Source organism: Chrysemys picta, chromosome 5, assembly GCF_011386835.1.
Source record: "Chrysemys picta bellii isolate R12L10 chromosome 5, ASM1138683v2, whole genome shotgun sequence".
Taxonomy (NCBI): domain Eukaryota; kingdom Metazoa; phylum Chordata; order Testudines; family Emydidae; genus Chrysemys; species Chrysemys picta.
The window spans coordinates 139597197-139668760 of NC_088795.1; the positions used below are offsets into that span (position 1 = coordinate 139597197).

At 49.4% G+C, this 71564-nt stretch overlaps 1 long non-coding RNA gene across 1 annotated transcript; it reads left to right on the forward strand.

Moving 5' to 3' along the window:
- The first annotated feature begins 2096 nt into the window (after positions 1 to 2096).
- On the forward strand, positions 2097 to 30359 carry LOC135984150 (uncharacterized). Its single transcript, XR_010602058.1, has 3 exons — positions 2097 to 2212; positions 29521 to 29627; positions 30040 to 30359. It is a non-coding gene; the product is annotated as an uncharacterized LOC135984150 (long non-coding RNA).
- Positions 30360 to 71564: the final 41205 nt, after the last annotated feature.

Sequence of the window (71564 nt, forward strand, 5' to 3'; positions counted from 1 at the left end):
GAGGTCCCTTCCAACCCTGATATTCTATGATTCTATGATATCACTGGCACTGGTATCAAAAGTGGAAATGCCAAAATACCATGAGAGAGCCTGTTCTCATGGTATCGGTACCTATGGCCTGAATGAAGTCAGGAAGCACCGAAACTGAAGGAGAGAGCCTGAATTCATGAGGTTTCCAGCCCAACTATTCACACACAAGAGATCCAGTTGTACATCTGAGACTTGCCATCTAATCACACAGAGTCTGATTGTCCTCTCACTTTCATTAGTGCAACTCCGTTAATTTCACTGTAGTTGCTCTCAGTTTATACCAGTGTAAGTGCAGAATCAGGCCTATCGTGTTTAGAAATGTATAACTCCTTTGTCTAAAGTGGAGTTACTCCTGATTAACAACTGTGTGAGTGAGACCAAAAGTGGGCCCTATATTTCTTTAATGGACAGAACCAACCCCGCCCTTTCCCAGATCTGAGCACTCCCAGCCTTGAGGGGGTTTGAAATCAGAGCTTAATCCAAAGCTTCCTAATATTCACGATGTTTGAGTTTGTCCTGTGGTAGGGGCAGGTCAAAGCTGCCAACTGGGAATCCAGATCTGGGTTTGGGATTCAGCTCCAATGCTAATATTAATGTGTTTTGATATACTTTGTTAAACCTTTAGACTAAAGTTATACAATGGCATAAAAGGGACAAGGGAAATTATTCAGGCCATCCCCTGAAATCTCCGTGTTGATGGCTCACATTCATTACTGCTGTATTGGGCTGCTTGGCACATCCTTGTTTTGCTTCTCCCCCAGGCTTCTTGTACTGACCATGAATGGCTGGCAACTTTTTCTCTTCACCTCAGCTAGGTGTCAGCAAACAGGGAGCTCCCCCTTCACGGGCTGAGTAATTCCCACCCCCCGGGCCTGACAAGGTTACACTTGTCACCAGTTACTCCTTGGAAAATGCTGCCTTTGTTGCTGAGGGAGAGACTCAGGTTTACAACCCTGTCTCAAAGCTCCAGGATGGAATTCAAGAGGGTTGGCTGCAGGTTTAGACACTAGTGGTAGGCTTGTCCTTACAGGCTTGGTCTGCTGCAATCCCGCTTCACTTAGGATGAGTAGGCAGGCTTCTATAGCGTATCCCTTCGCACCGCTCCATGAACCCTGACTCAGAGCTCCACCCAAACCACGCACCTCTTTCCAGGTTCAAAGACACTAGGTTTTTCTTTCTCGTGCCTGCCTCTGCACTCCCAGCCAGAAGCCAGAGGGCTGAAACGCCATGGGAAAGGCAGATCCTGAGAGACTTTCAGGACCTTTTGCAGATTCAAGAGATTTGAGTAGCTCAAGAAGCATCTGGGATTGTGAACGTGGACTCTGAAATGTTGGAGGCTCCTCTCCCCAGTCATGTGGCAGAGGGTAAACATCAAGAGGAGGGAGCAACTAAGCCCTGGTTATTTACTGTACTGTATTGAGAGGCGATGTGGTTTCCTGGACTAGGACATGGGAGACCTGGGTTCTGCTCCTAGCTCTGTGATCATGGGCAAGATGTGTCACCGCTCTCTGCCTCAGTTTCCCCTCCCACCCTTTATTTGTCTGTCTTGTCTATTGAAATTGTAAGCTCTGTGGGGCAGTATCTGTCTCTCACTATGTTTGTAGAGCGCCCAGCACAACAGGGCCCTGATCTCATATGGGGCCTCTAGGAGCTACTGCAATATCACTAACAGGAAGTCTCCACTTGATGTTATGGTGAAACAAAAGAGACCCCTGACTAGTTCATATACATAGCATGCTAATCTCCGGTTCTGGAGATCTCAGGCTGTCACTCCCCGAAAAAAGAGAGAATTCAGCCCCCTAGTAATAAACCCAGTGGACACAATGGCTTTATGCATCATATATAAAAGGGAGATGGGACTCAAACCTCTTCCTTCAGCTCCCAAGACACTAACTGCTATCTCTTGTGCAAAAGGAGAGGGTTATTACTATGAGTAGTAATATTAATCACTCCCTTATGGGCTCTGTCCTTAATCCTTGGCAACATGGCTCACTCACAACAGTGCCTTACACCTTTTCCCTAAGAGTGACTTGTTTTCTGACCACTCCTCTGTTTATCCTTTCACAGGAGCCTTTCCAGGCATATGCCACTGGCATCTTGCCCTTTAAATCTGGGAGAGACAGCCAGCTGCAGCCCTAGTGAGCTGATTCTGCCACAAACTGCAACTCCCTCCCTTCCAGCGGTAAGTGATGGGTGTTGCGTGTACGTTGTCTTCTCCTGGCTTTGTCTTTCTCTCATGATCCCAGCGGAGGTGGCTCATCCTCAGACCTCCGTAGCATGTACGTGCAGGCATTGTTCCCCCCTGCCCCCATTTTCATTTATGAGCCAGTTACAGTTTGAACCCAGGTCTTTGGAAGTAAATGACTAGGGCCCAGTGGTGCTACCTCGCCCTATGTGAAGTATCTTTGGAGCTTCTATCATGAAATATGAACGTAGGGGTCCATGCAAGAGACTCTTGCTCTCGCTGCTTGTGAGAGTCCTCCCTTGCCCAGGTGAAAAGCTGAATTATGTAGTGATTAAACAAAGAGGCTGGGAGTCAGGACGGGGCAGGAGGAAGTAGGTGAGCAGGGAGGGGAGACAGATATGATGAGGAGCTGGGCTACGGCAGGAGAGCAGGGACTGGTTGGGGAAAGTGACTGGGGTGAGAAGCCCAGGAGTGGAGAACACTGAGATTGGATGAGGAGCCTGGGGAGGGAGATTGGGGCTGGGAACCAGTGGAGATGGGGAAAGTGAATGAGGGGGGCACAACTGGAGGCCACTGTGAGGGAGAGAGACAGATCAGGTGTGGAGCCAGGGGAATGGGGAGGGGGGACTGAGACTGGCTGGGCAAGGACGTTGGGTACAAGGAGCTGGAGTGTGCAAACTAAGAATGGCTGGACAAGGAGATTGGGATGAGAAGCCTAAGGAGTGGAGACTGATACCGGCTAGGGGAGGAGATTGGGATTGAAATGAGGAGACGGGCGGGGAAGAGACAGTACCAGGTTGAAGGGACAGGGTAGGCAGGATCGCACTGGGGGAAAATGGGCAGAAGAACCTCTGCTTCCAACAGCACACTCTGCTCCAGAGTCTGGGACAGAACTAAAGATCCCGGAGTCTCACCATTCCTCTGCCCTCAGCAGATATCTGTGAACCCCTCTGGCAAAGTGTCTCATCTCCTCCAGTGCTGGTCCACATAGAGAACGATAATCTACCACTGCTGTCAGTTACTCCAGTCACTTAAGTGCAGAGAGGTCTGTGCGGTGAAGCTAAATGTTCCAACCTTGTCAATACGATGCCACAGGATGGAATTGGGGTTTTTTTTAGTTTGCTTTTTAAAATTCTAGGAAATGGTACACACATGACTACAGTAAAAGGACAGTATTGAGATTGCAGAGTCAAGCATTGAAAAGTTAGGAACAGCAAGAATTAAGGTTGCTTGTGCAACCATAATTCAGCCCCGCTGTGTTTAATTACATGATCATATCCTAGTTTTTTCTGCAGTAGCCCTACCTGATTCACACACCGGATGGGCAGTACTTTGAATGGACTTTTTTTCTGGTGCTTATCTCTGGAGTATCCGAGTGCTTCACAAACACTAACTTATCTTCACAACATACCTGAGAGGTGAGGGGGTATTACGCCTCTTTTACTTATGGGGAAGAGAGGCAGAGCGAGATTAAAGTCAAAAGAATCCACTAATTTTGCGTGCCCAATTTGAGGTGACTTGGTCCTGCTTTTTCAGCTTACTTAGTATTCTATAGCTCTTGAAACGTTCAAAGCTTGTTAATAAATTGCACATGGGGTGTTCCCAATGGATTGACACAGCCATGCCAGCTGGGATCTTTCATTGCTATATGATGGTGGGACCCATATCTGGCGTGGGTTGGAGTCTGCCCCGTCTTAACGTTACGAAGGCAGACGGGCTTTGGCTGGTTTCCTCATGGAAGCCGTTTATTAGTTCAGCGTTCACGGTCCATGCACAGCACAGGAGATTGGTTCAGGCTCCTTTGCGGTCCCCTGTGTTTGTGGTCAGGCATGCATGCTGTGTTTACCCACCTTCAGCTGAGCACACGTGAGACCCAGGATAGCTCCCAGCTCAACTGCAGCGACACCGGGTCCTTCCCGAGCACTTGCCCTGTGTGTGGGCACCTCTGACACCCAGAGGAGAGAGAAACTCCAGTGATGGTCCAGTCGGTGCCACAATAAAACGGAAAGGAAAAAGATCTGCTTTAAAGCCCCGAAGAGCCAGGATCTGTGGAGAAACACCTGCTCTAAGAGCAGTATTCCCATAGCAGTCAATGGGAAGGATTTGGCTGTGACTTTAACCCCTGGGGGCAACCACTTTGCCCAGAGGTAGTTCCCCTGCTCTCCCTCCATCACTTCCTGCCTCCCATGAACAGAAGATGTGGAGGACACCCTCTGCACGCCCTCTTCATGTGCACCTGCCACCTGCTTAACCTTGTTTTGCCACCCCGCTGCAGTTGTTTTGGCTTCAGGGAGATGGTGCTGAAATCACTAACCCTTCCTACTAGTCTTAGATCAAAGTGAGGGCCGATTGATGTTTATAATCAGCCAAACTCCCAGCTGTTGGGGGCGGGGATGGCGAGGAGCATTATGATTGTTATAAATCTTTAATTTGAAGTCTTCTGTTCTAGATTAGGTTTAATTTTTTCCAGCTACCCGCCTTCCTTCTTGCTTGCGGCAGGGGGCACTGTGCTCAACGTGGCTGGGACAAATTACCCCCCTTGCCTGCCCAAAAGTCTGGGGCCCTGATCCAGGAAAGCACTTAAGCACATGCTTAACTTTAAGCACATGAGTATTCCCATGGGGTCTAGTCCTGCTCCCACTGAAATTGATCGCACAACTCCCATGGACTTCAAGGCAACATGCCTAAGTGTTCTGATGGATCGGGAAGTCAGAGGGGACCCCCTCCTCCATCAGAGTCCAAACTGCTGCTGGAGACTGGAAGGAGGCTGAGAAACTTGCACCCGCCCCGGACTCCACTCCAAGGTGGGTGCAGTGGGGAGAGTGCGGTGCTGTAGGAAGCTTTTGAACGTTGGGGCTGTCTGTGTGTGTGTGTGTGTGTGTATGTGATGAGCAGTGGATTATGTGACCCTTTGGTTGATGGGTGGTATGTGACCCCCCTCTCTGCCTGGTGCCGGGGCTGGCCTTGGGGTGGGCCACCTGGGTGGCTGCCCAGGGCGTCCGGTGGTTAAGGGGGTGCTGTGCTGCAGTGCAGAGGTGCGCGCTGCCAGTGTAGCGTTAGAAATTGCTCCCTGGGGAGTGCCACATGGGGGTTGCCCAGATTTCTCTCTGCACCCTCTCGGCAGAGGAAGGGGGAGGGGGTGGGGAAGGTGAGTGGTGACGCATAGATTCTGTTCGCTCCCACAATCTTCTTCCACACAACCCAACAGGGCTGCGTATGTGTGTGTGTGTGGGGGGGGAGAGGAGGGCGAGGAGCGACATCAGGGCTCCCTGCATCCAGGTCACTTTCCCCACCTGGGCTGTGTAAGGGGAGGGCAGGAGAGCAGCAGTTCCTGATGCTCGCCTCACAGCACTGCCCAGGTGGGAAACATGACCTGGATGCAGGAAGCCCTGATGTCGCGCCTCGCTCCCCCCCACAGCCTCCCCTTAGGGGTGCATGGAGGAGCGGAGTTCGAGGGTGGGAGTGAGCAACAATGCCAGCTGCTCCGTGCATCCAGGTCATAGGGTTGCTAACTGTCTGATCGTGCCGGCTGCTTCCGGGAGCAGCGTGGGGCCAGGGCAAGCAGGGAGCCTGCCTTAGCCCCGCTGCGCTGCTGGACTTTTAGCGGCCTAAAATCTCCCAGTTTGGCTTCAGTAGCCTCCGGGAGAGAGAGCCCGATTCCGGGAGACTCCCGGTGAAACCAGGAGAGTTGGCTGCCCTACCAGGTTAGTTTCCCCATGTGGGCACTGGAGGGGGGTGCAGGGGTTAGGGGTGAAGCGGGAGTGGCGAGCCCATGGGGGCAATAAGGGGCAATTACGGGAGCCAGGGGCAATGAGGCGGGCGGCACCCACGGGGGCCAGGGGTGCCATTTTCCCTAAGGCCAGCCCTGCCTGGTCCACAGAGGAGGTGAGTCTCTTAGCTGGACTGCCTGGCTCTGTAGCTCAAGCTGTAGTGACCGATGCTTTCACCTCTGGCGAGCCGGATCCTTGTCAGGGAGCGAGCCATTGCATATGAGAGTGGTGTCCTTGTGGCTGTCTGTGAATGTGTGTGTGTATTTCCTATCTGGGCGCATGTGCACCTCTGTGTGCTTGGGCCCCCTTGGGCCTTTGCGCAGCCCAGTGCAGCTCTGCACGTCTGCATGGGCCTGGGGGAGCCGGAGACGCTTTGGAATCGGAACACTAGTTGGTCGTGCTCTCATGCTGCCCCCTGCAGGCTGGATGTGGCCTCGCTGCTGAGAGAAGGCAGCGTGAAGCAGAAGCAGGTCTGCAGCAACCGGCTCCGAAGCAGGCTATAAACTCCGTTGGCCTCGCTCGCCGCTTTCATTCCCGGAGAACGGGCAGCGGCCTGGTGCTAAATAGTTCCACACCATGGGCTGCCTGGCCCCAAAATTCCCGAGAGGCCCCGACTGTCAGCGACAATCACCAGCAAACACTCCTCTCCCGCGCTTTCTGAGCCTGGACCGCGCCATCTGTGCCAAAGGGCGCTCCACCCACCTCCTGGCTACTACGTGCCAGCCGTGGAGCTGGGCAGCGCCACAGATGATTTTGGCAGCAGCCCCGTCAGGGGAGTGCGTAGGACAGAGGAATCTGAGTCAGTCCAAGGAGGCTTGCAAGCAAACAAATACTGAGTGGCGCTTGGCTGGCTCTCCTGGTGGGGCCTATATATATATATGTATATTGGCTTCAGGCATATATATATACACACACACACACACACGCACGCGCGCACATAGTGCTGGCATGGTGCATAGTGCAGGGCCCTGCGTTGGAGAATTCTCATACAAAAAACCCATCTCTGTTTAATTGTTATTGTTTTCTTTCTATATTGCAGGCAACAGAAAGTGTTGGTTTTGGATACCGCTGGTGGTGGGCGGACTGGGCTTGTTCTCTGCAATTGGTCATGTTGGTGTCTCTCTCTTTCTCAGTCTCTCCTTGGCCAGATCCTCGGCCAGTGTAAACCTGGTCACTCCAGTGATGGCGGGAGACACGTTTTCTTCACTAACTTCTGCGCCAGTGGGGGGCAGGGATAGCTCAGTGGTTTGAGTATTGGCCTGCTAAACCCAGGGTTGTGAGTTCAATTCTTGAGGGGGCCACTGAGGGATCGGGGGCAAAATCAGTACTTGGTCCTGCTAGTGAAGGTAGGGGACAGGGCTGGGCTCAATGACCTTTCAGTTCTATGAGATAGGTATATCTCCATACATTTTATATTTTTTATTTTTGTGCATGCCAGCTCAGGCTCTGGACCCTTACTGCTTTCTGCAGAGTAGGCAAATGTTCATTCTTGCCCGGCCCACACTCAGGCAGCTGAATCCATAGGGGTAAGGGGACCAAACTGGACCATTGGATCGTAACTCAGATCCTGTTCCAGATGTGAATTTGGTCACTTGTGTCCATGTCTCTGACCGGAAGTAACTATGCCCCGGAAACCTGAAGCTGTGTTACGAAGGCATTTGTCAGTGCTGGCCCCAGAAACCATGTGACTTGATGGGTTCCAGACTCTTCCCCCCCAAAATGTCAGAATGGATTGTGCTGGGAACATATTAAAGAAATGCAGAATAGAAGGGGAAGTGCATGGGAACTCTCCAAGGATGTATATTTTGCATCTACTTATTGAAAGGAATAATAATGTTAACTCCTTGCATTTCCATAGTGCCTTAAATCTGAGCATCTCAAAGCAATCTGCTAGCATTATCTAGTCATGATTCAGATTTCCTCCAGGAGGGAAGTGGGTATGATTACTACCACTATTTTACAGAGGGGGAAATTGAGTCAGATGACATGGTTTATCCAAGGTGTCACAGTGGTCAGTGGCAGTGCCATGAATGGTGTGCTGGAGCCATTGTCCATACACAGGAGGTGTTTGAGAAAGGAAAATGGCAACACAGAACAATAGACAATCTTTCCAGGGACAAGGCAGGTGAGGTAATATCTTTTACTGGACCAACTTCTGTTGGTAAAAGTGACAAGCTTTTGAGTCACATGCCTTTGAGCTCTTCTTTGGCTCTGGGTAAGCTTGAACGTTTGTCTCTGTGACCAACAGAAGTTGGTCCAATAGAAGATATTACCTCCCCCACCTTGTCTCTCTAATACCGTGGGATCAACATGGCTACAACAACATTGCAAACCATCTTTCCAGGAGCAATTCCAGCTCCAGCCATGTCTTTGATGTTTACCAGGGACCACACACCCTGCCTGGAACTTTGTACAGCACACAGAGATATTTGATGGCTGAATACTATATTGCAAGTCAACGTATTAGTACAAAGGGAGTCCGGAAGCCCTTAGTAGTAATTCCACCCCTTAACCACTAGACTGGGCTCCACTTTCTAATGAGAAAGCAGCCTTGCTCTTCGCCTGTCCTTGCAAAGCAACGGCGATTGGCTAAGTTTGCATTCTGTATTTTGTTAGGGCTCTTAAGGACTTTGAGCCCAGGATTGGTTATTTGTGTGGACACCTGAGAAGCCTGTTTCACAAGTGATGACTGAGCAGAGGGTGCCTGTTCCTGAGTCGGTATTAAAGCAAAACCTCAGCACGGTGCTGTGCTGCAGGAGGTAGTGCTGGTGATTCTGTAGGTGGCAGGCCGGAGGTGCCATAAGAAAAACCACATGTGAGGGGAATTGGCCACTGACAGTGGGAAGGAGACAATGGGTGGGTGAGGGGTCATGGTTCGGAAAGGGATGTGGAATCAGTGATCTGAGGGAAGCAGCCAGCCAGAGCTACCAAGATGGCAGCAAAAAGAGTGGATAGAAAAAGAATGGCTGAGTGGTTTGGGTGCTAGCCAGAAACCTAGGTTCAATTCCCTGCTCTGACACAGACTTCCTCTTTGTTCTTGGGCAAATCACTTAGGCCCAGATCCCCAAATATACTGAGGTGCCTACCTCCCATTGAAATCAGCCTTAGTCTCTGTGCTTCAGTTCTCCATCTGTACAATGGGGATAAAAACACTGCCCTACCTCACACAGGGGTTGTGAGGAGCAATACATTAATGACTGTGCAGTGCTCAGATCCTATGGGGATTGGGGCCATATAAGAACCTAATCTACCTATGTAGGAGGGCAGCAGAGCGGAGGGAGAGAATGGGGGGCCTTAGAAAGAGTTGGTCATGGTGGCTAATGGTCTAACCTGAATCGGCAAAGAGGCTGAGTAGGGGTTCTTGAGATAGCGACCCCCAAGAGAAGGCTTTAGTTGAAGAAGCAGCCCCGATCAGAGTACTCTGGGTAACATCTACCCTATGTATTATTTATACCTTAGCACAGGTAAGAGGTCACTTGAGCTTCCATGGAAACTGAAGCGAGAGTAAATTGGAACCAGATGTCAGGAAGCACGAGGCACCGTAATGCACAGAATGGCCTCCCAGCCACGGTGGTTGAGCCTGTAACACTGGGGTCATTCAAGAGGCAATTAGTCGGCATCCTGTGGTTTTGGACTGTTAAAGAAGGGACTTGGCCTTCAAGAGCCAACTGGACCCGTACGAAGCTTCTACAGACTGATTGTGTTAGTTTAGAAGGTGCTGGTGTTGAGAGTATCAGTGGGCTTCGGGCCGGGCGGGGATGGGACGACAGAATTAGGGATCAGTTGACTTGCTCCAAAGCTTACCCAAGTCAATGGGAAGTCCCATTGACTCCAAAGGTATTTGGCTCGGCCACATATAAGCGCATTGAAAAGAGATGGAAAAGATTTATTAGGTCATCCAGTCTACCTCCTGGCCAACGTTCACTGTGGATGGTACATTTACTAAAGGTCCTAAGAGATGGGTCTTCCTCCCTTTTACTTGGGAGACTGTTTTCCCCATGAAGCTCTCACTCTCACTAGCATGGAGATATGGTAGAGCCTCCATCACTTGAAGTTTTTAAATCATGTTCTGGAGACATTCTGAAAGACATACTCTAGCTCATCTAGAAGTTATGGGCTTGAGTCAGGAATCACTTGGTGACATTCTGTGGCCTGTGTCATGCCGGGGGATCAGAATCATAGGGTTAGAAGGGACCCAACCTCCTGAGGCGGTGGAATCAATGATCCTAATAGTTCCTTCTGGCCTTAAGATCACTGAATTTATGAAACCCTAAATTTTCCCTTTCTTAACTCCACCCTATTCCTCCTGTTTATACCCTCTTCCCTGCACCACGCACGGGATGAGTGAGCCAGGCTGGCTGAAAGCAAACCTCCCTGTTAACCCTCACTCCTGAAACTCAAACCAAACCTGAGCTGAAGCATTTCTGAGATTGGAAAAAGTTGGCTTAACATTGTTCATTATTTTCCATTTTCACACCACTTCTGCTCCCTTGGGCCCAGCGGGCTCGGGAACCCAGCATGCCATGAGAGAGGTTTATCCTGATGGTGTTTTTGGCTCATCGGGAAGCAGGAAAGACTGGGAGTATCGGCAGAGAGGTGACAGCTGGGAGACCTAAATCCTAGTTTCACAGACACAAAGGGGTGAAATAAACACCCAGACGTTGGATTATTCGACCCCAGTGGAATCCCTTGAGGTTTTCTCCTCGCTGATCAATATGGGTGAGAGACACAGGGATACGGACAGCCCTTCTGTTCCTGGAGAAGTGCTAACATGTATGGACCATCTGCAGAGGAGCCTGCCTGTACTCTGGCCTCTGAGTGCTTTGCTTCTGATTACACCGTTGCTGCCACATGCTAGCAGGGAGATGGATTCTGGGACATTGTAGCGGGGTGCTCCCCTGCTCCCGCCTTAAAGGGCTTAGAACAGCCCAGGAGATGGCTGTGATTGGGGAAGCAGCCTCAGCTGGGGCCACGCCCCAAACAGAACACAGCTGGCCCTTATAAAAGGGCTGTGAGCCAGGCACTCTGAGACTCTCTCTCTGCCTTTAGAGAGAGAAGGGCCTGGCTGCTGGGGAGTGTACTTGGGTACCTAATGTGGAGCAGGGCTGCGGGAAGGCAAGAGGAGCTGGGGAGCTCCGGCCTGGAAACCCCCCAGGCTGCTGGCCTAGTGCAAGGCCAAAAGGTCCTGAGGTGGCAGGGGGCAGCCCACGGGTAGGCAGAGGCAGCAGGCCCAAACCCCCCTTCCCAGTGATGAATAGCAATCATACTGCAGCTGCCCCAGTGAGTGGGGGCTAGATGGGGACTGGTGGGGATTGGAGGGTGGGGGTTCCTTGGGGAGGGGAGACCCACCGAGACTGTGGGGGTACTGCAAGGAGCAGAACCCTAGTGGAAAGGGGCACCGGGATCCGGGAGGGACATAGGGGCCTGGCAGGGCGAGACAGGGGCCTGCAGAGGGCGCGCCAAGGCTGTGAAAGAAAGAGCCAATTCCCAGGACGACAGCAGGAGGCGCTGCAGCGGTGAGTCTCACTGCTGTTACAGACATGATGATAGAGAACTTGGTACCAAAGGCTGGCTTGGAACCCCGGCAGTCCATTTCATCAATGGCCTGGGACAGCATGACATGTTGGCAAGACAGAGGGGAGTAACGGTGAGAGAGGTCCTGCCCAGGCCCCGGAGCCTTAATCCACGTGCAGACCACATATTGAAGCAGGACTTCCCTGAACCCCTTGCAGACTCTTTGGCAACTGTACTCCTCCGGTGCTGTGAATAGTAGATGTAGCTCAGCGTGCTGAGTGGCCTATTAGGGGTATCCCATGGTGCCAGGATGCGGTGAGTCACCTCACTGGGCAGCATCCAACCAGGAACTGACTTGTAGGAGTCATTCTCCCTCGTGATGCAATATCGAACCTCAGTTGGAAGCTGTGGGCTTCACAGCTTGGTAGCCTCTCTTCCAGGCCAGACTGTAACGGTCCCTTATATTGTTGGGTAGGGTAATGCCATTGGCACTTGCCTTTCCTTTGCTGTCTTGCAGCCCACCCAGATCACCTCTCTGTGTGTGGTGGAGGTGTGTGTGTGGGGGGGAAGCATGCCTTGGTGAGAGGAGATGGGTGAGGGTTGGGCGCAGCTTTGGTCAGCGCAGCTGAGCTGGGACAAGGTGGGAAGAATGTTGCACCCTATGAAGTGCTTCAGTAAACTATTCTCCCATCAGGAATTAGAGGGGAACAGTTGAAGAAATTGCATCTTTCTGAGTCACCCCCAGGGCTGTTCCTGGAGTGCCACAGCAACTCCGTTGCCCCTTATGCAGGGCAAAGACCTAGAGTCTCAGTCAAACTGCTCCCACCATACCATACAAACGGCTAAAGTGTCTGTTTCCTAAATTAAAATAACCTCACCATGAGCTGCGGCGGCTCCCAGAAATGCTGGGGTCCCTGTTGTGAAGTAGTCAGGGATCAAAAAAGATAAAAACCAGTGTCACCAACTCTCCTGAGTGTATCATCAGTCTCACGATACTGGTGTTTTCCTTCAAGCCCCACCTGCTGGAGTCATGGGGTTTTGTGAGACTCTCAGCTTTCACTTTTTAAAAATAGGACGTTTCTTGCCCTCAGGATTGTGGAGAAAAGCTTGCAAATGTGAACCCTAAAGGTTCAAAACCCAGAAAGCCAAGTACCCTCCACGCCCAATGTTTTTTAACCCCCTCTGATTTTTTTAAGCCAGTCTCACGATGGCAGCAGGGGAGATATGGGACTGGCTCAGAACTGTTGATTTTTTGGGGTTGTGACAACACAGTAAAAATTAAGCCCCCAAAATAAAATGCCAAACAAAAGCAAATAACCATAGAGTAACATTCGGGGCCCTATTCTGCACCCCTCTCTCACACGGTGGAGGGCTCACTCCGGTGAATAAGCTCCATTGAAGTAAGCGAGATTGCTTGCAGAAGCATGTCTTATGCAACGTCAGTAAGGGTTGCAGAATCGGGTCCTCTGTTAGGAGAGGTGGTACCATGTTGCTCTGTAATACAGAGTGCAACTTACAAGGAGGAATAACAGTAATTACTCGGAGACATTATGGGCCTATTCCAAACTCCTTTTAAGTCCATGGGAATTATTCCATTGACTTCAATGGGCTTTGGTTCAAGCTCTGTGGGAAAGGATCTTCAGTGGGTGCAGAATTGGGCTCGTAGCATACATTACAATTCACATCACACTAGGTACTGATATACTACGTGGAGCTGTGACATTGGTGGTGACACTGGATGCATGGGAATTGCCATACTGGCCCATATAGCCTAGTACCCTGTCGCAACAGTGGCCAGGCTCTGCTGCTTCAAAGGAGAAAATCCTGTAATAGGCAGTTATGGCATAGTCTGCCCCCAGGAAAGGTTTTCTCCTGACCCCCCAATAGTTAGATGCTGATTTATAACCTGAAGCTCAAGGGTTAATATGCCTTCCAACACCATTGGTTATTATTTTGATATTTATGATTATACAATACTATTCTTTCAGGAAGCACAATGCTACCCACAAATGTTATTGGTAACAGCCTATCAAGAGGTACTATATTTTGCTCCGTGTCACACTATAGTGGAAGGAATGGTATGAAATCACATTAAGTTATTCGTGACCTTCTAGTAGGAGATCCTTTTTGGGTTAGAATTCCCATTGAAGTCAATGAGAGTTTTGCATGAGTAAAAGCTGCAGGAATTGACCCTGAGTGACATTTGTTCTCGGCATACACACAGAGAAGTTAGATAAAAGCATAAATACACATGCTGGAATGCTGCAGTGTAACACTACTTTATTTCTTAGAATTCAGAACATTGTCACCCAGGAACCCAAAACCAGGGAGTGAGAAAACAGGCTGCTCCCTAAAACAGAGAGGCACAATGCATCCCCTCTTGCTTTAAGCTGACTCTTTCCAGCCTGAATGCTGCTGGGCCCAGATCACACTCTGCAGCCTGCAATCAGAACCAGGAACTCTACTTTTAAACTGATAGCTATTTCAACACAGTCCTCAATACGCCATAACACGTTGCCATGCTTTCCAGAGATATAGATATTCGACAGCTCTCTGTGCTGTTATACCGCTGGAGAGGGGGCAAATTCTCTCCCATAATGTAGCATGTAGACAGCTGAATGTTCACGAGTGGCTGGATGGCTGGCTTATGGGCCCGATTCTCCCTTGCTTTGCCCCTTGTGCAGCCTTTTACAGCTGTGCAGAGCGAGTGTAAAACATTGCCCCCAGGGAAGAACGAGCGGGGAAGCCTGATCCTGTTCATGCTGGCAGAGCAGTGGTGAAGTGGGCCAAGAGATGACGGTGGCTGATCAGATCCACGCATAGAATAAAGGACAGGGAAGCAGGCATGCTATAAAAACCACCCAGGTTCTCCAGAGAGCTGCAGGGTCTACAAGGACACACAGGCATGGGTCAAGGCTGTTCTCGGTACCAAGAGAGTCCTTCACCCTTTGACTCCCCCCCACTTGTTCCAGACCTCAGCGAATGAGAACATCCAAGTGGCTTTATAATCATTCGCTTACGAGATCGGAATGACTAACTCAACATTTCTTATGTTAACAAAAATAACACCAAAAAAACTCGCTCTCTCCCTACCCTTCTCAGCCTCATGACTTTAAAAGGCCTTGTGACAAGCCATGAGCCTTGAGAAAATAAATCCCGATGAATTCCCATCCATAAAGACAATTCCGAAGGTATGTGTCCCCTCCTCCCCGTGCCTCGGAAAACCACAGGCTTGGCCAAAACAGGAAGAGGAGCCGTTCATTTGACTCCACTTTCCCAAATCGGATTTAAAGAGATGGACTCTGTCATGCTTAAATGAGCTCCATGGGGATTCCGCTTCCCCTCATGCCAGGTTGGCTTTGCAAAACATTACATAGCTGTGGACATGCTCTGTGCTGTCGCCGCCAGCACACAGCTAACATGCAGCGTGACGGAGCGTGGGGAGCTGTGGGGATGCCAGGGAAGGGGCTTGATTGCCTAGTGGTCTAATCATCACACCGGCACCCCCCCTGGACCTTCATCCGCTGTGGGGATCTTTCAGATGAGACATTAAAGACCGACGTGTGGCCTAAATTTTAAAAAAAGATGCGTGATTTTTGGTGCCCGGCTTCAGACTCCTTACAGAGGCCTGATTTTCAGAGGCTGGGGGCTCAGCAATTACTGAGAATCGGGCCCCCTTTCTAAAGCGTCTCAAGTTGGGCACAGAAAATCACTCGCCATTTAAAAAAAATGTAAGCCTGCGGTTTTATCTGCTGTTTGTGGCTCCCTTGAAGTTTTTCAGGAAAGAAGGGTGTTAACCCTAGTATCCTTGGTCAAATTTCCCCTCCTGTGAACTTGTGTACGTGGTATAATGCATGAAGCCTGCTTGGCTGCTGCCCTCCACCCCAGAGGTGACTGCATTTCACTGTATGAATAAATTAACATGAGAACGCAGGTTGCTGCTCCAAGGAGCCTACAGCCTACGGGTTCAGTTGTGGCTTTCCCACAAGCCCTGAGCAAAGGGAAGTATGTCGCTGAACTGTGCAAGGGGCAGACCAGAAACTAGGCGGTGACGCTGACTTGCAGCCTGGTGCCTGCCTTGCTCCAGTAGGGAAGTATTGGGCATCAGACCTAGACCTGGCACACACTGCTTTGCCCTCTGAGGGAGCTCAGTGGTGCAGGCTGGTGCATTGTGGGAACCAGACCCAATGTCCTACCCACCTGTGGTGTCTCTTGGATCCTGCTGTGTTCCTTGCAGTGCTGCCTGTGATACATCTTATGTCCCCTTGCTCTTCTGCAAGTCTGCCCTGAGGGGAGTTAAAATCTCACCCCCTGTGGACTAGTGCTCAACGGCTCGATGTCTAGTTGGCAGGCACTATCAAACGGAGTGCCTCAGGGATTGGCCCTGGGGTAGGTTTTGCTCAATTTTTTTTTTAATGATCTGGATGATGGGATGAATTGTACCCTCAGCAAGTTCACAGATGACACTAAGCTGGAGGAGAGGTAGATACGCTGGAGGGTAGGGATAGTGTCCAGAGTGACCTAGACAAATTGGAGGATTGGGCCAAAAGAAATCTGATGAGGTTCAACTAGGATAAGTGCAAAGTCCTGCACTTAGGAAGGAAGAATCCCATGCACCGATACAGGCTGGGGACCAACTGGCTAAGCGGCAGTTCTACAGAAAAGGACCTGGTGATTACAGTGGATGAGAAGCTGGATATGAGTCAGCAGTGTGCCCTTGTTGCCAAGAAGGCCAACGGCATATTGGGCTGTATTAGTAGGAGCATTGCCAGCGGATCAAGGGAAGTGATTATTCCCCTCTATTCGGCACTGGTGAGGCCCTGGAGTATTGTGTCCAGTTTTGGTCCCCCCCGTACGGAAGGGATGTGGACAAATTGAAGAGTCCAGCGGAGGGCAATGAAAATGATTAGGGGGCTGAGGCACATGACTTACAAAGTGAGGCTGTGGGAACTGGGCTTATTTAGTCTGCAGAAGAGAAGAGTGAGGGGGGATTTGATAGCAGCCTTCAACTACCTGAAGGGGGGTTCCAAAGAGGATGGAGCTCGGCTGTTCTCAGTGGTGGCAGATGACAGAACATGAAGCAATGGTCTCAAGTTGCAGTGGGGAAGGTCTAGGTTGGATATTAGGAAACACTATTTCACTAGGCGGGTGGTGAAGCCTGGAATGGGTTACCTAGGGAGATGGTGGAATCTCCATCCTTAGAGATTTTTAAGGCCTGGCTTGGTAAAGACCTGGCTGGAATGGTTTAGTTGGGGTTGGTCCTGCTTTGAGCAGGGTGTTGGTCTAGATGACCCCCTGAGGTCTCTTCCAACCTAAATCTTCTATGGTGCTATGATAAACACAAAGGAGGATGGGTGAAGGCAGGGCTGGCTGTATGTAGGTTGTAAAGCTCTTTGGGATGAATGGAAAATATTGTGAATAGAGTTGATCAAAAATGGAAAACAGTTTTTGTAAACAAACAAAAAAACAAATTAGAAAACGTTAAGGTGATTTTCATTTTGCAGGTTTTGGAAAGGAATGATTTGTGTTCAAACAGTTTTGCAAAAATCGTCTATAAAAATGTTCAGTTTAGACGATGTTTGGATTAACATTTTTTCATTTGTTTGTTTTTTGATTTTCCTATTGCCCCTCTCAGACCTCCACCCTTTTGGACCCATTTCTTTCTTTTTCCACTGAACCCCCCCCCTAAATTTTCATTTTCCAGTTTGTTTGGAACACTGGGAAAAAATGGAAAAAATCCCAAAGATTTTTTTCATGAACACTTACGATTTTGAGAAAAGGCAATTTTTACACACACACACACACACACACACACACACACACACACACACACACACACACACACACACACACACACACACACCTTTTGACCACATAATTATAAATAAATAGTATGGTTAAAGTCACACACACACAATTCAAAAACTTATAACCACCTCTAATTATAAATAAATAGTACGGTTAAAGTATGCCAGGCGTGGGACACCCCCCGCTATAAAAGATGCTTGCAGATAGTCTGTACTAGCCAACAACTCTTTCTAGCAGAAAAAGGATGGCTAACGCTGCTGTCTCTTACTGTGTGTGTACACAGCACGCTGCATAAGGGCGGCCCTGATTACAGCTGTGGTCCTCTAAAAGCTACCCTAAGATCACTGATGGTAGCTCTCTACCATTTCAAACCTGAGGGAGGAGGAAAGTACGTACAGTACAGGCATAAGGTTCACTGGGGAATTCTGTTCATGTGGGGTGGGGGGAGTCACACAGCAAAAGAGACGGGGTGGGGAAACAAACCCTGATGATATCAAACACATGGCAAGACATACCACCTACTGTTTAATGGGAGAATTAGGACACATGAATCTGTTTTCTCAGGCTACTTCAATCTGTTTCTAATCCCGGCCTAGAGGGGGGGGGGGGGGGAGGAAAAGGCCAATGATTTTTTTATGTTTCTCATCTTTAATCAGTGTTGTTTTTTTTTTAAACTGTAATTGCTCGCAAAGACATGTTCCACACTCTTAGTGCTGGTGTTCCTTGGCAGGAAAAGGCTTTCTACCACCTACCTATTGATACCACATCTAACAGCCTCATCCTCTTGCCCCTGCAGAATGAATTCAGGGTGAAAAACTTGTCATCGCAGCCGAGGGGGAAAAGAAATGAAGGGGAGGAGCAAAAGCTCCCAATTCAACTCAAATGGCCAAGAAACTGGACCTGGCTCCACTGTGTGTGCTGTGTATAAATGGTGCCAACGGTGGGTTGTGTGGTGTAGACGTAGGTGGGAAGTGTTTGTGTCCTATGGTGGTTTGCATTCCCACTTATGTCAACCCTGATAGTATACAATGGGGTTAAGAGGTGGGGACTGAATGGCTTATGGGGCTGGTAATGGGCTGTCAAGCCTTCCCCCTCTCGACTGCTGCTTAGAAATCAGCCTACCCAATAGAGACCGGAAGCCCTTCGTATCTGACAGCTGTCCAGTGTTTCCCCTTTGAAATGAACATGGAGCCCTGTGTTGACAGGCTGGGCGGAGCAGCCGAGGGTGGAATGGGTTATAGTGATGGGAATGGCCCTCTTGCCCTGCAGGTGGAAGGACATCAGCAGCCGTGAAAACTCCTACCCCGTGGCTGTGCCTACCTTGCTGTCGAATGGCCAGCTCTAAGGGTGAGCTAGTAGTGCCACATAAGAGCGGCCACACTGGGTCAGATCACAGGTCCATCTAGCCCAGTATCTTTCTTCTGACAGTGGCCAATGTCAGGTGCCCCAGAGGGAATGAACAGAACAGGGAATCATCAAGTGATCCATCCCTCATCACCCATTCCCAGCTTCTGGCAAACAGAGGCTAGGGACACCATTCCTGCCCATCCTGGCTAATAGCCATTGATGGACCTATCCTCCATGAACTTATCTAGTTATTTTTTGAACCCTGTTATAGTCTTGGCCTTCACAACAGCCTCTGGCAAGGAGTTCCACAGGTTGATTGTGTTATGTGAAGAAATACTTCTCTTTGTTTGTTTTAAACCTGCTGCCTATTAATTTCCTTTGGTGACCCCTAGTTCTTGTGTTCTGAGAAGGAGTAACTAACACTTCCTTATCTACTTTCTCCATAACAGTCATGATTTTATAGACCTCAATCATATCCCACTTTAGTCATCTCTTTTCCAAGCTGAAAAGTCCCATATGGACTGCATGACCAACTGGAATTGATGGCAAAACATTGCCATTATGCAGTAAAACAGCTTTAAGACTCGTCTTCGATGAATCAATGAACAGTCTCCACTCATCTGGATCGTGAACGATGTTGAGGGCTGCCATCACACCATCAATGTTGTTGCAGGCTACAAGATCACCTTCTATGAAGAAGAATGGGACAAGATCCTTTTGACGGTCACGGAACATGGAAACTCTAACATCACCTGCCAGGAGATTCCACTGTTGTAGTCTGGAGCCCAACAGCTCTGCCTTACTCTTGGGTAGTTCCAAATCCCTGACAAGGTCAGCGGATCAAGGGAAGTGATTATTCCCCTCTATTCGGCACTGGTGAGGCCCTGGAGTATTGTGTCCAGTTTTGGTCCCCCCTCTACGGAAGGGATGTGGACAAATTGAAGAGTCCAGCGGAGGGCAATGAAAATGATTAGGGGGTTGGGGCACATTACTTACAAAGTGAGGCTGAGCGAACTGGGCTTATTTAGTCTGAAGAAGAGAAGAGTGAGGGGAGATTTGATAGCAGCCTTCAACTACCTGAAGGGGGGTTCCAAAGAGGATGGAGCTCAGCTGTTCTCAGTGGAGATGACAGCACAAGAAGCAATGGTCTCAAGTTGCAATGAGGGAGGTCTAGGTTGGATATTAGGAAACACTATTTCACTGGGAGGGTGGTGAAGCACTGGAGTGGGTTACCTAGGGAGGTGGTGGAATCTCCATCCTTAGAGGTTTTTAAGGCCTGGCTTGACAAAGCCCTGGCTGGGATGATTTAGTTGGTGTTGGTCCTGCTTTGAGCAGGGCGTTGGACTAGATGACTTCCTGAAGTCTCTTCCAACCCTGATATTCTATGATTCTGTGATGCTTGTGGGACAGGGGCAGCATTTAGAGGGATTTGCAGAAACTGTTAAGCCCAGCTGCCTTCTGACTGCCAAAGTGGTTTGAAACCTTCGGGTCCTGCTCACGGATGTGCAGCAGCAGTGGCCAGTCAGAAATGTCTTTTCTCAGCTTTCGCTGTCTGGCTAGGAGGCTGACCCCGTCCCTCTCAGCAGCGCTTTTGACTTCAACCAGCTGTGCTTTTGCCACCTTGAGGCTACTTGGCTGCAACAGGGGTTCTACCTGTGTCTAACCCAGATGAACACCCACAGAATAAAGAGGGTTCCATATACAGTAGACTGCCTGCGAGGCCGGGGGTTCCCAAACTGTGGTCCACGGGCCACTTGCGGCCCACGGACCACTCGTCTGTGTTCTACTAAGGGCTGCTGGGTCATGTGGGGCTGGCTGCTCCTCCTTGTTTCTGTGGTGTATGGAAAATGGTGTCAAAATTACAGCTATAACTTTAAATTTTAAGGGGTTCCTGGTCCTCCTTGCAGGCGAAGAGGCTCTGAGGGAAGCGTGTGATCTGTGTCCTCTGCATAAGAACCACTCTGGAGCAAGGTGGGGTGAGTTAGAATCCTAGAACCACAGGGTTAGAAGGTACCTCAAGGGTCATCTAGTCTAACCCCCGCCGAGGTGCAGGATTTGTGTCTAAACTATCCACGAATCATAGAGCTATGGGGCTGGAAGGGACCTTGAGAGGTCATCAAGTCCAGCCCCCTGAACTGAGGCAGGGCCAAGTAAACTTAGACCATCCCTGCCAGGTGTTTGTCCAGCCTGTCCTTTAAAACCTCCAATGATGGGCTTCCACAACTTCCCCTGGAAGCCTGTTCCAGAGCTTAAATACCCTTGTAGCTAGAAAGATTTTCCTAATATCTAACCTAAATCTCCCTTGCTTCAGATTAAGCCCCATTGTGCCTCTCTGCCTAAGCGACTGGTCTGCTATCTCTCTCACTGCATTGGGTTGTTGTGGGTTAGGTTGCTGGATTTTTAGCAGTAAAGCCGTGTTACCTTGCAGTGTTTCAGGAAGAGCAGTTCTGGTTTGTTTCTAACTCCCTGGGTGTATGCTGTGAACATAACAGTTTCCAGCTGCTTCTGCAGGTTTCCAAGCCTTTCATTCCCAAGAAGAGCCTGGAGGCCTGTACAACCAGTTGCAAATGAGGAGGAGGAGCCAGGCAAGCTGCTAGTGTTAGGGGCCACTCCTAATTAACGGGAGAAGGGGAAACAGGAGCTGGATTCATTAGTGGGATTGGGGCTGCCAGCCACCTGCAGGAGAAGTGTGTGCAGAGTGCCAGGGAGAAGGGGACATGGCAGTTGGGCAGTGCTGTTTGTCCAGGGGAGAAGAATCAGTGGTTGGACAGTATGTCTAGAGAAGATGAGAATCATATTGCAAGGAAGCACATGCGATGGGAGAAGAGTAGAAGAGCACTCTGGGTTCTTTGTTGGCTAGCAGTTCAATCCAGAGCAGAATTTAAGGGTCTTGGTCTGTCAGGGCCCTAAATGAGATAGGACTGCACTATCTAAAATAATGCCTCTCAGAGATCCCAGTATTCAAGCTTGAAGGGACCAGCTGTGGAATTTGTGGCCACCAGAGAAAACCACATACCCAAGTCCTACGGCCTTCAGGCTGCAACCTTCTCATCTCTATAGGCAGTTGGTCAGGCTGCTGGATGGGCCATACAAAGCAGTCCTGGAGTGAGCTGCCCAGAACAACTCTGGAGCAAGGTGGGGTGAGTTAGAATCCTAGAACATATATATGATTTAAAGTCAGAACTGTGAGGAAATCGGAATTCCCATCTGGTGGGAAATTTTGCAATTTCAAAATTTGTTTTAGTTGCTGTTTAGCTGTACCCTAAGTGCTGTCGCAGAGGATACAGAAGAAGCTGGTGTTGCTGCTGTTATCTTTGGTATTGGTTGTGGGTCGTCGGGGATAAGCAAGAGGTAGACACTTTCTCCAAAGAGGAAGAATGCAGCACATGGGACAGGGAAAGTGCCGTATCAATAAGTCTGATCTGTTAGTCCAGTATGATCTCTTGCTTAGAAAGGCTGAAGAAAATCAGGCGTGAGCCCCTCTGGGGACGGATTGACAGAGGTCCAGGACCAGGGCAGTTCTGAAGTAAGTGGCAAAAAGAAAGCATCAGGACATTGGAAAGGGTCCCGTGGCCTGATTCTGCCCCTGCTTGTCACACTAGACATGATGCCTTCGGGAGCGGTGCAGGAATTGGCTACCCTGGCTCTGTGCCAGCTTTGGACCCCTGATGGAGAGACCCGGCTGCATTCCAACCCCATTGCAGAAAAGGGGATCCCAGCTCAGGATCGGTGCTATGACTCCCGAGGCAGAGCTGTGCCAGGATGGGGAGGAGATGTGAGGAAAGTGGTGGTGGATGAGGGGGGGTAAGACTGGGTGTGTTTTGACTGGATAAAGTCACATCAGTTCAGACTGGTGAAAGGGGGAATCTGGCCCGACGAAGCTGCATTGCTTTTGAAGAAGCAGATAAAGGGCCCGCTTCTCCCCAGCCCTGCAGCAGGCGTCGTCATTTACACTGGTGCAAAGTTGGGCGCAAAGCACTGCCAGTGGCGTGACTGAGTCGAACAAGAAGCCAGTCTCGTTGTCAGCTCCTTGCACGTTTGCCTCTTTGCATTAATCCTCACGGATCTACCCCGTGCATGGTCCACCTCTGTGAGCCCAATCCCCAGGGCCCTCTGCTGCCCATATTGAGAAGTCCCTCTTAACTGTGCTCCCCCCTCATGGATTGAATTGACTGGAATAAAAATTCTCTGCTAGCTGTTCCCCTTTCCTGGGGGCTTTGTCTATCGTTAGGCCTTGTCTATATTACGAGTTGCACTGGGTTAACTAAAGGTGAGCCAAGCCAGTGCAAACCTCACACATTACGGGTGCTGCCACAAACAGTAACCCAAATCATGAATAGTCTGCTGATGTTTTACACTGACTTGACTGGAACACACGGTGCGAGGCAGTGGAGAGTCAGTTCCCAAGTACCTGTTGGATTGGAAAGGGGTCCTGGAAGTGCTACAAGATTCAGATTTGAGGTCTGGAGAACCTGCCTCTCATGAGAGACTTAACAAATTCAATCTATTTAGCTTATCCAAGAGAAGGTTAAGAGAAGACTTGATCACGGTCTGTAGGTATGTAGTGAGGCGGAGTGGCCTCCCTCCAAGCCTGAGACGGAGGGACCACTACGCTCTCCCTGTGGGGATGGAGCCAAGCCAGCCCTGCCCTCTACGCTGGAAACTGCGGGGAGGGACAGGAAGTATAAGAGGCCCTTCAGCTCAGCTGGCCCAGAGCCAGCGAAGGAGGCAGATGTCGCTAGCTCACTGCAGAACTCCAGACCAGAGCCTGAGCTGTGCGACGCCCTGCCCCTGGAGGAGGCCGAGAGTGGAGGACAGCTGCAGGGACTGCCATCCACCACTACCCCAAGGAGACAGAGGACCTGTAGGCTACAGAGCCACACCAATGGACTGGGGTAGGAAGTAGCCCAGGGGAATCCGACATAAGTCAGGTGGTGCTGTCACCATATGAGTTGGTGTGTTTCAGCAGGATCACCACTGACCCAGTGGCGGGGTTCCCTGCCACTGTTAGGGCCCTGGCCTGGGACCCGGTGGAGTAGGTTGGGCCTGGGTCCCCCTATCCCACTGCTGCCAACCCCAACCCTGGGGTGGCAGCCTGCTCACCCTTGGCCAGAAGGTCTGTGTCTTGTTTGTGGCTTGCCCCAGACAGAAGGTTGTAAGCCCCTAGACTGTGTTTGCTGTCTGCCTTAGCTTAGGCTAAAGTGTGCTTATTGCTCTGCCGCACTCAAGGAGTCAGAGCCCAGACGGTGATCAGAGTGGCCTCCCGCTGAGCCAGAGATGGAGGGACCATTATAAGGTACCTACAGGGGGAGAAGATTTTTGATGGTAGTGGGCTCTTTAATTTAGCAGACAAAGACATAAGGGGGGACATTGGCTGGAAGCTAAAGCCAGATAATTCTAGGCTAGAAATAAAGTGCAATTTTTTAACAGTGTGGGTAATTAACCATCGGAACAACTTACATGGGGAGATAGCGGGTTCTCATCACTTGAAGTCTTTAAATCATTCTAGTTCAGAAGTTATGGGCTTGATGTGAGAAGCACTGTGTGAAATTCTCGGGTGTGTGCTATGCAGGAAGTCAGACGAGGTAATCATCATGGTTTACCTTCTGGCCTTAAAATCTGCAAATTAAGGAAGGAGAGAAATAGGCTGATGTTCAGATTTGGGTGAAATTCACCTCTGGAAAGAGTGGAAGCTCCATTGCTTGAATAATTTCACATTGAACTGGACAGAGAACTGGAGGATGTACTGTAGGGAACAATCCCGGGCTGGCCTGTGGGGCGTGGAAGTGGACTGCGTGACATAGTAGGTGATTTCTTTGCTAATTTCCATACTATAAGTGGGTGGATTGGCATCACCATTGATACAGTCTTTCAGGTGTAGCAAAAATACTAACAGCACTTACATAGCTATGCAGAATTGCAGATATGTGCAAGGGAAAGTTATGTGGCCTGCGATGTGCATGGGATCAGACTGGAAGATCACGATGGTCCCTTTTGGCCTTAACGTCTATGAGTCTGAGATGTAGTTATAAACAGGTGCTTTGTCTTGCATTCGTCATCAGCTGGAAGTTTGTTTTGGTGGAGTCACCTGGAGGGAAGGAAGGAGGGAGATGGGGGGGATGACAGAATATGCCAACCATTGACCACAAACCCTTTACCATGTCTTGAGTCACCTTCATCCGTCTCAGTCTTTGAGGAGTAAAATGGAGAGAGCAGGTATATCACCAGGGGATGTTTCGAAGTTTCATGGGTGAAGTCCTTTTATCCCAACGCTGCCAGAAGCACTGAGGATGTGCTGTGAGTACGTACCTGCCAAAGGGGAGAAGAAAAAGCATGATATACTGTCAGGACATTATAAGCTCTGTACGAAGCAGAAAAATGTGTCTGCCTGGATACTCCTACCCTATTCAAGGATGATAAGGAAACACCTGAGGTTACCCATTTATTTGATCAGGCTCCGAGATGACTAGAGGGAACCTAACAGTTTTTTGCTTCTAGTTTTCATTGTGTCAATCTGTGTTTTACTTTTCTTCCAGTCTCTGTTAATAGTATGGAGGTTGAAGAGATCTAGTGCATAAACTTTCAAGACCAGATGGGCATGGCCGGCTCCAGGCACCAGCTTACCAAGCAGATGCTTGGGGCGGCCACTTCGGAGAGGGGCGGCACGTCCAGCTGTTCGGTGGCAATTCGGCGCCGCAGATCGCGATTGCGGCTTTTTTGTTTGTTTGTTTTTGTTTGGCTCCAAAACCCTGGAGCTGGCCCTGCAGACGGGACCCTTAGGATTGTCTGATCTCCTGCATAGCACAAGCCAGGGAACTCACCCAGGAAAGGTGATCTGTGTAATTATTTAATTCAGATTTATAATGATGCTGAAAGAGGCACCTCTCCGTATTCTCGAGGTACCCTTGACATAACTTAAAAATAGATCCTAAATGCAACAATTGATGATAACCCACCACAAATCCCTCTCATCCCCCAGAACAACCCCCACCCCCTTACAACTGCTGTTCCTTCCCATACCCCCATTTTCAGATGCCCTGAAGGTCCTCAGAGATGGGCTATTTGGGACTAAGATGGGGAATAAACCCCAAAGCCATGGGGTCCTTCCAGAGAAACCCCTGCCAGTGTCTATCCCTTCTCCTGTCAGTGCTGGATTGTTCTCTGCAGACTATTCCAATCCAGTTTGAAAAGTCCTGACTAACGAGGCTTCCCCGGGGGAGAGCTTTCCACCGCCCGCTATGGTAGATCTCACTGTTCGGAATGTTTCCCCTGATATTCAGCCTACATTTTCCATTTCTTAATTTCGGCTTGTGATTCCTGGATATTCCCCCATTGGGCTAACCTAAACAATTCCTCTCCCTCCTGGGTATTTACACCCCTCAAGTAACCACAGACAGTTGTCCTAGCCCCCTTTGTTGTCATCTAGCCAAGCTATACATATTTAGCTCCTTTGTTTTTTCCCTCATAAGTCAATACTTCCAGCCACTTAATCACCCCCGCTGTCCCGCTTTGACTCGTCTCCAGCTTGACAACATCCTAATGCTATTGAGGTGCCCAGAAGCAAACACAGTCCCCAACGTTCCCAGAGGAAGAGAAGGAGCAGAAGCAAAAGGAGGAGGGTGACCTAGCCGCCAGCACTTTGTTTATGAGAAAATCCCTGCAGCCATCTATGTCTCCAGTGGGGTGGAAATATGGTCTCAGTGCTACCCCTGAGAGATGGATAGAACAATGCTGCCAACACACGTTCTTCCCTTTCAAATATTCCATTGGATCCAGGCTCTGGGAACAGCTCAGAAGTGAGGTCCTTCTACCACTAAGACTGTATTACAATCAGTAATATTATTAACATCTATCATGGAAGGATTCCGTCAAGATAGCCCATTGTGCTAGGCACAATACAAACACAAAGCCTGAAGAGCTTACAATGAAATTTCAGGGGTTCTCCACACTACAACCCTGTGTTAACAGGAAAAAGTTTCAGGATTCCTTTTGCAGAAGTCCAGGAACCCTCTCACATCCAGCCATAAAGTGGAGTTGTTCTCTCCACTAGGGTTTTCCTTGACCAGTTAACAGGAGGAGTAGTTGTTATTTGCATTACAAAAGTGCTCCAGTCATGGACCAGGCCCCCATTGTGTTAGGCGCTGTACAAGCACAAAACAAAAAGACAGTCCCTCCCCCAAGAAGCTTACAGTCTGAGTATGAGGGCTTGTCTACATCCGTGGTTCTCAACCAGTGTACCCATACCCCTAGGAGTTACGCAGAGGTCTTCCAAGGGGTACATCAACTCATCTAGATATTTGCCTAGTTTTACAACAGGCTACAGAAAAAGCACTAGTGAAGTCAGTCCAAACTACAATTTCATACAGACAATGACTTGTTTATACTGCTCTATAGACTATACACCAAAATGTAAGTACAATATTTATATTCCAATTGATTTATTTTATAATTACACCTCTACCTCGATATAACGCTGTCCTCGGGAGCCAAAAAATCTTACCGCGTATAGGTGAAACCGCATTATATCGAACTTGCTTTGATCCACCGAAGTGCGCAGCTCCGCCCCCCGGAGCACTGCTTTACCGCGTTATATCCAAATTTGTGTTATATCGGGTCACGTTATATCGAGGTAGAGGTGTCTATGGTAAAAATGAGAAAGTCAGCAATTTTTCAGTACGAGTGCGGCTGGGACACTTTTGTATTGTTATGTCTGATTTTGTAAGCAAGTCGTTTTTAAGTGAGGTGAAAGTTGGGGGTACGCAAGACAAATCAGACTGAAAGGGGTACAGTCATCTGGAAAGGTTGAGAGCCACTGGTTTACATGGTGTGTTAGTCCACACCAGTGGGGGTGTAAATTTGAGTCCACACCAGTGTGTCGGGCCTGTGTGAGTGCTGCTGACGCCCACTCAGAGTTCCCTAGTGCTGGTTAATGTAGTACTGTTTGAAACGGGACTACATTAATGCACCAGTTAGCCTGTGAACACGCTGGTGCGGACTTGAACTTACACCCCTCTGGTGTGGACTAATGCACTGTGTAGACAAGCCCTTAGACAAGACAACAGGTGGATACAAACAGCAGAGTACGAGGAAACAATGTGATGATACCGGTGAGAGGCAGGGGTCTCTGCACACCGGCAGCCTAACCACGGTCACGTTTTTTTTTGTCGGTATTCTGGCAATGGAGCGTTTTGAGGAGGGATTTGAAGATGGATAATAGGGTCGTTTTGTGGATGGTCACGGGGAGCGCCTCTCAAGCATGAGGGGCAGCAGGGGAGAAAGCACAAGACAGTGCCATTTGAAAATTCAACAAGGGGGCAATTGAGGCTGGTATCACAGGCCAGTTGGAAGCCGGAGTTGACATCTTGATATGAGATGGGAGATAGGGTGCAGAATGACTGTGAAGGGCCTTGAAGGGAAGACAAACAGCCTATGTTTGAGGTGATAGAGACAGGGGAGGATGCAAACTACAATTTGTTAAAGCTACAACGTGTCTCGTCTTCGTTGGGATTTGGATACGCGCTCGCAAACGCATGTCCAAACACAGCTTTTCTCAAGTCGAGGTGAGGCCAAGCTGACAAACGGCAGTGGGCAGGGAGGCGGAAGGCAGCAAGAAGACGACCACGCAGTGACATAGGATGACAACTTATTTAATTCAATGGGGCCAAATCATTGGAAACCGTGTGGGGGGCCAACTCATCCACTGGTGTAAATTGGCACAGCTCTATTCAACTCAGTGGAGCGATGGACAATTGAGAATCTGGCCCCTTTGTTTTTATTGTCATTTTAAAAACTCCCTGTCAAACCAGGACTCTCCCCATGCTTCCTCCACCTTCGCTCCCCATCTCGGTGGGTGGGGGAAGAAGTAACCATGAGCTGTGGTTTGGTTAGAGCTCATAAAATAAGCTGGATTGGGCTGGATCAGTGCTCAAATGGGAGACGACCGGGTGGTGCATGACATGGTGGCTGACTCTTCTCTTGGAGTGAGTGCATCACCAGTACAACAGGAGGGGGCGCTGTGCTGCTGGAGCCACTATCTTTTGAGTGAGACATAAAAACACCAAGGTCTGGACCACTTATGCTCATTCAAAATCCCCGGCAGTGTTTGCACGAGTATCACTGTTTATTATGGGTAGGGGAGTAGTGCCTAGCGGACCCCACCGAGATCAGGCTCCCACGGCGGGAGGTGCTGAAGGTACATGTAGCGAGACCCCGTCCCTGCTGCGAAGACCTTCCAATCTAAATAGATAAGAGAGGCAAGCCCCCATTTTACACCCGGGGGGCTGCAGCACAGAGAGGTCTGGGGCTAGATTTTAAAATGGCCTCCGCTCCCACAGTCGGGGCCAGATTTACGCGAGAGCTCAGCACTCACTTCAGGGAGCAAAAGTTTCAGAAGAGCTCAGCACCCCGCCAGCTGGGCGGGTTCTGCCCAAGGAAGTCAGTGGTCGAGCGAGGCTCTGAACTCCGCCTACCTGAGAGCCAGGCCCAGCCCATAACCACAAGACCATCCTTCCATGGCATGCTATCCTGGTACTGGCAGGGACAGATTCTGGGGTATAGTGACAGGGCCCAGCGGAAAGCACATTTTCCTGGAGGAATCATTCCTTACTACCCTCTTGCAAGCATCCTGCTGTAATGGTCCAAAATCACCATGACACTATTGAAAACTATAGTGTCTTGGACCAACCATCCCTGTAGAACACAGCCATACATCACATGGGCCGATTGCTCGTCTAGCTTAAAAAAAGACAGGCCACTTGTCCATTCATCTGGGTCTCTTTCCAAACAGCTGTCCAAGCAAGTGGTTAAAAATGTTTCCTTTTCAGTTCCAAAAGGACTGAATTCCACAATGTGCTCCTCATACTCCAGGTATATCTCATTCTCCACGGATGTAGCCACCACCACTACTAAGATCTCAGGATGCCTTCGAGAGATCAGCTCCTGGATGAAGAGTAGCTGGCTTGGACTCAGCCCAGGTAAGATTGAAGCGATGCTGGTTGGAAGGGGGAAACGCCTTGATGAACTACCCAGGACTCTGCCCCTTTTGTCCACAGAAGGGGCACAGCCCCCATTAATTAAAGTAGTGCGAAGCATCCGAGTCCTGTCCGACTCCTCACTAAGCTTGGATGACCAGGTAGCGTTGGTATGTAACAAACAAGGCCAGCTCCAGCATTTCTGCCGCCCCAAGCAAAAAAAAAAAAAAGAAAAAAAGCCGCGATCGGCGGCGGCAGTTCAGTGGCAGGTCGTTCGCTCCTAGAGGGAGTGAGGGACCTTCCGCCACCGAATTGCCGCAGGTGCCGCCCCTCTCCCTTGGCCGCCCCAAGCACCTGCTTGTTAAGCTGGTGCCTGGAGCCGGCCCTGGTAACAAATGCCTTCTTTCACCTTTAGCTGGCTAGGGAGTTCCGCCCCTTCCTCCTGGACGAGGACCTGGCCACAATGGTTCCAGCATTTGTCGCCTCCAGGCTGGATCGCTGGAACTCACCGCATCTGAAGCTGAACATAAAGATCAGGGCCATACTTAGGCTATATGCAGCCCTATGCAGTGTTATTAAAATAGTGCCTCTACGCTGATGCATTCTGCTCTGTGAATACTGGTGCCCCTATGCTGGCACAACTGGTGCCCCTACGCTGGCGCATTTAGCTCTGTGAATACGGCCTCTGACTTTCTAGTAAGGAGACTGCAGCATGTGCTGGGTGTGCAGGAGCCGACCTGCTCTTACCTGCTGTCCTGGTCATAGGCGCAGACTCTGTTTGCTTACTAACTCCTCTCCCTCCCTCCCAGCGCTTCTGGAGTGCCCCGAACAGCTGATTCGCAGCGTTCAAGCTCTGGGAGGGAGGGGGAGGAGCAGGGACGGGGCGGGGGTGGAGCTGGGGCAGGAAGAGGCCCATTGAGGGAAGGGGTGGAGTGGGGGCGGGGCCAGGGTCGAGCACCTCCTGGCAAGATGAGAAGTCGGTGCCTATAGTCCCAGTGGTGTCCCAAATTTTCGGGTGCCCTACACAGCTGCATATGCAGCCTATGTGGGGGAAGGGGTAGCTCAGTGGTTTGAGCATTGGCCTGTTAAACCCAGGGTTGTGAGTTCAATCCTTGAGGGGCCACTTAGGGATCTGGGGCAAAAAATCAGTACTTGGTCCTGCTAGTGAAGGCAGGGGGCTGGACTCCATGACCCTTCAGGGTCCCTTCCAGTTCTAGGAGATAGGTATATCTCCATATATTATTTATTATATGCCTTCCCCGAGGAAGATAATGCACTAGGTTTAGCTGGTACAAATTGTGGTCGGGTATTTCCTCGACGGTCTAAGCTGCTGAGAGCACATTAGGCTCAAATACCTCCACTGGCTCCCGGTCAGCTTCCGATGCCAGGTTAAGGCCTTGTTTGCCATCGTCAAAGCAATCAATGGATCAAGCCCCAGCTACATTAAGGCTGAGTTTCAGTCTATGGTGTACTGTGATGGCTGTGCTCCTTAGATTGCCAAGCCCGGGGTAGAGCGAGTGAGATTTGGGAGCAAAATATTGTCTTTCGAGAGGACCCAGCTCCGGAATCAACCTCTAGAGGAGATTGGGGGAACCAGAGCCTGGCCCTCTTTGGGGAATGCTGCAAACTCTCCCCTTTGGTAGAACTTTTCCACCATGACAAGAAAGGCGGTCACAACATCGAGATCCCCTCTTCTGCCTGTCCTCTTCATCCCCCCCAAATGCAACCCCTACCTACCAAATCAACCACAAGCACAGCTTGTACCCTCTTAAAAGGGGGACGAGCCTGAGATTCCATGAAGCCCACTGGAGAATTTGCTGTTGCCAATGTATCTTATGTGGACAAGACAATGGTGGTGGTAAGTCCCGTAGTACTGAAGCACAAGGAGACTAGTTCTCTGGACTTCAATGAGATCGCGCACCTGCGTAAAGTCATGCCAAAATACTTTGCTGGATTGGGGCCTTGATGACAGTCATTGCCCAGCACGACCAATCCGTGTGAGACATTCGCTGGGTCACTACAAGGAGGAAGCCAGTAAAGCTGGTTGTGTAATGAGCCTGCTGTGGAGGCAAATGGCTCTGATTTGGACAAATCTGCTGGCACCCAACTGTAATAACCTCAAATGCCTCTCGGTTTGGACTAATGATCTAATCTGAAAACCATCCTGCTGAGGGCTCATCGGGCCGCGTGTGGGACGGGCGTCCGTTCATGCTACTCAAACATTTCAGGGGCTACAGGAATTCTTTATTTTCTTCTGGAGCCTTTAGTTTGTAACCATTTTTTTTTTTTTAAAAAGCTGTGGCTGTGCATTTAGCATTGTGAAAGATACCCAGCCAACAGTCCTGCCCTTCTCGGTAGCCACAGAACAGGGTAGAGCATGGTCAGTGGCCCTGCCAGCGTCTCACACGCTTTGCCTCCCCAATGTGCAGCTCTCTCGCCGTGTAATTATTGTTATTATTATTGACTGTTTGTATTATGGTAGGGCCCCAGTTGAGCACGGGGCCCCATGCACTGGCTCCAGTACAAACACACGGTAAGAGACAGTCCCTGCCCCAAGAACTTACAATCTAAATAGACTGGACAGACACAGGGAAGGAGGGGACTCAGAGGGGAAGTGACTCATCTGAGGTCCTACAGCAGATTGGCGTGGCAAGGGAGAACAGCTCCCCCCGCATACGTATATGGGTGGGGAGTGGGCAGAACCTTGAGCCCCCCTGCCCCCTCCCAATGGGCCAGTCAGGGGCGGAGAGGGAAGAAATCTGCACTCCCTCCCCGCTCTCACCTCCCACCTGGAAACCAGGGACGAGCTTTCAACTCTCTCTGTCCCTCCTCAGGGCCTGCCCGTACTCAGAGGTGGTAGTCGCTTCAGGATCTAGACCTCAGTTCTTAAGTGATATTTAAGTGACACATTGGTCTTGTGCTGGCCACCTGCACAGCAATGAGTTTTCCCCCCGCAAGAGTGTATAGTAAGTATCCAGGGCCGGATTTAGGGTCAGGCAAGCCAGGTGACTTCCTGGGTGCTGTGCGTGTGGGGGCGCCGGGCTCGGGGGGCTGTTTTTGTTGTTAACACCAAAAGCGAAAATAGAATGAAGTAAAATGTTGCAGGTATTCCATAGGTGGATTCATTTTTCACTGACCACCTAGAATGTTCTGGATCTCTGTAGAATCTCGTGGAACCTTAGAATCATAGAATATCAGGGTTGGAAGGGACCTCAAGAGATCTAGTCCAACCCCCTGCTCAAAGCAGGACCAATTCTCAACTAAATCATCCCAGCCAGGGCTTTGTCAAGCCAGGCCTTAAAAACCTCCAAGGAAGGAGACTCCACCACCTCCCTAGGTAATGCATTCCAGTGTTTCACCACCCTCATAGTGAAATAGTTTTTCCTAATATCCAACCTGGACCTCCCCCACTGCAACTAGAGACCATTGCTCCTTGTTCTGTCATCTGCCACCACTGAGAACAGCCGAGCTCCATCCTCTTTGGAACCCCCCTTCAGGTAGTTGAAGGCTGCTATCAAATCCCCCCACATTCTTCTCTTCTGGAGACTAAACAATCCCAGTTCCCTCAGCCTCTCCTCATAAGTCATGTGCTCCAGCCCCCTAATCATTTTTGTTGCCCTCCGCTGGACTCTTTCCAATTTTTCCACAACATTCTTCCAGACTTTCTGAGAACGACATTTTCCTCGACTCTCCTAGCATGTTGTCAGCCAGGCCCTCGCGGGCATAGAAGGGGCGGGGCATCGCCAGTCAGTCTGTGATATATAAGAAAGAAGTGAAGAGAAGGGGGAACCCAGCTGTGATAGTGTGAACCTTGTTTAATTGTGTAATTGTGGAAGTGCACTTGTGCGTCAAAGTCGTGAAATGGGCTAGAAATGCAATAAAAACAAGGTATTCAAAAGTTTAACAAACGGGGGAGAAGGGGCCCAAGATGCTCCTTGGCTGGGGCATCATTTGATCTAGGGCCGGCCCTGTTAGTAACCTTCCACAGCAATGGTACAAAACACGGCCTAGGACCGTTATTCTTGTTTATCGGCAGTAGTGCCCGCCACATGCCAGGCACTTGCCACACACTAAAGCAAGTTCCAAGCACTAACGAACTCCAGTTACTTGCAGTCTCTCACCACAGCGAGAGTTCAGCATGTAGGACAATTGCTGCAATGGTTTTTCTTATAAGGGTCGTCTGTAGGGGCGCCTTTGCACTTCCCTCATCACAGGGACTGGAGGCGATATCTGGCTCACTGTGTCCGTTCCCCTGCTATCGCAAGAAACCCTGTGATATAATCCGTCTTCAAACGAGCTAGGGTGTTTGCGGCCACTACTCCCCACTCTCTATACACCCTGCGCCATCTTATCTAGACAACAACAAACGCCATCGACAACAACTCCTTCAATTGAAAACTCTTTGGGGGCAGGGACTGTCTTTTTTGTTGAGTTTGTACAGCGCCTGGCACAATGGGGCCTTGGACCCCGGCTGGCATTCCTAGACAAAAATCCCTGATAAATAATAAATATCAAACAGTAATAATAACCACCCTCCCCAAACACACAAGTGATGACTCTTGAGTTTTCTTTCTTTCTTTTAACACGGATTTAATTTTTTTCCCTGTGTGCTAAACGGCAATTGTAAAAATAGAGTTTAGAGCGAGAAGCATGGGAAAGTCCAAACTCCTCTCTTCATTCCCATTAACGGGCCAGCCGTTCCCACAAATCGGAGATTTTCCTCCTCTTTGCACTGGACAGGAATCATTCGATTCAGGGCGGCCGTGAAGGAGCTGGGGTGTGTGGTGTGTGGGGGTGAATGGAAAAAAATACACCACACTAGTAGCCACAAAATTCTTCTCTGCTCCAGCTTCTCCTTTGAACTGGTTATGCTGGCCCCCCCTTTAATAAGGAACAAATTTCCAGCACTCTATGGGAAAGTTTTAATGCAACATATTTCTAACGGGTCATTGTCAGTTCACAGAAGATTTTTTTTCCTTTCCCCTTTCTGCGAGAATGGAAGCAGGGCGGGCGACACAAGAATAACTGGGAGGGGGTGACTGTTTCTGGCACCGATGGTGTGGAAATGGCATATTACGAAGTCAGGGGTTCTGAAGGCTGGCAACAGATATCCTGCAAGCTGGGGGAAACGCTCAGCTCTGCCAACGGCACTTGTTCCTGACCGGTAACAGCCACCCTTCTGTCCATAGAGCTGGGGCATGACTTTGCCACTCTGGCATGCAAACTGTGTAGGAGGAGCTTGTGCCACTGCTGTGTGCGTATCAGGGACCGCAGGTCTCAAACTCTGGTCCAGAGGGCTCTTAGGTACCAGTAAGTTCTAGTTGACATTAACAGAGGACGCCAGTCCTGGGATCTGATTGGCAGAACTCTGCGGGGGTCCCAATTGGTTCCCTGCTTCCAATTAAAACAAGCAGAGGAACAGGAAGTTTATCAGTGCAACTGTGTTTCCCCTGCACTACCTGCTCCTACTGCCTGACTCTGGTCTCCTGGTAACCTGACCCCTGCCCGCCTCCTGACACGTGACTTTTGGTCTGCCCTGTCTTGGACTCTGATCTCCTGGTATCCGACCTGGCCTGCCTCCTGGCTCCCAGCTTATGCTCTGACCACTAGGTCAGACTGCCCATGGACCGGTTGTGAGCATGTGACTAGACCAAGAGCCTTGGGGCCTGATCTCCCTCTCACTTGGACTGGAGTAACTCCACAAAGATCTGTGAAGTTCTACTGGGTTAAGATTCACGTAGGCGAGAGCAGAATCGAGCCTCTAGACTTCAGGATTGCTCAGCACTAAATTCCCTCCCCCAAAATATTTCTCTTCAAAGATTTGCAAGGGACCGTCGGGATCACGAGAGCAAGGGCTTGAGAACACTGAGGATAGGTCTACACTGCAGTTAGAGGTGTGACAGCAACACCGGTTGGCATACCTGCACTAGCTCTAGGTAGCATGTCTAAAAATGTCTGTGAAGACGCGGCCGCCTGGACCTTAGCATGGACTAGCAATGAGAGTAGGTAGCCAGGGTTCTGTACTGCCTGTGGTACTGTGTCTTCTCTGCTTTTCCAGCCATGCTAGCTAGATTATGCCAGGCCATGCTGCAATCACAGCTCCAATTCCAATGTATACAGACCTTCAGACTCAGGAAGAGTGCTCATGAACCTGTGTCCAGATCTTCAAAAGCCCAGATAGTCCAACCCTAAGCCTCCTTCTCCCCATCTCTACCAGTGCACCCTTATTCTCACCTACCGCACTCCATCCTGGATCCTCACCGACTGATAATGATGCATCACATCCCAACCTGCTGCAAGCCCTGCTAGCCCAGTCTTGTCCCCCTCCCAGATTTGCAACACCCTGTGTTATTCCAGTCTTGGGCGTCCATGGAAAGGAAAGCTACCATGTGAAGACTAAGATGAAGCCCAGCACACCTTGTATTCATTTGTGTCCCAAGCCAGGTGTGAGTGCTTAACCCCCTGTGATACCTGTCCTTGTTTGTTTGATTTTTTGTTTCCCTTCCCTGTAGTAGTTCTGGCCAGTAGCTGTGTTTCCACAGCTAATTAGCTGCTTTGCTGTCAGCCTGGGCTCCGACCAATATCAATATGGACTTTTTGCACTGGATTTTTCTTGAATGACAGTCGGAAGCTCCACGGAAGAGGGGGAAGGGGGGAAACACCATCTGATGGAATGAGGCCCTTGAAAGGCAATATTAGGGGAAGGTAATTGGCTTCATATGTCCTGTAGGCCACTTCTCGATCTCAAAGCGAGGTCAAGGGTGCTTGAGGCAGAGACAAGAGGCTGTTGTTGCTAACATTCATTTCCCAGTGGGATGTCAACAGCCTGTTGCACAGCCAGGACTGATAAGTCTTGAAAACCGAGAGGGGTGACTCATCGGCTTTGCTTTAGGATCCATTTTTTAATGAGCAGCATTGTGCAGTGGTTTGAATGATCGGCATGAATCTGCCCTGCTTCCCAAGGGTAGCACACATCAACGGTGGGGAAGACAGGGAGAGACCAAGTCCATTTAAATTATAGATGGCCCTTCTTTTCTGGCTGTTTCTGGGGTGATGTTCATCCCGCGCTCTTGGCTGCTCTTCAGAATTTCCATTTATCCTGTCGGGTGGGCCCAGAGGTGCCAAATTATCTATGCTTCTCGTCCCTGGGGGCTCGACATGTTCTTAGTCGTCTCCCCGTTTAATCCTCAGGGTAGCTTTGGCCTCCCCTGCTGAGACGACTAGCAATGGAGCTAGCTAGCAGAGTTGGTCGGGAATTTGTCAACAGAATAGCCAATATCCTGGAGGTTGGTGTACTCAGCAGGGATGGAGGAGACCCACGTTCAAGTCTCTCGTCTGCATCAGGCAGCGGAGGGACCTGAAGCGTTTCTTCCATGTCTCCCGCCCCTCCCTCCATCCCCCCCCCCCACGGGCTATTATGGATGTATGCTCACTCGCTCTCAGAAATAGTGAAACGTCTGAGGTTCATCCCAACGCAGGATGGGACATTTTTCATGGGACTGGCAAACCGTCTCCTGCCCAGCTCATGAGTTAGGGCCCAAATGCTTAGGGGCTGATTATCAAATGCTTAGCACCCAACATGTTCTCAATCTGCTGAGCTCTTTTAGAGTTTGAGGTTGCTGCCCCTGACTGTGGAATCTGTGTGAGTTTGGGAAATCGGGCCAGTTATTTTCATGCCTAAATACAAGCCAAACTTGTTTGAAAATCTGGCTCTTGGTGCCCGTTGTGTGTGATGTGGAAAACTAATAAACGCTTTTTCACAGGCAGTCCTCAGAGGGTCCTGGGGTTTGGTCACTGCTGTACCTAGGGTCAGATTCAGCTACCCGTGAGCTAGTGGTGAAAGCCTTTGTATTCCACTACTGGGATTTTACCGGCATTTTGGCAACTTCTGCTGGGAAGGAATGACTGGTTTATTTTCTTGAGACTTTCTGGGTCAGTTCCTCAGCCAGCGTAAATCATGTAGCTCTGGGTTTGGTGGAGCAGTGCCTATCCATGCCAGCTGAGGAGCCAACCCTCTGTCAGGAGCACACAATGCTTCTTTGTTGATGCACCATTTCTCTTTCCATTCTAAGAACAGTGAGGATTTACCTTGCAGGGTTAGGACTCAAAGGGTACGTCTTCACTACCCGCCGTATCGGCGGGTATCAATCGATTCATCCGGGATCGATATATCGCGTCTCGTTAAGACGTGATATATCAATCCCCGAACGTGCTCACCGTCAACTCCCGAACTCCACCAGAGCGAGCGGCGTAGCGCAGTTGACGGGGCAGCCGCGGCCGTCGATCCCTCGCCGTCTGGACCCCAGGTAATTCGATCCAAGATACTTCGACTTCAGTTGTGTATCTTGGATCGATTCCCCTCCCCAGTGTAGACCAGCCCAAAGAGGAGATTGTTAGGAGAACGTATTGTAACTAGGGTAAAAATGAACCCCTTCTTGCTCTGTAAAGCAACGAGCAACATTTTGGGTGGTGTCAACACTAACAATACATAATTAATAACTTAATCTCCAGGTTTCATCTCCCAGGAGCCCAGGGAATTAACATGTCACTGAAACTGACAGCCCCTCCTTCTGCAATGGCTGAGTTATACCTGCTCTTCAGTTAAAAGGGCATATGCCCAGTCCCCACCCAACCCTCTCTCTCATCCCAACAGCTCCGTCTTATTTGCTCATCTCTTGTTTTTCTTGTCAAACCGGAGCAATCTGATGCCTGGAAGTAACTCTCTCACCTTGCTTACCACTATGTTGCAGTCGTGCCCAGTGGCTCCAGGCCCAGTTGTGCTAGGTGCTGCACAAAGAGAGAGTGAAAGATGGTCCCTGCCCACTTGAGTTTACCATCAATACAAAAAAGTGCTTAATTTCCCCCAGTCCATTTCTTCAATCAATGAGTTCAGCCTCATGGGTCAGACTTCAGCCGGTGTGAAAGGGCAGTGAAATTGATGGCATTGCATACATTTACACCAGCTGAGGATCTGGCCCCAGGAGCCAAATGTATTGTTATTTATAGTGCAGTAGCACCTGAGAGGCCCCCACGTGCTAGGCACCTAGTGAGAGACAATCCACCCCCCAAACAGCTTACAGTCTAAATCAGGGGTCGGCAACGTTCGGCACGCGGCTCGCCAGGGTAAGCACCCTGGCGGGCCGAGCCAGTTTTATTTACCTGCTGATGCGGCAGGTTCGGCCGATCGCGGCCCCCACTGGCCGCGGTTTGCCGTCCCGGGCCAATGGGGGCGGCGAGAAGCCACAGCCAGCACATCGCTCGCCCGCTCTGCTTCTCGCCGCCCCCATTGGCCCGGGACGGCAAACCGCGGCCAGTGGGGGCCGTGATCGGCCGAACCTGCCGCATCAGCAGGTAAATAAAACTGGCCCGGCCCGCCAGGGTGCTTACCCTGGCGAGCCGCGTGCCGAACGTTGCCGACCCCTGGTCTAAATAGACAAAGGATGGGAGGAGAAACAGAGGCACATAGGCTTGCCCAAGGCCTCGTGGCAGGGCCAGGACTAGAACCCAGGTCTCCTAATGCCCAGGTCAGTCAATCACAGGGCCACTGTCATTTAATCCTTTGTATAGCTCCAATGAAGTCATCCCAGGCATGAATCAGACTCCAAGTCTTTGGCTCCGGCCTGCATTCACCAGAGATGAAAATAACCCATGACGATGAGGTAAGTTTCCAGCCTTAGATTCTTACAGGGCCGAGCTGGGAAGACTTTGTCTCCGTGTGGCCAAGGAATGGCTGCAGCCTCCCACAAGGGAGCCGAACTGGAAGCCAGAAAACGGATTGCTCTTTGGCAGCGTCGGACAGGCTCCGAGTTACAGTAGCACAAGGTCAGGGGGCAGTTCCTTCAAGAGCAGCTGGGGCCGGGGTGTCCCTTTCCTCCTTTTCTCAGGAGAAAGAACTTTCCGCCCGACCCAGTGGAAGAGGCCAGAACTGGGGATTGTTAAAATATCTCCCGAAAACCCTTAAGGGAATCCTAAGCAAAGGGAAAGCTGGATACAGCCTCTTGGAGTTGTGAATGCCATCTAAGCAACCCCAGCTTGACCCGAGTCGGTCAGTGACACTGGTCTTTCTCAGAAACCCGCAGTCCTAAAAAAGAATGAGCGGCTCTTTCCCTTCCCTCGCTGGCCACCCTGTCTCTATTGAACAGCGGGCCAGAAACGACAAACAGTCTTTCAACCTTCCAAGTAAACAAGGCAGAGCCACCTAGCCCAGAACAATGGAGAAGGATGTCTTCCGCCACAATAGCTGGCTGTGGTTAACCTCAGAGGCTGTGGTCAAACCCAAGGAAATTACAGAAAACCCTTAAACAAATACGTTTTCTCCCCCGGGTACCCATAAATAGAAGCTAGTGCTCCTGGGCGGGTTGGGGGCGGGGGGAGAGGAGGGGTAGTTAGTGTTTGTTCTTCTGTGGTTCGGTGTAGGCTAAACTGGAGATGAAGCTACGAAATCGAATGCAGCCAGGAGCAATGGAATTTGGAACGTAGACCCACACGGGCTGGGTGCAGATTTCAGCCAGCACTATAGGGCCCTGATCCCAGACTGGGGCCTCTAGTTGCTACCGGTAAGTAGCGGGAATACCAGCAAGCTGAAGAACCGAGATAGGAGTTTAGAAGAAACTGGGGCGAGGCACATGCCCGTTTTGCCTCATTTCTAAACCTCTCGGCTGTCGCGGGTTTGACCAAGTGGCTCAAATGCCAGCGTATTTGGGTTGTATCCCACTTGGGACAAAGCTCCCTGCACGATAGGGCAGCCTAAGTTACAGGACTGTTGGCATTGTCAGCTACTGCTGCCATGAGCAGTTTGAATTCCCCCCATCCCCGGCTTTACCATGGCCCGGTGGGGATGTAGGCAGCTGGCTGGTCATGGAGGAGGAGCTCAGCCAGCAGTCTGCCATGGGTACTCATGGCCTGCCATCCTCAGGAATTAGCCTGGTTGGTCCCATTGCACTTTACATGGAACTTATGGGCCTCTTTTGGACTGTGGTGTGGTTGGAGTGCTGGAAATGGAAGATGACCATAGCAGCCTTCTGGGTGCTATAAGGGGGTAGCGCTGAAAAGTTGGGGGGCCCTGGAGGAGGAGCCTGTCCCAGCCCAATGGGAAGCACGAAGGCGCATTGTCCATGGCTTCAGTGGCCGGGACGGATTTCAGGGATATGGAGGAATCAGCAGCAGGACTTGGTGAGCCTGGATGCAGAGGGAGGAAGGAACAGGAGCGAGAGAGGGCGCAAAGTTTGATAGTCTGGGTACCAAGGCTGTGGTGTATGGAAAACTGTATTCAAATCGTAAGCACTTTCTTTAAATGCTCAGGTGTTTCCTGGTCCTGCTTGCAGGCTAGGGGGCTCTGTAGGGAAGCATGCGATCAGAGTCAGTCAGGCAGCCTAGAATAAGATTGGATGAGTTGTGCCTCATGGCCTGCTTTGTCTCTCTCTGGTTTTGGGTTCTTGTATGTTAAGGTTCTGGATTTGAAGAAATAAAGTAGTGTTAGATTTCAACCTTCGAGAAAGATACAAAAATGTAATACTCTATCTTCTCTCTGATTTCAGAGTAGCAGCCGTGTTAGTCTGTATCCGCAAAAAGAACAGGAGTACTTGTGGCACCTTAGAGACTAACAAATTTATTAGAGCATAATAAATGTAGCTGTAATCCACGAAAGCTTATGCTCTAATAAATTTGTTAGTCTCTAAGGTGCCACAAGTACTCCTGTTCTTTTATCTTCTCTCTATGTGTGTGCCAGAAACATAACAAAGCCACCCATGATGTGCCGGCTTGGCATTTGCACAGAGGCTCACGGTAGCTGTCCTTCCATTTCACGCTGCAGGGGCCTGGTGGGGAATCACACAAGCCACTGACTCGAACCCTAGCCAGCTCTTGTTCAGTTCAGGAAGCCACTGCAATGATCAGTGTGGTTGAACTATGGTCCTTTGGCTCTGTTTCTTTCCAGGCTTAGAGTCTCTGGGACTGATTCTCCTACTTATGGTGGGATGGGACAGGAGGTCCAGTGCTGTAAGACACTGAGTGGGCTTTATTGTGCTTCCTTCCTTTCCCCCCCCCTTCCGGGTTCTCCGTACAGATCTGCGTGATCAAAGCCAAATATCTGCACCTGCAATGGCTGCTAACAACTGGGAGAGCCTCCAGGTGCAGTGAGTTAACCTATCAGATCAACAGGAAACTATCAAGAGGAGGTCTGAGAGCTGGTTGGGGGTCACACTAAGGCCTTGGAGACACACTAAGGTATGTGTTTTATTCTGATCCTTTTCCCTACATTGGGGAGGGGCTGGATAAATGCATGGCCTTTATTCTTTCCCTAATGGGTGGGAGCACCTATGTTATTAATTGATATACTGGCCTGCCTTTAACATGGTGTGTGTGATGAACTGGGAATGTTCTTAATGTGTTCTTTGAATACTGTGTGGGTGCCCGTGACGCAGCAGGGAGAGGAGAGTGTTGACCTGGGAAGGTTGCAGGGGAGTTTGGTTGGGACTGTCTGCATTGGGGATGGGAGACTTTCCTTGAGGCCAGATACCTGAGCATGTAACATGAGAACCAGGACGGGGGTTGGAGGCCAGGTGACATCTCTGCTGGGGAAATGGACAAAGGCTAGGGGAGGAGCCGGGGGGAAGCTGAATGAGACGGCTGGAGCAAGTTTCAGTTTGGAGCTGGCTGGGAAAATGGAGGGGACCCCAGACTGGGCTCTGGCCTCCCTGGGGCCCACCAAGATGGACCTGACTGAGGGGTCCTGTTGTCTGTACCTGCAAGACCTGTTTTGGACTGTGTTCCTGTCGTCTAAATAAACCTTCTGTTTTACTGGCTGGCTGAGAGTCATGGTGAATCGCAGGAAGGGGGGGGCAGGGCCCTGACTCCCGCACACTCCGTGACAGTGTGAACCTGGAGTAACTCACTGATGTCCACAGTTGCTCCAGCTTTATCAAGACACTGGGATTAGGATCTGGTCTGCCATTACTTGCCTGGCTCAAAGGCATCTTGAAGCTAAGCTAAGTCTTGCTAAGAACCCAGCTCAGCTTAACCCTTTATCTCCCTTCTTGCTCACCAAGCTGCTTGTCTCTGAATCATCCAACATTTGGCCTGGGCTCAAACTAAAACCGTGGTGGTACCCAAGGCCACATTAGTCTGGGCAAAAGCTGAGGTTCAGCTTTCTCATTCGGCTCCTGCTAAGGTGCAGAGGAGTGTGCGGGGGAGATGCCTGGGGACCCAGGGAGGTGAATCAAGCCTTGCAGCTCTGTCCCCTGCAAAGGTAGCGTTGTGAATGTCTGGCCGAGGCTGAAAGGCCCGAACGGGTGGGGTCCTCTTCCCTCACAGGAGGGCGTGCAGCTCGTAAGATCCCTGCCATGCTGACGCGAGTCCCTGCAATGCACATCTCAAGGAATCTCATCGCTGCCCCTTTCCCAACCCCCGAGGCTGGCCTTGTGCCCAGGAAGGAGTTGGGTATGTTGAGGGTAGAAACACATTTCACCGGTCCCCTAGAAACGCTCCTCAGCCCAGTGTTTAAAGAGATGGTAATGGGAGGCAGCCTGGAACCCTATTCTTCCTCACCCTCCACCACCTCACATGGAAATCTACTACCCCTCTTCCCGGCCCAGGAGACCCATCCACCCCCGACCCCTTAGAAATAGGCAAGGGAGACCCCCAGCAGCCTGCTAGATCCAGCTGCCTCAAGAGCTAAAGAGGACTTGCTCCCCAACTGATCGTCATCAGGGCATCCAACCCACCGCCCTGCCCACCCTACCTAGACACAATCCTGCATTGCTGCTGCTGGGAGGATGCCGGGGGTTGCTGGGGGATGTTGGAAGCATGCTGGGCTGAGATGGGAGGTAAGATTGGGGGCGTGGGGGAATGGGGAAGATCATGCAATGGATGGATGAACATTGGAAGGCTGGATCTGTTTGGAGGAGGAGACTATCAGATGGAGAACGTTGCACTGGGCCTCCTGCCCCCTTAAAGGCACTGACCATTCAATGACCCCATGGTCTGTGGGTCAGGCCAGGCCGGTGTCATGCTGAGATACTGCCGCAGTGGCCATGCTAGCTCCAAGCGTCTGGAAGAAGGAGCGTGGCTCCTTCACGGATGTTAAGGAAAAGGTGGCACATGGGAGGTGAGGGGACTGTTTCACTGGTGATGGTAGTTGGACCCAAGGCCTATATAACGAGCGCCAGGACTCCAGGGCGTGGGAGCTCACTAGCCTTGGCAGGAAGTATTCCTCCTCCCTGTTGAGAAGGTGGCCAAGGGTTTAGCACCACGGAGACAGCTGCAGCGGGGCAGCTGACTGGAGAGGGAGAGGTGCCCCCTGAGAAGAGAAACACTGTTTGGCCTAGAGCTTACTTTGTTTTCCTCCTACATGAGGAGTTGCCTCTATGTCTTCTAGATGTCTGGCTTGTGTGCGGCTACTCAAGGCAGCGTTGGCAGCCTCAAGGTGGCTTTGTAAGCGCTAGGCAATCTGGTGCACTGGACTAGTACTAGGAAGACCTGGGTTCTATTCTGCTCTGCCCCGATCCTTGGGCACATCAATTCCCCTCCACGGGCCTCGTTTCTCTTCCCACCCTTGATTGTGAGCTCTCTGTCTGTACAGCGTCTAGCACAATATGGCCCTGATCTGAGCTGGAGCCTATCAGTGCTTGGTGGTAATGAGACAGGTGTTTTGACCGAGGCAGGGAACAACACTGTAGCCAGGAAGTCCGCTGTAATTGGGTGAAACTCACTCCTCTGCAGAGGAAGTCCCTGCTGATGCTTGGGTCTTGTGCTTTGCCTCTGCGCAGAGGTGACTTCTCTTTCCTGGCAGTGGCCATTTCAGTGATAACCACCGGTAGCCGAGCAGTGCATGCAGCCATAAATGCCTGCAGCGCTCATAAACACGGGGGCCGCGGCAGGCAGAGGTGTTTATGGCTGCGGGAGATGTTTATTGCTCCATTACGTCCTCTGCGATGTTGGACGTGTTGGCTCTTTGCAGCAATTATTAATAAACAATGGAGAAAAGTTGTATTTGATACATTTCTTTCCTCTTTGCTCATGTGTGCTTAGTTAACGTGATGGCAATGGGAGGTCAAGGTGCAAGAAGACTAGACAGATTGAGCCGGGGAGAGGCCGGTGTCCGGCAGAGAAGCGGGGTCCGGTGCTTGGAGCACCAGCCTCTGGGAGTCAGAGCTGGTTTCTACGACTCCTTACCTGTTCTTTGGGAGCTACTGATTCTGCCACCGCGAGTGTCCTTATCCAAGTCACTTTCCCTCTGCCTCCCCATCCCATGTAACACAAGGAAAGCAATGCCTGCCTCCCCGAGGACTATGAGGTTCATTTGTTAAGAAGCGTAAAAAGACTCCGAAATCCACGGTGCTCTGGAAGAGGAGCAGGACTGGAAACAGCAGGATTCTTGGGTGACTTCGGAAGGCGTAAGGAGTGTCGATGGCTGTGATTTACCCAAGAGGGTTGGGAAGGAATTATCTTGCCGTACAGCAATACTGGCCATGCGAGCGCATAATTTCCAAGGCCAGAAGGTGTCACTGTGATCATCTAGCCTGACCTCCTGCACAACGTGACCCAGAGAACCCTAGGCACTAACTAACACTTTCTGTTTGAAACACTCAAGTACCGGACCATACCAGAAGCAGGAGAGTGACCAGATGGCCCTCGGATCTGAGCCCCTATAAACTGTAGTAATGTTAGTCTTCCTTCTGCATTCTACAGTAACTGGTCCAGGCTTCCTGTTGACACAGAAAGCAGGAGCAAGGATGGCTTTGGAGCTTAAGGCGTTGGACTGGGAATGGGACCATCTGTGGTCAGTTCCTGGCTCTGTCACAGCCTGCCTGGGTGATCTTGGGCAAGTCACTTCATCTTTCTTGGCCTCAGTTTCCCCCATCTGCGAAATGGGGGTGACAGCCCCTCCCTTACAAGTGAGTCAGGTGCTCAAATGTTAGAGCGATGGGGTGTGCACGCTGGCAGAGTTTATCAGGAAACAATTCAGCATTTACGTTAATATTGGAGCTGAGAAATATGCCGGATTGTATGGGCATGTGTGTATTTTGTAGCTTCTGCTGTCCCTTATGTAGCGGTAGGCTGTGAGAACCCCTCTCCCTCCTGCTTGGTTTGAACACGGGTCCCATGCAATGTAAAGCAAAGGGTCGAATTCACAGTACCACCTGCCCCCCTCTTCCTGGTTGGGATTAACGCTGTTAATGTCCCAGAAGGCGACTGTTGGCACATGCCAGTGCCCAGTGCAGGCAGGAGCTGTATGAGATACCAACAGACTTAATCAGCATGACACGCTCTCTGAAACTTGTAAAGTATCATAGGGTCAAAAGTTGAAGGGTTTCCTTGTTTGCCACCTACGCTCCCCTGTGGTGGTTGAGCACAGTGGCTGTTCCAAAGGCAGAAATGCTCCTTCGAGGTGTGCACCAGGAGAGACAGGTTCTTCTGGGCTTCCTGGCCAGAATCCGACACTGGCAACCTGCATGGCTTTCCGGTTCACCAGCTCTGAAAGAAGGGAAAGGCAGGTGACGTAATGTCTTAAGCTCTCCTCGGTTTCACAAAGAACAGGACGTGTTTCCCTCTGAGTGAGTTACGAGGCATGCCGAGGGGGGATGACAATGCTTTGAATAAGGCTCAGCCAGATATTCTTACTGAGCTGGTGGCCAAGAACTTGTGGCTCCCACAGCAGAATGTGAACAACTCCCATGGACTTTGGGAGAAGCAAGCTCCCAAAACCATAGGCTTCAGCTTAACTTTGCAGCTTGGATCACTGCTGTTAGGTCTTGAGGAGCTTTTTGTGCATCTCAGAATGGAGCTACTACGGGGCTCTCGCTGGGTGTTGATGCAGGCTAGCTCTTCTGTGCAACTCTGAGCCCTCTTGCAAAGCGGGTACACAAGTGTCACACTGCAGGGTGCAGTGGCGAGTGAAAGCACAAGCACTGTGTGGATAAGGGTGTAACTCACAACCCGCCTCTGTGCATGAGGTTACCACAGCGCCTGATGCACCACCTCCTTGCCCCAGGTTGTCACTTCCACCTGCACAATGTGGAGTTAGAACTCTCCTGTATTGGAATAATCATCAGGTGTATGTGACTCCAGACAGTCCAAGGTGGTGGAGAACTGGGCACTTGCTAGGTGAGTGAGCGGGTTAAAACAGTCTCCTGTCCATGCAAAGAGAACTGGCTTTGTTTAGCATAGGTTGCCAATTCAGTGCAGTGTCTGCAGCTCCTTCCTTCTCGTGTGTGTCAGTATCCTGGGTTAGCTAGGTAGGGTGTGTGTGTGTGTGTGTGTGTGTGTGTGTAGGTGTGTGTGTGTGTAAGTAAATATACACACTTCTCTTCCTCTGAAGATCAGTACTAATTTCCTTTGGTTTCTTTGTACCTCTCAAGTTCTCTGACTTCTCAATCAGTGGTGCAATAAATCTGTTTGATAGCTTCCCTAATAGGTTAGGAGGCAAATGTCAATCTAGTTGACTGATAGCTACACTCTCCTTACTTTTCCTTACCTGCTCTGTATCACTGGTTGTTGCATAACTTCTTCACTTACCAACTGTACAACCTTTTAGCCAGGGGGAAGAACATTTGTAAAAAGGAGCTCACGATCTCCCCTATTTTGGGACTGGCATTAATTTTATTCATTGTCTCCTTCCTTAATGAACCTATTTCTCTCCACCACTATCTTCCTTCCAGATAAATGTAGAAAGTCCCTTCTTATTCCACCGTGTACCTTTGCTTTTTAACAGCAAGGCAGCATAAGTTATTCTCTTCCCTTCACGCTTTATGCTTCGTATTCTGGTTTCTTTTTCTGTTTACAAGGCAAAGTGGCTCTTTAATGGAAGCTAGAGATCTTTGAGCAGTGTCAGAGGGAGCCAACCTGTCTGCTTCACATTCGTTGCACTTTTCTCTTTCAGAGCAATTGGATGCTATTAAGTCTTAGTGGTGATGTCTTTTAGGATTCACCAGCCTCCTTCTACGCTGGTAGATGTTAATAGACTCATAGACTTTAAGGCCAGAGGGGTTCATCTTGATCATCTAGTGATTCCAGTCTGAGCTCCTGCACATCACAGGCCGCAGAACCTCACCCATCCACTTCTGAAATAGCCCCCGAACCTCTGGCTGAGTGACTGAAGTCCTACTCTTATTGCATCGGGCTCAGTTGATATCTTGGTCCCTCAAAAGCTGTTCTCTAATACCCTTGTACGGCTGCCCTCTGTGAACTCCGCCTTTGCTGTGGCGGCTGCGTGGTCTGGCGGATAACACATTGGACTGGGAGTTAGACTTGACTTCTATTTGTGCCTTGGCCATTGACTTGCTGTTTGACCTTAGGCATATCACTTCACCCCTGTTTCCCCTCCCCTTTGTCTGTCTTTTCCATGTAGACTGCAAGCTCTTTGGGGGCAGTGACAGTCCCTTACTAAGCATTTGTACAACATCTAGCACAGCGGGGCCCTCAGCTCCGTTGGCACATCTGTGCGCTGCTGAGATACAAATAATAATTTGCTGAATTCAAGTAGCTTATGGCCACTGGTTCCAAGTTTCTTTATTCTCTCAGTCTGAATCAGCTCTTCTTTACTTCCAAGAACGAGATCTGGGGTGGTGCTCCTACCTATGCATAATTTAGGAACTTTGAATGGTCTAATGATATCTAGGCAACTGACCCAAAGCCCTTCCAAGTCATTGGGCGTCTTTCCTCTGACGTCGGTGGGCTTTGATCAGGCCTTGAGCACACTTGAAATAGATGCAATAGCCAGCGTGATGACAGTTGCAAGTTTGGCCGTCTCTTACACTGTATTCTCTCTAGGGCAAGGGCTGTAAACTACACCCGGCCTTGGGGACATGGAGAGAGATGGCTGTTAGTGACCTGCCACCAGATCAGGAATGGACGCAGAGGACATAGTGTGTGACCCCATCTGGGGAGGGTTGTACCTCCTGAGGGATCTCTCTCTTTCCTGCCCTCTGGCAACACATGTATAACGTGTTACGTCAATAAAGTCTCATAAATGGAACTTAACTATGCCCAACATTTGGGCGCACAGGTGAAATATAAATATTTGTTCTCCAAGAGGCATGGGGCTAGTTAAAAATCCCACACGAGTGTTAAATTAGAAGAGCAATGAGATTGCTGAGAGGGGTTTGGAGGGAGTAACTAGGACTACTTCGTTTAAGAGGGGACATAAGAGTTATGCGAACCAATGAGTGGTACAGAGCCAAGGTCCCATCTACCTTCTTCTCATTAAAACATCCAATGACATTCAAAAAGCTACAAGCTGAACAGTACAAGAAGATGCTCTTCGATACAATGCAGAATTAACTTAGCCAACTCGCTGCCACGATATTATTCAGACCAAGAGTTTAGTAGGATGTCGGTAAATATTGGGAATGTATAGGAATAATATCTTCTGTTGAATGCTACTTGGGATAAAAATGTAGTAAGAGATCTTAGCTCCTGTGCTTCAGCACGTAAGACAACCAGTAACCGCCTATGGTTAGGAAGAAGTTTATGCAAAACATGCATATGGCGTAACTTTTCCATTACAGGGTTTCTTGCACTTTCCTCTGAAGCAGCTGGTATGGGCTTGGTCTGATCGAGTAGGGCAATTTCTAGGAGTCCCACGAGCTTCCCTAGGAATGTCTTGTTCTCTGTTAAACTGGTCTCTAGCAAATACCCTGCGGCATATATTTGTATGCGCATCTGTGTATATGAGCCGCATTGACTGTTGAGAGAGAGAGAGCCACGTATCTTGGCTGGCTGGCTGTAGGCCTGTCAGTGAAGTGTCTATTTGTACCTCGCAATGACTCATTACCAGATCTTCCCCCAGATCTTATCTCACCCCACATAAACCGCCTCAAGAGGGAATCTTGCCAGCAGGAAAATGCTGGAAAGGATGCAATGGAGTGGGCAGGTTCTGGGGATGCCCCAAAGTTAAACAGGCTTGGAACCGAGTCTGCATCTGAACTGGGGGGAGAACAATGTGAACTGTACAGCATCCGCTTTGGTGGGACACGATGAGCTGAACTTGACTTCCAGCTTCAGCTTTTGGTGCCGACTGCCAGTGTAAACAAATAGCGCAATCCAGATGTCGCTTTTCAACAGACACTGGTAGATTCCTGCTCTTAGTTATGCCCATTGCGGCCTTGTCGGCCTTGAGAGCGAAGGCAAAATGGGACCCGTGGCCAGCTGCTTTCAGTGGGAAGGAGGAACCCTTCAGGAAGGGATTCTTACTCTGAGGGCTTGGTTGCTTTTCCAGAGAGAAAAGTTCTTGATGCTTGTTCAAGGCCATCGCCTCCTCTGAGCAGCTTCTCCCATCCTCGCAGACGCAAGGGCTGGGCACAAGCCACCCTGTTGAAATACGCCCCCGGAAGGGTGGGGTGGGGAAACCCTGGAAAAATTAAACCCGCTTATGTAATAACAACCCCACCCTCCATGGATCATCAGCGTGCACCCGTACATTGGGGGTGACTGCCCGGGCTAAATAAAGTACAGGGCAGAGCTAGCTTGCACTGGGATAAACACTGCAGAACCGTACGCTTTCAGAGACTTTAGTTGTGCTTTCCGTCCTGCTGTGAGCAGGAGCGGCGCCAGGGTTTTTGCCGCCTGAGGCGGCAGCGCTCCTCCTCAGAGCGTTCGGCAGCAGGGGTCCTTCCGCTCCGCGTCTTTGGGGCACTTCGGCGGCGGGTCCCGGAGCGAGTGAAGGACCCGCCGCCGAATTTCCGCCGAAGACCCGGAGTGGAAGGACCCCTCGCTGCTGAATTTCTGCTGAGGATGGCAAAATGCCGCCCCCCCCAAATTCTGCCGCCCTAGGCAACTGCCTTGGGTCGCCTAGTGGAAGCGCCGGCCCTGGCTGTGAGGGTGTGGCACAGGCAGGGCCATCCTTAGATATACGTTGCATACGCAGCTCTGTAGGGCACCTGAAAATTTGGGGCACCCCTGGGTCTTAGTGTCCACCCTTCCGCCTCTTCTTATCCCTGTTCTGACCCTTCCTGCAGGCTCCCACAGCTGGCCGCTGCAGCCTGGTGAGTCCTCCTCCGGAGGGGATCTAGTAACTTAAAAGTGAAAAAGCCTCCAGCCTGCCAGACCTGATAGCACAACACTGAAACTGTTAAAGAGCCATTCAAGTGCTAATGAAACCATTTAACAGGCATTTGCCAATCCCGAGGTACACACTGTCAGTTTCTGAATTTACTGACAAAAACAGTCGTGCATGACTGTAATATTTACTCAGAACAGGTTAGTCTGCAGGACCTTAGTTTAAAATTTGCTTTAAAATATTTCATTAGTGTGTTGCTGAAGATTATAAAATCACATCTTTAAAACATCCTTGCATAGATTTTTAGATGCACAATCTGAGTATTCATCTTTAGCCTTAAAGGCTTGGATCTTCAGACATAGTTTTTTAAATAAATCCTTCAAAAGACCACCCTTATCTAAAATACACATTTTAATTTTAATTACTATAGTACAAAAAACTTGTTTCCAAAGTCTTCCTGTCCTTTCTGTCCATCCCTTTTCCCTTCACCCCCCCTGTTGAAAAGAGCCCATAAAGGGACAACACCCCTTTCCTTCCAGATAGCTGGACAAATGAGTTTCCCTTTCTTTACTTCTGACTATTTGATGAACTAGTTTTAAGCGACCCCTCCAGCAAAATCAGTACCTTAGTAAGATATAAAATGCTTTTGTTAGGCCTAAAATCTTTGGAAACATATTTTTTAAAGTTGGTGAAATTTCATAGGCATGTCTATTGTTATGCAGATCACACAAAGTAAATTAGAAAAAGAACATTGAAAGCAGTGAACATTGTTATGAACATTCTAAACCTCTGTGACTGATTAATTTAAAATACTGTCTTTGTTTCAGTGAGTTAAATATGTAGTAATCTGGAATGATTACTTTATGAAGGCTTAAGAGTACATTTAAAATATAAAATCAGGTTAGAAATACTGATTAAGAAAATGTAAAACAGAGAAGAGCTGCATCATGTATTCCATAATATTTAATGTTGTATTCAGCAGGACAGCTGACTTGCCTTTACTACCAAGTTTTTGCAACTAAATCTCTGACAGACTTCAGGGTATATCAAAAAACCTGTGACTGACATTTTTTATTCCCAAGGTTCGTGCTTTTAATTAGGTACCTTCTGCATGTCCAGTCTTCACCATCTGGCATGCAGTGGAAAACATGCTCCATTTTCTTTAGAAAGAAATTGCAGAAGAGTGGTTTTTTCAAATGTCATTTGCTTCATTTGGGTTCAGAGATTTGGCTGGAAGAGGGTGAGCAGGGAGGGGGAGGGAAGAGAGGGGGGAGCGAGTGGGGCCTGGGCAGAGTGGGGGCAGGGCCTGGGGCAGAGCAGGGGTGGAGTATGGGCGGGGCCACAGGCAGAAGAGGTGGGCTGGGGAGCTGGCCTCCCCAAGCGGCAGCTTCACCCACTGCCCATGACAGCAGTTAAGAGCAGGTCGGCTCCCACACATCCATTGCACACTGCAGTCTCCTTCGGCAGCAGCCGTATTCACAGAGCCGAGTGCACCGGTGCCGCGTATTCTGCGTGAGGGAGAGGGTTCGGGGGTCTCTGCGGAGAACTGAGACTCTCCACCGTTGTGAGGAGGGCCGGGCGGCTCCGTATCCTTTGCTGCCTCATCTCTCCTCCTTCTCCCAGGCTGCGAGCCCGGGCTGCCATTGGGCATAGGGACACCAGTTTAATAATACTGCGCAGGGCCCCATAAATCCTAAGGACGTCCCTGGGCGCAGGCCCGCCATCTCCTTCAGAGGGAGGCAAGCAGACCTCTTCTACCCAGCATGCTTTGTTAGCAGCCTGTTGTTGCCCTGGTTGCTGAACAAGAACTTCCAGGATCCCTCCGGTTGACAGAGGCCCTGTGACAGGAGTTAGGTTGTTTCTTTGGACTGTCAGCGCTTTGGGACGGGGACTGTCTGGTCAGTGTTTGTACAGCGCCTAGCACAATGGAGCCCTGGTCCATGACCGAGGTCCTAGGTGCAAGGACGCAATGCAAATAATTATGCTGAGCTTTCTCTGTTATAGCCCCGCACGTTTGTTTAGGAGGGGAATGTGTGGGCGCTGAGGGGAGGAAGTAGGAGCAGGAGAGATGGGGAGGGAAGGGGTTGGGAAGATCCAACTTGCTGGCTAGCAATATGCTGTTACCTGAATAGAGTAGCAGCTGCAGAACCGAAGCACGCCCTGGGAAGGTAGCACTTGCCTGCCGTGGGGGATTGGAGAGCGTAAAGTCTTGCTGGGAGTGGGTGTGGTAGGTGCTGCAGGACCATCCCTCTTCTTCCAACAGATTTCATTGTTCTGACCATCTTCTGAAATGCTCCCAAAGGGCTCCAGCTCCCGACATGTTGCCAAAGTTGATTGCAAGGGTTAAAGAGCCTACTTCACAACATGGCCCCAACTAACGGGACTGTTACTCAAAACCGTCTTTTCCCCCCTTCTTTGAGTGGAATATTCACGACAGAAATTCCAGCAGTATCCATTTCGGCGCAATAGCTTAAAAACCTGTTGTTGTTGTTGTTGCGGTTTCCTTGCCAATTGCCTGGGCTCCAGTATCGCCGCCGTTCCCAGCCTCTCAACTTCCTGCATCCTACTGCAGGATTCACTGAGCTTTCTTCTTGGCAGACCGAGCTGCCCAACGTACCGAGCGCTGACTTATGGGGGGAAGCCCTGGTTCTCCCCTCTGTGACTGGACAGTCAAGGAATTGAAGCTTGTGTGTGTGTGTGTGTGTGCGCGCACGCTTGCATTTGCACATGTCCAAAATATCTCTGTGGCGAACGCCTACATTCTTGAACTTCCCGATCTGAGATCAGATTGCTTCCAACAACCCCCAGGAACATTAAGATAAGCCACAGGCAAGAACATGGTCCTCCGAGAACAAAAACGCTGGCTCCTGTCCAGTGGATTTCCCATTCCTTCCTGCGTGTGAGAGGGAGAAGTAGGTTAAGACTGAGCCAGGGGCCTGTAGGGAGGATCGGGTGGGATGGGGGGCAGGAAGAGTGTGGAAGCTTGGCTTATTTACCAAGCCTGGTACCAACCCTGAGAAATTGCTTAGGACGTAGGTATGTGGGAAGGGTGCTGCTAACCTCGTTGCTGCCTGGGTGCCTTGCAGTATCTGAGGTTGTTCATATCTCCCTCCCCCACACATCCCTCTTGCAGCTACCCGTGGGCAGTGTTGCTGCTGGATCCCTGAGCATCTCCCTGGTGCCTGCAGTAGCTATGTTCGTGGGTAGGAACCCGTTCTCTCAGCATCCCTGGTCCCTCCAACGTCTGTCGGTCTCAAGAATCTTCCCTGCGGATGGTGCTTCAAGGAGCCCGGAGCACTGACTCCGCTTCCCCTTGTCGTCGGGGCATCCTTCTGTCGCTTGCACGCCCTCAGCACCTGCTGCTGCTGTCTGGGCTCCGCTTCATCTGCTCCCCACCCCACATGCGGTACCCCCTGGCTTCCCAAGTCTCCGGTGGCCTCCTTCCCCCAGCACACGCTCTTGCTGGCTGCAGCAGATTCGTCCCTCCCGGCCACATGGCTGCACAGCTGGGCTGCTCTTGCCTTTTCGGCCGCGCTTTAGGCTAGCCGCGGGCTGCTGCTCCCGGCCTCGCTCTGCTTGGTTCCCAGTCTGCTGCCTTCTCCTCTCTCTTACCCCCAGCCCCACCAGTTCACTGCACCCCTGCCAGCCACTTCCTTTGCTCTAGATCTCACACTGCTCCTTCCTGGCTAGATGCTGAGCTGGCTCTCCAGTCGCAGTCACACCAAGGGCAGGAGCGCCGCCAGCTTTTCTGCCACCCTAGGCAGTGGAAGGTCCCGCCGCCGAAATACCGCCGCGGTCGCCGCCCCCCAAATTGTAGTGTTCTAGGCGACTGCCTAAGTCGCTGGCCTGGGGTCCCAGCACTAAGCCAGCAGGCCCCTGCTGAATCCACAGCCTCATGTTGCAAAGGGGTGTAAACCCTCCCGAATGGCGGCGTCCTCCCAGGCAGACCTGGGAAAGTCCCAGGGGCACGGCTTTAATGCTTTGGCTGATAACGATCATGGCTGATAACCCGGATCAGATTTAAACCCGTCTGGCACTCCAAACAGTCATAGACTATTAGGGTTGGAAGGGACCTCAAGAGGTCATCTAGTCCAACCCCCTGACAGATTTTTACCCCAGTTCCCTAAGTGGGCCCCTCAAGGATTGAACTCACAACCCTGGGTTTAACAGGCCAATGCTCAAACCACTGAGCTATCCAGTCCCAATAGTCACTCAATGGGTGTTTGAATATTATAAGCAGCCATAACCCTTAAATGCAGAGCTCTCTAGTGGTTTCATCCGTGGCAGCATGAACTTCCTTGACTCTTCCCTTCATGTGAGCGTCTGAGCTGTCTGTAGAAACCCCATAACAAGCGTGCAGTTGTTGAAGTGCCTTACTAACCGCTCAGGAATCCAGCGGTAGGAAAGACCTGTGCTTTCTAGGCAGGTTACCCAAATCTTAATCCTCTCCTTTCCTTTCATTCTAACCAACCTACTGCCACTTCCTCACTGAACAGCTCTGTTCCTTTTGTTCACTCTCCAAGTGGCTTTCAGATCAGCTGTACGCGCCTGGGCCACACCTCTTAAAAATCACAACCCTTTGCAGGTTGTGCTTTTTCCAGTTCAGGAATTCCAGTTCCTCTTGTGCATCAGCTCTGGGCTCTTAACACTGGTTAATTTTTAAATCTCTCTTGTCTGAGTTTGGATTTTTTTTTTTTTTTTTTATACTTGGTTCAAAGCAACACTGGTAACTTCGTATTTTACAAAAAAAATCTTATTTTCAGAGGGTGAAACTTAACCCTGTGTAAAATTGGGGCTTATAAGGGGCACAGATCTTGGGCTGGCCCCACTTCTGCAGGGGCAGTCTCCGAGCATATGGGAGCTCTGGTGCAAAAGGCCCCTTTAAATATCATTATTAGCTGCCCTCGTTTCTTCGTGTTAAGTTCTGATGTGTAGACATTTGCCTTCTCTCCGGCATTGCTTCCTGTATTTAGAATTTGAAGTGGTGGAGGCGGCGCTGAAGAACTAAACAGGCAGCCCCAACCACCTTCTACATACAGCTTGGCAAGTTGAAAGTTCAGTTTTTCTTGATGCTTGACAGAATTCCATCCTATCATGTCATAGCCATAGTCTAGCTCCCCCTGCTGGACACTCACCACGGTTCTGTGTTTGGGTCCCACCATGTTGAATCTCTGTGTTTGTAAGATTCTCTTGGCCTAAGCAAACTGGGCAGATGGGATCTAGATGAAATTACTGTAAGGTGGGTGCACAACTAGTTGAAAGACTGTACTCAAAGTATCAATGGCCTTTAAGAACAGGTTGGACAAACTCCTGCCAGGGATGGCCTAAGTTTACTTGGTCCTACCTCAGTGCAGGGGGCTGGACTAGATGACTTCTCAAGGTCCCTTCTAGCCTGACACTTCTAGGATACTATGATAGGTTCTGGTTTGGCCTCTGGCACACTTCCTGGACATAGACTGTTATCCCCTTCATAGCAGTCTCCCCAAGAGAAGTGGTGGAAGCTCTGTTACTTGGGGTGATTTAAAACTGGCAAGTGAGGATGGACTTGATGTTCTTAATAGCACTTTTCCATCTCATTTCTATGATCATAGTGGGGTCACATCTGTGAGAACGGGGAGCAACCCCCTTTGGGCATGGCATACACACAGCGCAGAAAAAGCAGTTAAGAACTGATCAGTGGGTTATGCCCCCATTAGCAGCTGTTTCTCCTTGTGTACTTACCTTGTGTTTGGTCGCTAAGGCCCAGCCTCACAACAGAGGCGAGAGTCTGCCTGCTGTAATATCCAGTCTAACAAATGTCTGTTAAACTGACTCATCCAGTGATCTTTCCATCGGGCGATGCTCTCCTGCCTTTCACGTAGCACACACGTACACGCTTGTAGCTCTTGAGGTCTGGGAGTCAGCTTGGCAGAGGAAAATAAACTTCCATTTAGAGTGGGGTGGGGGAATATGTCATGCATCTTCTACAGGTTGACACACCAGTCCACCCCAGCCAAGTCTGGTGTTTTTTTCTTTCTTCAGTTGCATCACAGATGGGAAGTTCAAAGTAAGGTGAGGAGCCTTTATTGCGTGGTCTGAAGAGTAGTGTAAAATTTCCCAGAATCTGTGAATGATGCCTTCACGGCTCTTTCCTCTGCAGCGGTGGCTGCTGATAGCCATCTCAGTGAGAAGCCTTTGAAGACAATTTCGGCCATGTAAGGACACTGGTTGTCTCAAGAGTTGTCTCCAAAAGTGGTCATTGTTCGGCAGGTTTTGGAGAAAATTGCCAGGTGAGGGGGAAGGGATTCAAAAGGTTTTGTGAAACTTTGATCAAAACTCCTAGTTTTGAAAACTTTTAGAGTTTTCATTTGTTGCTGTCTTCTCCTCCCTAAAAGTGGAGAAGAAACCCATGGAATCTTGGTTTCAGGTTTCACTGGAGGGAATGTAACAAAGGATCACAATGGCCTCTCAGAGGTGGTAAGACAACTCCCACCTGTTTATGCTCTCTGTATGTGTGTATATATATCTCCTCAATATATGTTCCATTCTATATGCATCCGAAGAAGTGGGCTATAGTCCACGAAAGCTTATGCTCTAATAAATTTGTTAGTCTCTAAGGTGCCACAAGTCCTCCTGTTCTTCTTTTTTTAAAGGATCACAAGTTTGTTTTTGAACGGAACATTTTTTCCAATGAAAACAATCTTTCCTTTGGTTTAAAAGATTTTTACCAGCTTGAATTGTTGCTATTCTTGAGCCAGTGACCATTGGAACCCATGGTGCTGCCGGGGGTAGATCCTAGATCCATCTCTTCCCAGATCACAGGTTTCCTAGTACATGAGTTACAGGAGAATCTTTATGGGCAGTGTAGGGCCCATGCCACACAGCTGAGCCCTTCCAATTCCACCCTGTAGAGGGGGATGGTATGGGCATGTGCATACACACACACACACTGGCCAGTTCATTACAGTGTCAACACCCAGGACAGGGAGGAAACATTTAGGGGGAATGGCAAGGGTGATGTAACTAAGAATAATGGCATGAAATTAAGTCGAGATAAACTTAGTCTGCACATCGGATCCCTTGTGAGATCTTTCTCATTGACTGGTTCTCTGGGACAGTCTCCCAACTTGGACTGGAACAAAACCTCTTATTTCTGGAAAAAACAAACAAACCCCAACCTTCCAGGTTTCAGAATCTGTTTGTTCTGTTGGGACAAAAGTGAGACCACGTGAAATTTTTCATGGAAAAAATGAGGCACTCTACCCCAGAATGGCCAGTAGCCCGGGGCTAGCCAGTTTGGGTGTCTAACCAGACATTTCACCCTGGACCCAAGCAAGCTTCCCTGAGACTGGCATTTTCCAACAGACACTTCATTGAAAAATTTCCCAGCAGCTCCGCTCCTAAGGCAGCTGGTAAGTCCGGCCACGTGAACTGGACAAAGCAACCAGGGGAATCCTCTTGGCAGCCTGGTGTGGGCCACACCTGAGGGGCCTACTCCATCTCGAGGGCTAGATTCTGTGTTGCTTCTCCTGAGAGGAGGCAGCCCAGGAGTGGTTGGTGGGGGAGCAAACCTTCGCATTGGTCAGATTCCTGGGTGTTGAGGAGCCTGAAATGGCCCCTGAGAGAAGGTGGGGTGGGCCTAGAGGGCTGCTTTAATCTACAGCGGCCCCCAGGCCTCTAGTGCGGAGTGCGGCCCCAGGCTGCGGTTAGTGAGTGGGGTGAAGAAGTGCATGGGATCACTTATGCTGGCCCTCCGCTCTTCCTGTGTTGGGAACACTCCCCTAGTCAACTGGTGTCTGTGGCATGGAGTTATGCTCCCTCTGCATCTATTGTATGGGCCAAGGTCCTCCTGGCTGTGACTCCATGGGCTCCGGCAGAGGTACAGATGGGTTGGACCCCAATTCATCCCATGCCGCCAAACTGTCAAGGCACCCATTAGCATAGCATCGAGGCATCATATAGACACCTTCAAGACTTGTATCGTAGAAGACGGATTGCTCTCCCCAACACTTGCTTCAGCCTCTGCTACTTGGGATTTATTTTTGTTCCCTCTTGCTCCTCATCTGGGCTCTGGGAAATGACATAGGCGCGGACTCCATGCGTCCATCGGTGAACCCCACCAATCAGCTCCCCGCCCCCCCAGTGCCTCCTGCCCGCCAAGGATCAGCTGTTCAACGGAGGGCAGGAGGCACTGGGGGGGGGGGCAGAAAAAGGCAGACAAGGGCAGAGTGCACTCGGGGGAAGGGGCATGGGGTGGAGCCTAGGGGAAGGAGTGGAGTAGCCCTGGCTGGGATGATTTAGCTGGGAATTGGTCCTGCTTTGAGCAGGGGGTTGGACTAGATGACCTCTTGAGGTCCCTTCCAACTCTGATATTCTATGATTCTATGATTCTATGGAGTAGGGGCGGGGCCTGGGGCCTGGAGCACCCCCCGGGAAATCAGAAAGTCAGCACCTCTGGGAAATGACACTAGTTGTTCCTGAGTCCCTGTTGAAGATCCACTATCTATCCGTGTAGGCACTGAGGCCTGATCCCATGGGCAGTGTTGCTGTTGCTGTCAGTGGACTCTAGATTGGGCCCCTGTATTGTATTCCTTGTGCAATACCTGAGAGAGCGCCGAGATCTGATCGCTTCAGTATAACCATCTGTGTGAGTAAGCCCTCGGTGGGAACAAGGGTTGGACAATTCTACCCTAAGCTGTGAAGGAGAGGTTTTCCTCCTCCTCACCATGCTTGTAAAGTTCCCCTTTTTGCTTCAATAGAGATGCAAATTTAGAAGGAGGATCAGACTGACTCATACTAATCTTTCCCGTGACTTGTGCCTGCTGAGAGTACGAACAGCTGGACTTCAGCTCTCCGTAGACTATATTAGCAGTTGTAGGTTGGTGGTGCATGCGTCTTTGGAAAGGTAATTTCCTCTAGATTTTTAATAGGGTCTCATATTGTAACCATGACCTTGCTATCACCCAAGCTTCTGTTTTACTCTAGGTCTATGGGGTAACACTGGGAGGCCCCAGTCTCTTGACAGATGCTTTCTCCTCTTTTTCCCGTTAAAGAAATGATGCCACACAATCTGAAACAAGTGGGATTTCTTTGGTCTGAAGTGCTGTATTTCCAGAACCTCCCCAGTCCCTCTGACATCTCTATCTATCCACTTGCTCTTCTTTTAACGCCCCTCTGTTTTAAAGAGTAACACACTCTCCAGATCAGATGGCTTTCATGCAAGATCCCCTAAGGAAAAATGACATCCCCGTGTGCAAATATTCTTTCTGGACCTCCCCCAGCCCTGAATGTTCGGGGCTAAAGCTGGTTTGAAAAACTCTTTTCCTTCCCACAAGACATTTTTGAAAGTGAAAGTTTTCGGGTTTTCATTGAAAAATCAAAAACCCGAACCAAACTTTTCAATAAAAACCCCAAATATGTATCAAAATCCTAAGTTTCCGATGGAAATTTGATATCGATGAAAAAGCCACGCTATACCTAAGAACTTTTAGAACAGCGGTTCTCAAACTGTGAGTTGGGACCCCAAAGCGGGTCACGACCCCATTTTAATGGGGTCACCAGGGCTGGCTTAGACTTGCTGGGGCCAGGGGCCGAAGCCCTAGCTCCATTTTCCAAAGCCCAAGCCCCACTGCCTGGGGCCCAAGCCCCACCACCCAGAGCTGGAGCTGAAGCCGAAGCCTGAGGACTTCAGCCCTGGGCAGCGGAGCTCAGGTTATAGACCTTTGCCTGGGGCTGAAGCCCCTAAGCTTCAGCTTGGCAGCCCCCCCCCCCACAGGCGGTGGAGCTCAGGTGGGTTCAGGCTTCAATCCCCCATCCTGGGATCATGAAGTAGTTTTTGTTGTCAGAAGGGGGTCGCAGTGCAATGAAGTTTGAGAGCCACTGTTCTAGAACAATCTTTTGACTGGCTGTATTTTGGGACCATCCATAAAGCTGAGAATTATATATGGTCAGAGAATAGGTCTCTCTCTCTCTCTCTTTTTTTGGCTAAACTGTCCTTAAAAAATTTGACTCCTCGGCCAAAAGCTGAAATTTTAGATTAAAAATGTCACCACAGTGCCTCATGGGAGTAGTAGTTTGGGTGCCTTATGCTTCCATTCTTTTCTATGGGCAGGGCTCTGAGGCAGGGCATCTCCTGTGATGCACCACTTTCTTCCCTTGAGGGGAGGAGTGCACCATGAGAGTCCCTGGCTAGGGTGCATCATGGGATGTCTGGTGTGAGAGCCTTGTGAGTATGTTTGTGCTATACTGTGGTGCTATATTGTGGCAGTAATGAACTATAATGTTCAGTAGGGACTTGCCCAAAGAGAACCAGACCTAGGTAAGTAAATATGAGTCATCCACTAGCACCAAAGATGACTGGAATCCATGGGGCCACTCTTGATACTGGGTGACATGACAGAGAGGCAGGAGTGCTAAAGGTGAGAAGGTGTGGGCATCAAGTGGAAGGACTTGGGAAAGGATCATGAATACAGCACAAAACCCTGGTTGAGAACCACTGTAATAGGACATGATAATTCTTTTCTGCGTACGTTCTTGAATCACCCCAATCACTGGTATCGGCGAGACATAAGCTGCCAGAATGTACAGTTCTGTTGCAGGACCACCTAAAGTTGAGCTGCAAAAGGGGGAAATATGAGCTTGGGCCTCTTTATGCTGTATGGCGAAGACATGAAATATATCATTTTGGTGCTTGATTTTAACACGGGAAATCAGTTCTTGTGTAAGATCTTTCAGGAAGGACTTCATGGAACCTAGTGGGTTTATGACCTCCCAAGAGCACAGGAAGTCCGATCCTGACGAGTTGAGAAGGGGGATGAGTTTTATTCAGAATGCTTATGAAGCTCTTTGACTTTTATAAACGCTTTAAATATGCAGCTTGACGTCTTTGGGAGCTGAGCCCTTCTGAAACTCAGGTCGCTTATTTGGGTGCCTAACTTGGCTAACTTTATGCCAGTGTTTTCAAAACTGGGGCGGAAGAATTTGCCCAAAGTCATATGAAGAATTGGAGCAGGCTGTGCCCTTGCTCTTGCCCCCCCCACCACAATTCCTGGCAACCCCCCTACAGTCAGAACCCACGGGCTGAAAACCCATGTGCGCAATTGATCCTTTTTCAGATATTTGAGTAGCTAATGTTGTTAGTGTAATTGGAGGCATTCCAGCTCTGTAATGTATTCCGTCCTAGGAGGGATGAGTTTGCTTAGCCCTGGGCTTCGGTCATCTAGAGTTTCTCAAACTGAATGGAAACTGCAGACCCCAACTTTTGTGGCGTGGCAATGTTTTGTTTGTGCTCCAAAGCCTTGCCTATACTCCTACGACTTACCACCGTGCTTAGAAGCCACAGTCTTGTCCTCGGCGGCGTACAAACACTTACCTTCCCCTTCAAATTCCTGCGATCACGCCCACTGATGCAGTTGGAACATTGGCCGCACTAGTGTAGACTGGCTGTTGGTATCCAACCACAGTATCATTTTAACCCTGCTTGGAGACGTGGTAGTTAAAACACCGGCAGCAGCCTATGATTTAATAGCCTGATAACCATGGCATCATAAAAAGCCAGGGAGATCTAAGCTAGAGCGCCTGTTGCTGCAGTCTAGTGTAGACAAATCCCCGTGACTTAGGGTCTGTTCACTCGGTACCTGCTGAACTTGTCACGCTCTAATGCTGTTACTAATAAGAAAGTGTCAGGTGAATCTGGGAGAAGTTGAAGCCAGCACAGGAGGCGAGAGTGGTTTCACTCCATTTCAACTCAAAAATCAGGCAAAAGTTGTGTCTCCTGCTTTGAGAGTCTGAGTTCAAAGCAAAAATCAACGGCGTGCTGAGTTCTGTGCAAACGGGAGCTTCTCAGCACCTCAAAGCTGACTTCTGTAGGTTGTCCTGAAACATGAGGCCTGCACAGAACTGCCCGTTTTGGCCCCACTCTGCCAGTCATGGGGGCATTTTGTGCTGCTGCTGAAACCCAAGGGGGGCTGTAGCCAGTGCAAAGTGTCTTAGATGGAGACAGCTCTATCAGCTTGAAGGGAATTTTGTTTTTCCAGCTCACAGGCCTGCCAAGCAGAAGGAAAACTCCTGAGAGGAACTGCAAGGGAGAGGAGGAATCTAACTAATCCCACCTGTTCCCTGGGAATGCAGACATACTCTAATTTCTGGCCATCTGTATTTGTACTTTGCACTCTGCCGTGGAGTCCCGCTCCAGAGGGTTTTTTAAAATTACTTTCTCAGCCTCCTCCTTGCACAGACAGCAGCTGATTAGCAGCTTCTTCTATTTAATTTTTGTGTCTAGATGAATTATTCCTCTTGATGGTCCATTGATCAGACTAATTTTTCCTTCTGGGCCGTTAGTGCTCTCTGATGCATTTCCAAAGGAGAGGGGGAGGAATAAATAAAAACCAGACCTGGCATACAAATACATCCATGTTGTGTCTTTAAAATCATTATTAAAACTTGGGATCTCTCTCCCTAGCAAGTGAGATTCTCACCCTTCACTTTCACGGACTTCAAGACCATTCATCTTTGCCATCTTGCCTGGCTTCCTGTGCATCTTTGAATCCAGCTCCAAATTGCCCTTCTTGATTCCAAGACAGTGCTTCTGCTGAGGTCCCTGACCTCAAGGCAGGTGTGTGCGTTGCCTACCCATTCCACTCCTCTGATCTCCACTCTGACTTCACATCCGCCTCCTCCCCACAATCGTGCAGGGGTCCTGTGGAGAAAACAGATCATGTAATTGAACATGTGTGTGCAGAAGGGGGCAGAGTTAAGGCTGCCCAGTTAACCTTAACTCTGTCCCCTTGTGTACCTCTATCACGCTAAGGTTGCCCAGACAACCTTAGGTGGCTTGTGGGTCAGTTCCAGGAGGTTGTTCCATTCAGAGGACTCAGCAGGGAGAGGGAAGATGGTTGCGGCAGAAGCAGACAAGACTAGCATCACTGGCAGAGCAGAGAGGAATGGGTCAACATGGTAAGGGACAAAAGTAGATAAGGAGTGAGGGTCAAAGCTGGAAAGGGCTAATTTATTTAATGTCATTATACGGTGCCCACCACCAGCACCTCAGAAATGGCTAGATGTTTATCTTTAAATGGAATACAAAAATTGCCATAGTTGATCAGTCTTGTGGTCCATCTACTCCAGGTCTCCAATCTCCAGGTGTGCATAATATCGGACGTAGCTGGGGAAGCTGCAAGAAACACCATAAAAGCCTATTATGGAATCATCTGCCCATCACAGAATTTTCTTGACTTATGTTCTGAAACGTCTGTATCGTTTGGGGGGAGGCGGGGGGGAATTATCCTGTCCAATATATCTGTGGATGTTCTTATTATCCATACAAATGTCCAGATGTCTCTCGCTCTGAAATGCTGCCTTGTGGCAGTGAATTCCACAGGTTAACAATGTGCTGATTTTAAAAACTCTTTTTATCAACTTGTTGCCTTTCAATTTTTATTGAATATTCCTTTGTTTGTGTATGGAGAGAGAGGTTAGCTAGGAGCTCCCAGCTTAGCTTGTGTATAACATATGTATACAAAATAATGAATCATAATTCCCTCTTCTCTAAACCGATTCAGTCATTTTAATCTCTTCAGTCCAATAACTTCCGTCACCTCTCTCTGGACCTTCCCTATTGCTACTATATCCTTTTAAAGAAGGGGTGACTAGATTGAACATCGTATTCCAGGTTAGGGTATGCCACTGATTACTACACTAGCATTGTCGTATTCTCCCATCCCATCTTAATGCTTTATTTATGGCAGGTGGCTTTCCCTTATTCCAGCGCATCAAGCAGAGATTCCCATTGCGCTGTCCGCAGTGCTGCCCAGGTCTTTCTTTTTACAGTTAACTTGGAACCCAGGTGTATGAGAACTTCAGGTGGTTCCTTTTGACGTGAGTTCATTTGCAATTGCCAGCAGTGACTTTTATCCCCCATCGCGCTGCCCATGTACTTACTGCAAGTCGGTCCCTCCTAGACTTTCTCACAATATCCCTTGCTCTCTTCCTTCAAGTCTGCAGCCACTCAAGCTACTCTGGAAAAAAAATCATCTCCAGCTAAAGAGAGTTGGACACACACTTCATAGGAACTGAGTGTTCAAATTCTCCACGAAGGTTTGGAAAACCTGTATTTGGGGGCTTTGTGTGTGCATTTTTGTCCTTGTTGGTACGGTGGAAAGGCTTGCTCAAAGAACCAGAGTGGGCATTTTGCTCTGAAGATGCTGCTTGTCATGGTCCTTTTGATATCTCCGGTGTCCTGAGCCTGTCCGCCAGGAGACACTTTCACTCTTGAGGTGGCTGCGTCTGTTGCATTAGTGGAAGATGAAGTGGGGAGCCATGTTACATAGCAAGTGGCCATGCGTAGCACTGAGAGGAAATTTCTGAGGCTATAATAGGGATTCGGGTGATAGGGGTTGATAGAAACTCAGGAAGGTTCTATGGAACTTAACTGTAAAAAAACCCAAGACTTTAACAGCACAAGATCCGTTCTATGGATACTTTAAACCAATTTGATGAGAAGATCCCCGGCATAAAACATTACATGAACAGAGTTTCGAGACAGCTGAGTTCAGTTCCCAGGTCTGCCATGGACTCAGTGTGTGAACAATGGGCAAATCACTGGATCTCTCTGGGTACATCTATGCAGGGTTCAAAGCCTAGCAGCGTGGCTGTGGCTGGCTAGATCAGCTGACTCGAGCTCACGAGGCTTGGGCTGTGGGGCTAAAAATCACTGTGCAGACATTCAGGCTCCGGTTGGAGCCCAAGGTCCGAGACCTTCCCCGAGCCTGAACGTCACTCTACATAACAGTTTTTCAGCCCCGTGAGCGCAAGCCAGCTAATCTGGGCCAGATTTTATCCCTCTGCCTCTGCTCCCCATCTGTAACATGGAGATAATACTGTCTCCCAATCTTCCAGTCTTGGTGATTTAGACTGTGTGTGTTTTTGGGGCAGGGACTGTCTCTTATTGTAAGATCAGGGGTCCTGATTTTGGTTGGGGGAATTTAGGCAATGCCATAAGGAAAGCACTGATAAAAATTCTATAGACAGGGTGTAATTCTCCATTAAATGCTGTGGGACTCTTCCATGTAGCGAATCCGATTGTATATGCTCAGTTGTTTTGCTCTCAGAGTTGGCCATATGATAGTGTGTAGCCCTAGAGCAGCCATACTATATGGATTCACAGTCTAGTATCCTAGACCAATCCAAAGCAGAAAAGTCCAACTTTTTCTTTGTCCTCAACAAAAGAAGAACCTCTGTTCTGGGAACCTCTGGGCACAGTGAGCAAACCAGACACTCAAGCAGGCGTACAGGAAAGCAATCAAAATCGACTGGAAGAATTTCTTCTTTCTGGAAGAGCATAAACCAGTAACAGAGTGTAAACAGTGCTCCATGTGTAACTTGTAAAGCAGAACTAAAAGATCAGTTCCCAGCAGGCCCTTGAGAGCGGCTGGCCAATGAGGTTTTTTTGTTTGTGTTGGTTTAATCTTTTGTGTCTCCTGTCCTGTTCTGAACCACAAAGGGAAGTCTTAAAGCTTGGATGGACTTCCTAAGTGGTGGCTGAATAATGGAATAGAGCATTAACCTTATCCCGGCTGGCTTTGAATCTGGTTTGACAGTGGTTCCTTTTGAAAGCATGCCGGTAGCTTTAGTTGGTAGGGAACGGGACTTGGCAGACCTGAGTTCTCGACCTGGCTCTAACACTGACCTGCTGTTTGACCTTGGGCAATTTAGTGGGTGTTGGTCCTGCTTTGAGCAGGGGGTTGGACTAGATGACCTCCTGAGGTCTCTTCCAACCCTGATCTTCTTTGATTCTATGATTTCCTCTCCTACTATTTGTCTGTCTTGTCTATTTTAGATGGTGAGTAAAGATGGTCAAAAAGGTGTGTGATTTAAATCAAAATTACTTTGGAACAATACAAACTTTCTGTGAATTTTTGTATTTTTCCCCGGTCTTTCATCAAAATGAAAAGAGCTTTGTTTTGATTCAGACTGAAAAATGTTGTTTTTCCTGATTCTCTTCTACTAGTGGAAAAATAGGGGCATGGACCCACTCCGCTCCCCAAAACCCTGAACTTATTTCAGGTTGAATTTAATTTCAATATTTTTGGTTTTGGTGAAAATAAAAAAAAAATTCTCAATTTTTCACAAAAAATACTGAACCATTTCCCTGCCAGCCTCACGGTAGGGCTTGTTGACACCTTCGGTGCTGCTGACGCACTTAGTGAAGGTGCTATGTAGGCAGATACTCTACCTCCTTGAGAGGCGGGAGAAGCCCTCCTATCTACATAACACTGTCTACACTGGGGGTTAGGTTGGTATAACAGGGATACCCCTGAGCGACATAGTTATACCCACATAAGTCTGTAGTGTAGACCAAGCCATGGTCTCTTTTAAAGTGTCTTACTCTGTGTGTACAATATATGGAGATATCCCATCTCCTAGAACTGGAAGGGACCCCGAAAGGTCATTGAGTCCAGCCCCCTGCCTTCACTAGCAGGAGTAAGTATTGATTTTGACCCAGATCCCTAAGTAGCCTCTGAAGGATTGAACTTACAACCCTGGGTTTAGCAGGCTAATGCTCAAACCACTGAGCTATCCCTCCCCCCAATGCCTGGCACAACAGTGTTCTGCACATTTTTCCCAGGGGGTGCTCCACCCCTCTCTGCCCCAAGGCCCTGCCCCCTGCTCCGCCCTTTCCCCTGAGGCCCTGCCCTTTCTCCACCTCTTCCTGCCCCCACTCTGCCCCTCCCCTGAGGCTTGCCGCCCGCCCACCACTCGCTGCCCTTCCCTGAGCGCCTCCTGCCAGCTGCCAAACAGCTGATTGGCGGCCCTGCCGAACAGCTGGGGCTGGTGAGTGCTGAACATCCCCGCCCCTTTTTTCCCCCCTGTGGATGCTTGAGCTGCAAAGCACCCCCGGAGTCAGCGCCTATGGGGCAGTGGTGGCAGTTGCTTCCTCTAGGTGTTACTGTAATGCAAGAGCGTAACATAACGCCGCAGCAACATTTTGGCTTTCCTCTGATTCCAAAGAACAGCACTGTGTTTTTATGGACGTCTCACCGTGCAAACAAGGCTGAAAAAGAAAACAACTGTCTATTGTTTTGTGATTAAAATAAACCCTCTGTTGTTGCTGCTGTTGTTGTTCTATTTTGGAGTTCTAAATGGAGCAAGTGACCAGGAAAATTCCAGCCCCCCCTGGAAGATTTGGGTAATTAAGACTGTGACACCCTTTATTTCCTTTTACCAATCTCCCAGACAACACCCCATATCAAGAGGTAAATATATTTATCCAGGCACCAGCACTCATCCAAATGCACACAGCCCTGCCCCTGGAACAAAGGAATTTGTACCAATTTGTTAAGGAACTATTAGCATTGATACTTTTCCCTGTCAAGCACTGTACTGTCAATGCTATGTTAACAGCTTTGGAAATCCCCCCTCCTCCGCCTCCCCACCTGCTATAGGATCACTACCTGCCTAAGGCAAACCATAAACTTCAAGGGATTTGTAAAGACTTTCTTGGGCTCTGTCTGCCCTTATCACAACAGCCTTAATCGTCTTGTTCCTGACAAGATTGCACATGGGATTAAATGTTGGGAGTCAGCCGGCTGGCCCCATTAGACGCTCAGAAAGGTCATTTACCTTGTGGGCCACGGAAGGCAGCATTATGTGACAGATTGCAGCTGAAATCTAGAAGCGCACTTATTTCCCCCCCGCCCTTAAGCTGTCTGAGTGGCAGGAAGGAGAGAAAAGGGTAGCTCGTCTGCTGTTGGGAAGACGTAGCCACTGAAATACACTCCAAAAGGGAGCTCTCCGAGCCAACATGCTTTGGCATTATTGCATTCATTGAGTAGTCTGGAACTGCGAAAAGGATGTGATAGGCTCTTACAGATAAGTAGTGAAACAATGAACCCTTCTCTGGGCTCAGACCTTTTGGATTCTAGCATACACAGGGCAGCTGAGCATGGGTTGTGTGGTGTGTGATAAGTTGCACTGCGGCTGTACTTTAGCAGTTTGCAGACTGTAATTCCACAAGCGCTTTACCCACATTAATTCAACCATACCCCTGGAAGGTAGTGCTGATCTCCCAACTCCGTTTTACTCTGTCGAACTACACTTGGAACTCAGGAGTCCTGACTCCCAGGTCCCCCGCTCTGACTGTGACACGCTTCGGCTGCAGGATTCCTGTAGAGCGTTGCTGGGATCAAATCCAGAAGCCCAGTGGGAGTTTTGCCTACGTAAGGGTCGACTAACATCCTTACTCTGATTTCAGCATTTTGGCCCCTTTCATTCAGGATGTGGATTTTGTAAAATCCATGCGAAGCATTTACCTTGTCTGACATTTTGTCCTCATCCTAGCAAAGACGGGCCTGCCTATTTGAACTTGGAAATAAGCAAGATGTTCTCAACAGATCTTTTCTGCCTCTAGCTTCTATGTGCCCAAAGATGGAGGCAAGATATTCAGGACAGGGATTGTGTCTTCATGAGTGCTCATACCATGCTGAGCCCAGTGGGGCTCCAATCCTGATTCAGAGCCTCTGGGCACTAGGGTGATATAAATATTAATAATAGAGGTCTCTGCATAAATGGTGGTGTAGAAATGTCTACTTCTTCCTTTCCATATGTGCAAGGCACTACTTCCCCGGCGTGGACGCTACACATCTCCCTATTGAGGCAATTCAGAAACATTTCCAGAAGCTAGAGTGATCATTGGGTAAAGTCCCACAGGGAGTTCTTCTTGATCCAGCGCTATTCAGCATCTCTGTCCATGAGCTGGAAGAAAATCTAAAGTCACTTTTGGTAAAATTTGCAGATGACACATAAATTGGCGGAGTGGTAAATAACGCTGTCGGCATGTCACTTGTACAGACTGATCCTGATGGCTTGGTCAGGTGGGCTCATTTGAACAATATACACTTTAATACTGCCAAATCCAAGGTCCTAGCTCTAAGAACAGAGAAGGTTGGTCCTGCTTACAAAATGAGACAGTATCCTGGAATGCAGTCAATGTGGAAAGGTCTTAGGGATAATAACAGATAACTTGCAACTGAACGTATTCCCAGTGCCATGCCATTGCTAAGGAGGAAAACATGATCCCTGGATGCATAAGCTGGGGAAAATCAAATAGGAGTAGGAGATGGTATTGCTTCCTGTACAGGACATTAATCAGACTTTATTAGAACACTCTGTTCAGTTCTGATGTCCACACGTCCAAAAGGATGTGGAAAAAATTGGAAGTGGTTCGGAAAAGAGCTACAAGAACGCTCTGAGGTCTGGAAAACCCACTTTATAGAGCGAGGCTTACTCTCAGTCTATTTAGTTTATCCAAGAGAAGGTTAAGAGGTGATTTGATTGTGGTCTACAACCGTGGGTCTCAACCAGGATACGTGTGCCCCTGGGGATACGCAGAGTGGCAGAGCTCTTCCAGGGGGCACATCAACTCATCTAGAGATTTGCCTAGTTTTACAACAGGCTACAGAAAAAGCATTAGCGAAGTCAGTATAAACTAAAATTTCATACAGACAATGACTTGTTTACACTGCTCTCTATATTATACATTGAAATGTAAGTAGAATATTTATATGCCAATTTATTTTAGAATTCTATGGTAAAAATGGGAGAGTCAGCAATTTTTCAGTGATAGACTTCTGGGACACGTTTGTATTTTTATGTTTGCTTTTGTAAGCAAGTAGATTTTAAGTGAGTTGAAACTTGGGGGTACACAAGACAAATCAGACTCCTGAAAGGGGTACAATAGTCTGGAACGATTGAGAGCCACTGGTCTACAAGTACATATATGTGGAAAACACTTCTGATAGTAGAGAGTCCTTAATCTAGCAGAAGAAGGTATAACAAGTTCCAGTGGCTGGATGATGAAGCTAGACAAATTCAGACGGGAAATAAGGTGCAAATATTTTAACGATGAGGGTAACTGGAATGACTCTCGTAGGAACATGGGGATTCCCCATCACTTTAAGTCTATACACTCAGGACTGGATGTCTTTCTAAAAGATATACTATAGCTTAAAGAGAAAGTAGGGCTTAGTGCAGAAATGACTTGGGGCTTGTCTACACCAACATTTAGTTTGCAGCAAGCTGGGGTGTGAATCTGCCCGCACTAGCCTGCCAGGCACTGTCTGTATGGACCCTGCTGATGCTCACTAACAATTCCCCAGTGTGCTTTGATCTAGTCCTGTTTCAAAGCGGGGTAGATCAAAGCACACTAGGGAACAGTTAATGCACGGTAGCCAGGGTCCACATGGATAGTTTGTGTGGGGCAGATTCACACCCCAGCTTGCTGCGAACTAAATGTTTGTGTAGAAAAGCCCTTGAAGAGGTTCTCTGGGCTGTGTTCAGGAGGTCAGATAAGATGATTTTTTTTTTTTAAATGGAGATATCCTATCTCCTAGAACTGGAAGGGACCTTGAAAGGTCATTGAGTCCAGCCCCCTGCCTTCACTAGCAGGACCAAGTACTGATTTTGCCCCAGATCCCTAAGTGGCCCCCTCAAGGATTGAACTCACAACCCTGGGTTTAGCAGGCCAATGCTCAAACCACTGAGCTATCCCTCCCTCCCATGATTATGATTGTAATAGTCCCCTCTGGTCTTAAAATCTATGAGTCTCAGTTTTCCCGAGACAGTCCTTTATTTATATACACCATGTCCTGGTGTTCCAGGAACTTCTCTCAGGGTACCTGAAATGTCCCTGTTTTCATCCATCTAAATGTTGGGTTGTTTTGGTATTTTTTTTAAACGATTGTGGTAGAGAGGAGAATTTACTTTCTTTCCAGGAACTAACATCCACAAAGGAAGGAACAGACGGTGTGACGAGCAGTGTGTGAAGTGAAGAGAAAAGTCAGGTGAGCACAGGACACTGAGAGCTGAGTGTTAAGACTTGTTCAGTGTTTTCAGGTAACCTCTTTCAGATCCTTAATTTACTGGAAAAAAAAATCCTGCATTCCAAGAAATATGCCTATGTAACTGTTGAG